The 72,089-nt window shown below is 35.7% G+C and overlaps 2 protein-coding genes across 4 annotated transcripts; both read left to right on the top strand.

Moving 5' to 3' along the window:
• The first annotated feature begins 32,919 nt into the window (after positions 1 to 32,919).
• On the top strand, positions 32,920 to 37,506 carry LOC130963747 (uncharacterized). Of its 3 annotated transcripts, XR_009079881.1 has the most exons (10): positions 32,929 to 33,225; positions 33,317 to 33,368; positions 33,482 to 33,564; positions 33,752 to 33,845; positions 34,050 to 34,112; positions 34,463 to 34,543; positions 34,656 to 34,751; positions 35,159 to 35,230; positions 35,321 to 35,426; positions 37,316 to 37,506. XR_009079881.1 is itself a non-coding variant. In XM_057889837.1 (9 exons), the coding sequence occupies exons 1-9, from the start codon at positions 33,185 to 33,187 to the stop codon at positions 35,327 to 35,329; spliced, it is 591 nt and encodes a 196-aa protein (XP_057745820.1). In that variant the 5' UTR covers positions 32,929 to 33,184; the 3' UTR covers positions 35,330 to 35,554. The 3 variants fall into 3 exon arrangements, 1 of the variants encoding a protein (XP_057745820.1); XR_009079887.1 differs by lacking the exon at positions 37,316 to 37,506 and having other exon boundaries at positions 32,920 to 33,225; positions 35,060 to 35,230; positions 35,321 to 35,495; XM_057889837.1 differs by lacking the exon at positions 37,316 to 37,506 and having other exon boundaries at positions 35,321 to 35,554.
• Positions 37,507 to 45,628: 8,122 nt separating this feature from the next.
• On the top strand, positions 45,629 to 49,531 carry LOC130963732 (cytochrome P450 81E8-like). The gene is made up of 3 exons (XM_057889836.1): positions 45,629 to 46,293; positions 46,506 to 46,824; positions 48,652 to 49,531. The coding sequence occupies exons 1-3, from the start codon at positions 45,716 to 45,718 to the stop codon at positions 49,255 to 49,257; spliced, it is 1,503 nt and encodes a 500-aa protein (XP_057745819.1). The 5' UTR covers positions 45,629 to 45,715; the 3' UTR covers positions 49,258 to 49,531.
• The last annotated feature ends 22,558 nt before the right edge of the window (positions 49,532 to 72,089 follow it).

Genomic DNA, 72,089 nt, shown 5'->3' with positions numbered 1-72,089 from the left:
GTTCAAGAAAGATTTGTTGATCTTATACATGTTTCTGATACGTGTTCTTTGACATTAAAAACAGAAATTTTATCAGTTCTTTTTTGTCATAATCACGATGTTTAAAATCTTAGGAGACAAGGCTATGATGGAGCTAGTAATATGTGTGGTGAATGGAATGGATTGCAAGCTCTATTTTTAAAAGATTGTCCTTTTACTTATTACATTCATTGTCTTGCTCATCGATTACAATTAGCACTTATTTCTGCAGCCAAAGAAGTTTGTTATGTTCATCAATTCTTTTTAAAACTTACACTAATTATGAATGTTGTGACTGCTTCTCCTAAATGTCATGATCAGTTAAGGATTTCTTAATCAAATAATGTTGCAAACTTAATTGCCAATGATCAAATTGTGACAGGTAGTGGATTTAATTAAATTGGTACTTTGCAAGAGCTGGAGATACTAGATGGGGGTCTCATTTGAATTCTGTACGTAGCTTGCTATCCATGTTTGATGCTACTTGTGAAGTTCTTGAAAAAAATACTAAAGAAGGTCATTTCTCCATTTGTGGTGATGCTAGTGCTGCTTATGATGCTATCACATCCTTTGAGTTTGTCTTTGTTTTGTATTTGATGAGAAATATTTTGAAAGTTAGACATGATCTTTGTCATGCTTTGCAACGAAAAAATCAAGACTTATTGAATGCTTTAACTCTGGTTTCTACTACCAATACTTTAATCTAATGAATGAGAGAATCAAGTTAGGAGGCTTTCATAAAAGAAGTTATATTAGTTTGTGAGAAACATGAAGTTGAAGTTCCTGATATGAATGCATTGCATATTCCTAGAAGAGGCTAAACTCGCAAAATTGTTGACCAAATTTCAGTAGAGCATCATTACCGTGTTAATTTATTTCTGGCTGTAATTGATACACAGTTGCAAGAGCTTAATGGAAGATTCAATGATAATATGGTGGCATTGCTTACTTTAAGTTCAACTTTAGATTCCAAAGATAAATATAAGTTCTTCAGTGTCAACAAAGTACGTGAATTAGTAGAACAGTTTTATCCAAGTGATTTCAGTGACCAGAAAAATTTTCACATTAGAATACAAGCTCAACATTATGAACTCGATATTCTTAATCATGTTGAGTTAACTAACTTGTGCATAATTTTAGATTTATCTCAAGGATTAATGAAGACAGAAAAGTCTTTAACATATCCTTTGATTGATCGTTTGATTCGCCTGGTATTAATTCTTCCTGTTTCAACTGCTACAACTGAGAGATCTTTTTCAGCTATGAATATTGTGAAGAATAGTCTCAAAAACAAAATGGAAGATAAACTTTTTGCTAATTGTCTTTTGATTTACATTGAGAAGAAGATTATTGAAAAATTTGACACAGATTTTATTATCGATGAATTTTATGATATAAAGAATCGACGTGTACCACTTCGTTAGTAAAAAGTATACATATTTTTTTGTACTTTAAATATATATTATCTATTGGTATATTTTTGTAATGCATGTTACATTATAATATATTTGCATATTTTTTTAAATATTATATATGTTATTGCCCCCCTCTCCCCTCCATAATAACATTTCTAGATCTGTCCCTGGTTGACATGCAATAACAACATACTATGCTTACTTTTAATGTAAGCACCACATATTTTTCCATCAAATTAATAATAGAAGTCTCCATCAAAATATGCCCAGCACGGACAAGACGTTGTATCTGGCCCTACAGCCAATCGATGGCCCGACAAAACTCCAAAAATAAGATTTAGTTTAGTTTCTTAGTATAATAGGGTTTATATCTATTATCTAATCTCTATTATAACTATGGTGACACTTTACTATATTCAACTTGTTAAAGTTTAGAAAACAATTTAATTTATCAAAAAATCTAGCTGATAATATAGTAAAATTGAGAAAATAGATTGATTTAAAATTCATTCAGCACTATGGCTTGGGAGTCAAACAATAATATAATGCTAGTAGTATCACTGTTTAAGATACGGGTTTTGATTATGGATATTTTTATATAATATTTTTGGAAATTCTATGTTAGAGACCTTAAAATCTATAGCAATTTTTTTTAGTTGGTTTGATGTTGGTATTAATTGAATATATGTTTGATTTATATAAGTAAAAATATTAATATAAGATTGTATTGGATAAATATGAATACCTGTTTTGTGCTTGAAATTGGTTGTTTTGTATTAAAATTTTGAGTTTGTAGGATATCTTAAAATTTTAGTTTCAAGAGAAGGAAAATTAGATTTTCTTAGGGTGAAATAGTAGAAAAAACCATAATTTTATTGAATTTGGGTATAAAGTGATGTGTGTTGTCCGGGTGTATGAATTGAGTATTGTTGGCTTCTCTAGGTTTGCATGAGTTTAAAATATTAATTTGTTAAATTTTAGATTGAGATTGAGTGGTATGAATTGGTTTGGGAAATTGAGCATTGAAGGTTTTAATTTGGTTTGTTTGGGGAAAAGTCTTAGGATTTTTTACAATTTTGGTAAATTTTGGTGGGATATACTCACAAGACTTAAAATCTTGCAAGATCTATATGGTCGTAAAATTTAGGATGTCTATTTTATTGCCTTCAAAGAACAAAGCTAAATGAATTTTTATAGAGAAAGTTATACCTTTTAGAAGTTTGGAGGTTAAAAACTAAATTCTGCAGAGTGTATTAGCAGCACGATAACATCACGTATGCTGCAAGAACTCAATATTTTAGGTCTATTTGGTATTTTTATTTTTATTATATTTTAGATTTTTTGTCAAATTTGTACCCTTCTTTTAATCTTTGTCTTGACTTTTGAGTCTAAAAATCACTCTAAGGATTTTAAAATTTATTGGCGATGCATTTTATGAATTTATTATGAATAATTTCTTTACTATGGTTATAACAATGATGAATATGATTATATTGATGATGGTTCTTGTGTTAAGGGCATGGGTTTCGTCTCGCTTGCGTGCTTATGTTGATATATGCATGAGATAAAGTATTCATTTGCATTTGAAGTTGGAGATATGTGTGAGATGAAATATTCCTCCACATTTTTCATTGTTAATGCTATGTGAGAGATGCAGAATTCCTCTATATTTACTATCGACATTGGGTGAGAGATGTAGGATACTTCTACCCTCTCTCTGATTATAAATGTGACTGGGCACGAAATCTTTGGATAGCGCTATCTCTATTGGGAAGATGACAGTGCACCTCTCTTTTATGACAGATTTCTGATTCTGTGTTATGTTCCTTATAGGAATGCATGATAAAAAGATTATATCCAGACTAGTTACTAGATGTGTCCGATTCTGACATTTTAACCGACAAGTGAGCTCATGGTCAGAAGGACAAATATGCATCATACGTATTTGATTATGTTTAGGTGTGTTGTGTTGTATGTGATTGATTTTGACTAATTGAATTGTGTGTTGTGATATATGTTGATGACGGATATTTTATACGCCTTTTGGGGGTAATTTCATATAGATTTTAGCATGTTTTTATTAGTTTTTAATAGAATTTTATTAGTTTTTAAGCAAAAATCATATTTCTGGACTTTACTATGAGTTTGTGTATTTTTCTGTTATTTCAGGTATTTTCTGGCTGAAATTGAGGGAGCTGAGCAAAAATCTAAGTTAGGCTGAAAAAGGACTGCCGATGTTGTTGGATCCTGACTTCCCTACACTCGGAATGGATTTTTTGGAGCTACAAAAGTCCAATTGATGCGCTCTTAATTGGGTTGGAAAGTAGACATCCAGGGCTTTCCAGCAATATATAATAGTTCATACTTTGCGCGAAGATAAATGACGTAAACTGGCATTCAATGCCAGTTTCATGTTGCAGTCTGGCGTCCAGCACCAGAAACAGGTTACAAGTTGGAGTTCAACGCCCAAAACACGTTACAACCTGGCGTTCAACTCCAGAAACAGTCCAAGCACATGAGAGGCTTAAGTTTCAGCCCCAGCACACACCAAGTGGGCCCCAGAAGTGGATTTCTGCACCAATTATCTTAGTTTACTCATTCTCTGTAAACCTAGGTTACTAGTTTAGTATTTAAACAACTTTTAGAGATTTATTTTGTATCTCATGACATTTTTATATCTGAATTTTATACTCTTTGACGGCATGAGTCTCTAAACTCCATTGTTGGGGGTGAGGAGCTCTGCAGCATCTCGATGAATTAATGCAATTACTTCTGTTTTCCATTCAAACACGCTTGTTCTTATCTAAGATGTTCATTCGCGCTTAACTATGAAGAAGGTGATGATCCGTGACACTCATCACCTTCCTCAATCCATGAACGTGTGCCTGACAACCACCTCTGTTCTACATCAGATTGAATGAGTATCTCTTAGATTCCTTAATCAGAATCTTCGTGGTATAAGCTGGAATTGATGGCGGCATTCATGAGAATCCGAAAAGTCAAAACTTTGTCTGTGGTATTCCGAGTAGGATTCTGGAATTGGATGACTGTGACGAGCTTCAAACTTGCGAGTGTTGGGCGTGGTGACAAACGCAAAAGAATCAATGGATTCTATTCCGACATGATTGAGAACCAACAGCTGATTAGCCGTGCTGTGACAGAGCATTTGGACTATTTTCACTGAGAGGATGGGAAGTAGCCATTGACAACGGTGACACCCTACATATAGTTTGCCATGGAAGGAGCCTTGCGTATGGGAAGAGGATTACAAGAGAAAAGCTGAAATAAAGCAGACAAAGCATCTCCAAAACTCCAACATATTCTCCATTATTAAAGTAGATTATTTATTTTGTGCTCTTTTATTTTTCGTAATTCAAACTGATAATTATAATTGACATCCTGACTAAGAATAATAAAATAACCATAGCTTGCTTCAAACCAACAATCTCCGTGGAATCGACCCTTACTCACGTAAGGTATTACTTGGACGACCCAGTGCACTTGCTGGTTAGTGGTACGAAATCATAAGAAATCTTGATTTTGATATTGGGATTAAAATTTTGTGCATCAAGTTTTTGGCGCCGTTGCCGGGGATTGTTCGTGTTTGAACAACTAAAGGTTTATTTTGTTGCTTAGATTAGGAATAATTTATTTTTGTTGCTATAGAGTCATTAAATTCTGAGTCCTTTATTCCCTTTTCAAAAATTTTTCAAAAATATTATTTTTCTTTATCACTTTTAATTTTTTTTTTCGTGAGTTTAGTGTCTTGTTCTAAGTTTGGTGTCAATTGCATATTTTTCTCTGTCTCTTAATTTTTCGAATTGCATGTTCTTGTTCTTCCTTAATCTTCAAATTGTTCTTGTCAATTTTTCTTGTTTGATCTTTGGTTTGTTTTGTTTTGTGTATTTTTCGTGTTTTTATGGTGCAATTTCAAATTATTAGTTTTCAAAAATAAATCTTTTTATATACAATATTAAAACATGTTACATTTGTAAATCAGCTGGCTAGAGCGTTGGCTTATGTTCTTGGCAATTGGGTATCTTCCTTTTTAAAACCTTTTTCAAAAATAATTTTTCTTTGATTAAATCTTGTACCAAACTTTAAGTTTGGTGTTTTCTTGTTAATCTCTCTTTAATTTTTGAAAATTTCATTGTGGTTTTCTAAAAATTTTAAGTTTGGTGTTCTTTCTATTGTTCTTGGTGTTCTTATGAGTCTTCAAAGTGTTTTTGAGTCTTCTTTGTGTTTTGATCTTAAAATTTTTAAGTTTGGTATTCTTTGGTGTTTTCCCTCCAAAATTTTCGAAAACAAGGAACATTAGATCTAAAAAATTTTAAGTCTTGTGTCTTTTGTGTGTTTTTCTCTTTCATCATAAAATTCAAAATTCAAAAAAATATCTTTTCTAACTATTTTTAAGCCATATTTTCGAATTTTTTTTATAAAAATTCAGAATTCAATTTCAAAATTTTTCAAATCTTATCCTTTTAAGTTTAAAAAAAAAAATTTATATCTTTTTCAAAACAAATCTTTATCTTTTCCTTCTTAAAATCTTTTCAACTCATAAAATATTTTTTTTTCAAATCTTCACAATATCTTTTTCAAAACAAATTTATCTTTTTCAAATATCTTTTATATCTTTCCAATTTTTAATTACATCATTTTCCTATCATATTTATCTTTTACAAATCATATCGTCTATCTTATCTTTTCTCAAATTTTCGAAAATATCCTAACCACTTTCTCTCTCTCCTCAATTTTTTCGAAAATCTTCACAAAACATTTTAAAATTTTATTTTTATTTTTTATTTCGTTTTTATTTTATCTTATTTTACTTTATTTTACTATTTCGAAAATAAATTTTTATATTTAATAAAATAAACAATATCAATATCCATATCATCTCCCTTACTCCATCATGGAACTAAGTGGAAATGAACAGTCCAGAAGGACTCTGGGGTCATATGCTAACCCCACTACTGCTTCATATGGGAGTAGTATATATATACCCTCCATTGGAGTTAGTAGTTTTGAGTTGATCCTCAGCTCATTATCATGGTGCAGCAAAGTTGCCAGTATTCTGGTCTTCCACAGGAAGAACCTACAGAGTTTCTGGCACAATTTTTACAAATTGCTGACACAGTACATAATAAAGAAGTAGATCAGGATGTCTACAGATTATTACTGTTTCCATTTGCTGTAAAGGACCAAGCTAAGAGGTGGTTAAATAACCAACATAAGGACAACATAAAGACATGGAAACAGCTGTCAGAAAAATTCCTGAATCACTATTTTCCTCCAAAACGGATGACACAGCTAAGGCTAAGTATCCAAGGCTTCAAACAAGGAGATAATGAATCCCTTTATGATGCCTGGAAGAGATACAGAGAGATGCTAAGAAAATGCCCCTCTGAAATGTTTTCAGAGTGGGTGCAGTTAGACATCTTCTACTATGGGCTTACAAAAAGAGCTCAGATTTCTCTAGACCACTCAGCTGGTGGATCTATACACATGAGAAAGACAATAGAAAAAGCTCAAGAGCTTACTGATACAGTTGCCAGAAATCAGCATCTGTACCTAAGCAGTGAATCTTCCATCAACGAAGAGGCTAAAACAGTAAGTGCTGAACTCAGTCCTGCAGATCAAGCTACTGAATTCAATCAACAATTAGATTTTCTAACAAAATAGTTAGCCGAATTCAAGGAGATACTACAAGAAACAAGAATGGCTAATATGAATATGGAAGCACAGTTGAAGCAAACAGAACAGCAGTTATCAAAACAAATAACTGAAGAATGCCAAGCAGTTCAATTAAGAAGTGGAAAAACATTAAATACCTCACTTCAAGGTAGCAGGAAGCCAAGAAATGAGCAAACCACCCAAAATCTATCTGAGGACAGTCAGAGCCCAGATAGGAATAATTCTGGCGCTCAAACGCCAGTAAAGGGGTGGAAAGCTGGCGCTGAACGCCCAGACCATGTTCAGTCATGGCGTTCAAAGCCAGAAACAAGCAATGAATCGGCGTTGAACGCCCAAAGGAAGCATAGTTCTGGCGTTCAGACGCCAGAAACAGGCAAGGAGCTGGCGTCTAACGCCACTCCAGCTTCCACCCCTGGCATTCAAATGCCAGTGGGGGGATCAGACACATACAAGTGCTGATAATAACCCTTCTAAAAAGACTTCTCAACCTACATCTGTAGGCAATAAACCTGCAGTAACTAAGGTTGAGGAATAGAAAGCCAAAATGCCTTATCCTCAGAAACTCCGCCAAGCGGAACAGGATAAGCAATTTGCTCGCTTTGCAGGCTATCTCAGGACTCTTGAAATAAAGATTCCGTTTGCAGAGGCACTTGATCAAATACCCTCTTATGCTAAGTTCATGAAAGAGATCTTAAGTCATAAGAAGGATTGGAGGAAAACTGAAAAAGTTTACCTCACTGAAGAATGCAGTGTAGTCATTCTGAAAAGCTTACCTGAGAAGCTTAAAGATCCCGGAAGCTTTATGATACCATGCACATTAGAGGAAACTTGTACCAAGCAAGCTCTATGTGATCTTGGGGCAAGTATCAACCTAATACCTGCATCTATTATCACAAAGCTTGGTTTGACTGAAGAAGTCAAACCAACCCGGATATGTCTCCAACTTGCTGATGGCTCTATTAAATACCCATCAGGCGTGATTGAAGACATGATTGTCAAGGTTAGGCCATTTGCCTTTCCTACTGACTTTGTGGTGCTGGAAATGGAGGAGCACAAGAGTGCAACTCTCATTCTAGGAATACCTTTCCTAGCAACTGGCCAAACTCTTATTGATGTCCAAAAAGGGGAAGTAACCTGAGAGTCAGTGAGGAGGAGTTCAAGTTGAATGTTGTCAAAGCTATGCAGCATCCAGATACCTCAAATGACTGCATGAGTGTTGATATTATTGACTCTCTGGTAAAAGAGGTCAATATGACTAAGAGTCTCGAATCAGAGCTAGAGAATATCTTTAAAGATATTCAGCCTGATCTGGAGGAATTAGAGAGCATGATAGAACCTCTAAAAATCCCTCAGGAAGAGGAGAAACCTCCTAAACTCGAGCTCAAACCATTACCAACATTCCTAAAATATGCATTTCTAGGAGAAGGTGATACTTTTCCTGTAATCATAAGCTCTACCTTAGAGCCACAGGAAGAGGAAGCACTAATTCAAGTGCTAAGGACACACAAGACAGCTCTTGGGTGGTCCATTAGTGATCTTAAGGGCATTGGCCCAGCCAAATGCATGCACAAGATTCTATTGGAAGGTGACGCCAAGCCAGTGGTTCAACCACAAAGGCGGCTGAATCCAGCCATGAAGGAAGTGGTGCAGAAGGAGGTCACTAAATTGCTAGAGGCTGGGATCATTTATTCTATTTCTGATAGCCCCTGGGTGAGCCCTGTCCAAGTCGTTCCTAAGAAGGGTGGCATGACAGTGGTTCATAATGAAAAAAATGAACTGGTTCCTACAAGAACAGTTACAGGGTGGCGTATGTGTATTGATTATAGAAGACTCAATACAGCTACCAGAAACGATCATTTTCCTTTACCATTCATAGACCAGATGCTAGAAAGACTAGCAGGTCATGAATACTACTGCTTCCTGGATGGATATTCAAGTTATAATCAAATTGCAGTAGATCCCCAGGATCAAGAGAAAACGGCATTCACATGTCTATCTGGAGTATTTGCATACAGAAGGATGCCATTTGGCCTGTGCAATGCACCTGCAACCTTTCAAAGGTGCATGCTCTCAATTTTCTCTGATATGGTGGAAAAATTTCTGGAAGTCTTCATGGATGACTTTTCAGTATTTGGAGACTCATTCAGCTCCTGTCTTGACCATCTAGCACTTGTTCTAAAAAGGTGCCAAGAGACTAACCTAGTTTTAAACTGGGAAAAATGTCACTTTATGGTGACTGAAGGAATTGTCCTTGGGCACAAAATCTCGAACAGGGGAATAGAGGTGGATCAAGCTAAGGTAGAGGTAATTGAAAAATTACCACCACCAGCCAATGTTAAGGCAATCAGAAGCTTTCTGGGGCATGCAGAATTCTATAGGAGGTTTATAAAGGATTTTTCAAAAATTGCCAAACCTCTAAGTAATCTGCTAGCTGCTGACACGCTATTTATCTTTGATAAGGAGTGTCTGCAGGCGTTTGAGACTTTGAAAGCTAAGTTGGTCACAGCACCAGTCATCTCTGCACCAGACTGGACATTACTATTTGAATTAAGGTGTGATGCCAGTGAACATGCCATTGGTGCAGTGTTGGGACAAAGGCATAACAAGCTTCTGCACGTCATTTACTATGCCAGTCGTGTTTTAAATAACGCACAGAAGAATTACACAACCACAGAAAAAGAGTTGCTTGCAGTGGTTTACACCATTGACAAGTTTAGATCCTATTTAGTAGGATCAAAAGTGATTGTGTACACTGACCATGCTGCTCTTAAATACCTACTCACAAAGCAGGATTCAAAACCCAGACTCATAAGATGGGTGTTGCTTCTTGGTGCACGAAATTGTGATCACTACTTTTACACAAAACAATCCCTAGTAATGGCTCCAAAGACTTGGTGCTCAATACCATGGCATAAACACAACTTCGCACAACTAACCAGCAAGTGCACTGGGTCGTCCAAGTAATAAACCTTACGCGAGTAAGGGTCGATCCCACGGAGATTGTTGGTATGAAGCAAGCTATGGTCACCTTGTAGATCTCAGTCAGGCAGACTCAAATGGGTATAGTGATAAACGAATAAAGCATAAAGATAAAGATAGGGATACTTATGTATATCATTGGTGAAAGCTTCAGATAAGCGTATGAAGATGCCTTCCCTTCCGTCTCTCTGCTTTCCTACTGTCTTCATCCAATCCTTCTTACTCCTTTTCATGGCAAGCTCATGTAGGGTTTCACCGTTGTCAGTGGCTACCTCCCATCCTCTCAGTGAAAACGTTGCCTATGCTCTGTCACAGCATGGATAATCATCTGTCGGTTCTCGGTCAGGCCGGAATAGAATCCATTGATTCTTTTGCGTCTGTCACTAACGCCCCGCCTGCTAGGAGTTTGAAGCACGTCACAGTCATTCAATCATTGAATCCTACTCAGAATACCACAGACAAGGTTAGACCTTCCGGATTCTCTTGAATGCTGCCATCAGTTCTCGCCTATACCACGAAGACTCTGATCTCACGGAATGGCTGGCTCGTTTGTCAGGCGAGCACTCGGTTGTCAGGCGATCAACCATGCATCGTGTATCAGGAATCCAAGAGATATTCACTAAGCCTCGTATGCTTGTAGAACAAGAGTGGTTGTCAGTCACTTTGTTCATAAGTGAGAATGATGATGAGTGTCACGGATCATCACATTCATCAAGTTGAAGAACAGGTGATATCTTGGAACAAGAACAAGCGGAATTGAATAGAAGAACAATAGTAATTGCATTAATACTCGAGGTACAGCAGAGCTCCACACCTTAATCTATGGTGTGTAGAAACTCCACCGTTGAAAATACATAAGAACAAGGTCTAGGCATGGCCGTGAGGCCAGCCTCCCAGTGATCAAAAGATTCAAAGATCTCCAGATATCTAATACAATAGTAAAAGGTCCTACTTATAGAAAACTAGTAGCCTAAGGTGTACAAAGATGAGTAAATGACATAAAAATCCACTTCCGGGCCCACTTGGTGTGTGCTTGGGCTGAGCAATGAAGCATTTTCGTGTAGAGACTCTCCTTGGAGTTAAACGCCAGCTTTTATGCCAGTTTGGGCGTTTAACTCCCATTTAGGTGCCAGTTCCGGCGTTTAACGCTGGAATTCCTGAGGGTGACTTTGAACGCCGGTTTGGGCCATCAAATCTTGGGCAAAGTATGGACTATCATATATTGCTGGAAAGCCCAGGATGTCTACTTTCCAACGCCGTTGAGAGCGCGCCAATTGGGCTTCTGTAGCTCCAGAAAATTCACTTTGAGTGCAGGGAGGTCAGAATCCAACAGCATCTGCAGTCCTTTTGAGTCTCTGGATCAGATTTTTGCTCAGATCCCTCAATTTCAGCCAGAAAATACCTGAAATCACAGAAAAACACACAAACTCATAGTAAAGTCCAGAAAAGTGAATTTTAACTAAAAACTAATAAAAATATACTAAAAACTAACTAAAAGATACTAAAAACATACTAAAAACAATGCCAAAAAGCGTACAAATTATCCGCTCATCACAACACCAAACTTAAATTGTTGCTTGTCCCCAAGCAACTGAAGATCAAATAGGATAAAAAGAAGAGAATATGCAATGAACTCCAAAAACATCTATGAAGATCAGTATTAATTAGATGAGCGGGGTTTTTAGCTTTTTGCCTCTGAATAGTTTTGGCATCTCACTTTATCCTTTGGAATTCAGAATGATTGGCTTCTTTAGGAACTTAGAATCCAGATAGTGTTATTGATTCTCCTAGTTAAGTATGATGATTCTTGAACACAGCTACTTCATGAGTCTTGGCCATGGCCCAAAGCACTCTGTCTTCCAGTATTACCACCGGATACATACATGCCACAGACACATAATTGGGTGAACCTTTTCAGATTGTGACTCAGCTTTGCTAAAGTCCCCAATTAGAGGTGTCCGGGGTTCTTAAGCACACTCTTATTGCCTTGGATCACAACTTTATTTCTTTCTTTTTCTTTCTTTTTTTCTTCTTTTTTTTTCGTTTTTTTTTTCGCTTGCTTTCTTCTTCTTTTTTTTGTATTCACTGCTTTTTCTTGCTTCAAGAATCATTTTTATGATTTTTCAGATCCTCAGTAACATGTCTCCTTTTTCATCATTCTTTCAAGAGCCAACATTCATGAACCACAAATTCAAAAGACATATGCACTGTTCAAGCATACATTCATAGAACAAAAGTGTTGCCACCACATCAAAATAATTAAACTGTTATAAAATTCAAAATTCATGCAATTCTTTTCTTTTTCAATTAAGAACAATCTCTAAGAAAGGTGATGGATTCATAGGACATTCATAACTTTAAGGCATAGACACTAAGACACTAATGATCACAAGACACAAGCATAGATAAACATAAAGCATAATTTTCGAAAAACAAGAAAATAAAGAACAAGGAGATTAAAGAACGGGTCCACCTTAGTGATGGCGGCTTGTTCTTCCTCTTGAAGGTCTTATAGAGTGCTTGAGCTCCTCAATGTCTCTTCCTTGTCTTTGTTGCTCCTCTCTCATGATTCTTTGATCTTCTCTAATTTCATGGAGGAGGATGGAATGTTCTTGGTGCTCCACCCTTAGTTGTCCCATGTTGGAACTCAATTCTCCTAGGGAGGTGTTTAGTTGCTCCCAATAGTCTTGTGGAGGAAAGTGCATCCCTTGAGGCATCTCAGGGATTTCATGATGAGTGGAGTCTCTTGTTTGCTCCACCCTTTTCTTAGTGATGGACTTGAGGTCATGCCTTCTCAGTTGAACCGGCTTCCCTCTTGAGTTTCTCTTCCATTGAGCGCCCTCTTCACAAATGTTTATGAGGACTTGGTCCAACCTTTGATCAAAGTTGACCCTTTTTGAATTTGAAAGGGATCTCAGGGATCACCTTCTTCAAGGCCTCAACTTCATAGAAGTGGTCTTGATGCACCCTTGAGATGAATCTCTCCATCTCCCATGACTCGGAGGTGGAAGCTTTTGCCTTCCCTTTCCTCTTTCTAGAGGTTTCTCCGGCCTTGGATGCCATAAATGGTTATGGAAAAACAAAAAAGCAACGCTTTTACCACACCAAACTTAAAAGGTTTGCTCGTCCTCGAGCAAAAGAAGAAAGAAGAGAGTAGAAGAAGAAGAAATGAGGAAGAAGGGAATGGCTTTGTGTTCGGCCAAAGAGGGGGAGAAGTGGTGTTTAGGGTGTGTGAAAATGAAGGAGTGAAGATGATAGTGGGATTTGATAGGTGGGGTGTTTTTGGTGAAGAGGTATTGGGGTGATTGGTGAATGGGTGAAGAAGAGAGAGGGTGGTGGGGTTGGTGGGGATCCTGTGGGATCCACAGATCCTTAGGTGTCAAGGAAAAGTCATCCCTGCACCAAATGGCATTCAAAATCACGTTTTGAGCCATTTCTGGCGTTAAACGCCGGGCTGGTGCCCATTCCTGGCGTTTAACGCCAGGTTCTTGCCCTTTTCTGGCGTTTAACGCCAGTCTGGTGCCCCTTTCTGGCGTTAAACGCCCAGAATGGTGCCAGACTGGGCGTTAAACGCCCAACTGCTAGCCTCACTGGCGTTTAAACGCCAGTGGGTTCTTCCTCCAGGGTGTGCTGTTTTTCTTCCTATTTTTCATTCTGTTTTTGCTTTTTCAATTGATTTTGTGTCTTCTTATGATCATCAACCTACAAAAAAAATAAAATAACAAAAGAAAATAGATAAAATATAACATTGGGTTGCCTCCCAACAAGCGCTTCTTTAATGTCAGTAGCTTGACAGAGGGCTCTCATGGAGCCTCACAGATACTCAGAGCAATGTTGGAACCTCCCAACACCAAACTTAGAGTTTGAATGTGGGGGTTCAACACCAAACTTAGAGTTTGGTTGTGGCTTCCCAACACCAAACTTAGAGTTTGACTGTGGGGGCTCTGTTTGACTCTGATTTGAGAGAAGCTCTTCATGCTTCCTCTCCATGGTGACAGAGGGATATCCTTGAGCCTTAAACACAAAGGATTCTTCATTCACTTGAATGATTAGTTCACCTCCATCAACATCAATCACAGCCTTTGCTGTGGCTAGGAAGGGTCTGCCAAGGATGATGGATTCATCCATGCACTTCCCAGTCTCTAGGACTATGAAATCAGTAGGGATGTAATGGTCTTTAATCTTCACCAATACATCCTCTACAAGTCCATGAGCTTGTTTTCTTGAGTTGTCTGCCATCTCTAGTGAGATTCTTGCAGCTTGTACCTCAAAGATCCCTAGCTTCTCCATTACAGAGAGAGGCATGAGGTTTACACTTGACCCTAAGTCACACAGCGCCTTCTTGAAGGTCATGGTGCCTATGGTACAAGGTATGGAAAACTTCCCAGGATCTTGTCTCTTTTGAGGTAATTTCTGCCTAGACAAGTCATCCAGTTCTTTGGTGAGCAAAGGAGGTTCATCCTCCCAAGTCTCATTTCCAAATAACTTGTCATTTAGCCTCATGATTGCTCCAAGGTATTTAGCAACTTGCTCTTCAGTGACATACTCATCCTCTTCAGAGGAAGAATACTCATCAGAGCTCATGAAAGGCAGAAGTAAGTCCAATGGAATCTCTATGGTCTCATTTTGAGCCTCAGATTCCCATGGTTCCTCATTGGGGAACTCTGTGGAGGCTAGTTCACGCCCATTGAGGCCTTCCTCAGTGGCGTCTACTTCCTCTCTTTCCTCTCCAGATTCGGCCATGGTTATGGCTTTGCACTCTCCTTTTGGATTTTCTTCTGTATTACTTGGGAGAGTACTAGGAGGGAGTTCAGTAACTTTCTTGCTCAGCTGTCCCACTTGTGCCTCCAAATTCCTAATGGAAGACCTTGTTTCAGTCATGAAACTTTGAGTGGTTTTGATTAGATCAGAGACCATGGTTGCTAAGTCAGAGGGGTTCTGCTTAGAATTCTCTGTCTGTTGCTGAGAAGATGATGGAGAAGGCTTGCCATTGCTAAACCTGTTTCTTCCACCATTATTGTTATTGAAACCTTGTTGAGGTCTCTCTTGATTCTTCCATGAGAAATTTGGGTGATTTCTCCATGAAGAATTATAGGTGTTTCCATAGGGTTCTCCTAGGTAATTCACCTCTTCCATTGAAGGGTTCTCAGGATCATAAGCTTCTTCTTCAGATGAAGCATCCTTAGTACTGCTTGGTGCATTTTGCATTCCAGACAGACTTTGAGAAATCAAATTGACTTGTTGAGTCAATATCTTATTCTGAGCCAAAATGGCATTCAGAGTATCAATCTCAAGAACTCCTTTCTTCTGACTTGTCCCATTGTTCACAGGATTTCTTTCAGAAGTGTACATGAATTGGTTATTTGCAACCATTTCAATGAGCTCTTGAGCCTCTGTAGGCGTCTTCTTCAGATGAAGAGATCCTCCAGCAGAGCTATCCAAAGACATCTTGGATAGTTCAGAGAGACCATCATAGAAAATACCTATGATGCTCCATTCAGAAAGCATGTCTGAGGGACACTTTCTGATTAATTGTTTGTATCTTTCCCAAGCTTCATAGAGGGATTCTTCATCCTTCTGTCTGAAGGTTTGGACTTCCACTCTAAGCTTACTCAATTTTTGAGGTGGAAAGAACTTTGCCAAGAAGGCATTGACTAGCTTTTCCCATGAGTCCAGGCTTTCTTTAGGTTGTGAGTCCAACCATGTCCTAGCCCTGTCTCTTACAGCAAAAGGGAATAGCATAAGTCTATAGACCTCAGGGTCTACCCCATTAGTCTTGACTGTGTCACAGATTTGCAAGAACTCAGCTAAAAACTGATGAGGATCTTCCAATGGAAGTCCATGGAACTTGCAATTCTGTTGCATTAGAGAAACTAATTGAGGCTTAAGCTCAAAGTTGTTTGCTCCAATGGCAGGGATAGAGATGCTTCTCCCATAGAAGTCGGGAGTAGGTGCAGTAAAGTCACCCAGCACCTTCCTTGCATTGTTGTTGTTTTCGGCTGCCATGTCTTCTTCTTCTTTGAAGATTTCTGTTAGGTCCTTTACAGAGACTTGTGCCTTAGCTTCTCTTAGTTTTCGCTTCAAGGTCCTTTCAGGTTCAGGGTCAGCTTCAACAAGAATGCCTTTGTCTCTGCTCCTGCTCATATGAAAGAGAAGAGAACAAGAAAATGTGGAATCCTCTATGTCACAGTATAGAGATTCCTTGAGGTGTCAGAGGAAAAGAAAAGTAGAAGACAGAAGTAGAAAATTCGAACTTATCAAAGAAGATGGGGTTCAAATTTTGCATTAAGGAATAGTGTTAGTCCGTAAATAGAAGGATGTGAAAAGAAGGGAAGTAGTATTCAAAAATTAAGTAAAAAATTTTGAAAACATTTTTGAAAAACACTACTTGATTTTCGAAAATAAGAGTGGGAAAGAAATCAAATGATTTTTGAAAAAGATTTTGAAATTAGAAGTTAAAAAGATTTGATTGAAAACTATTTTGAAAAAGATGTGATTAAAAAGATATGATTGGTTTTAAAAAAGATGTGATTGAGAAGATATGATTTGAAAAACATTTTAAAAAAGATTAGATTTTAAAATTAATGACTTGCCTGACAAGAAAAGATATGATTCAAAAATTAAACCTTCCTCAACAGAAAAGGCAACATACTTGAAATTTTGAATCAAATCATTAATTGTTAGTAAGTCTCTTTGAAAAAGGAAAGAAATTGATTTTGAAAACATTTGATTGAAAAGATATGATTTGAAAAAGATTTGATTTTGAAAAACTTTGAAAACTTGAAAAAAAATTGATTTTGAAAACAAAATCTTCCCCCTTGTGCCATCCTGGCGTTAAACGCCCAGAATGGTATCCATTCTGGCGTTTAACGCCCAAAATGCTACCTTTTTGGGCGTTAAACGCCCAACCAGGTACCCTGGCTGGCGTTTAAACGCCAGTCTGTCCTTCTTCACTGGGCGTTATGAACGCCCAGCTTTTTCTGTGTAATTCCTCTGCTGCATGTTCTGAATCTTCAGTCCCCTGTACTATTGACTTGAAAATAGAACCAAGATCAAATAAACAAGGCATGCAAGACACCAAACTTAAAATTAGACACTAGACTCAAGCAAGAAACATAGAATATTTTTGGTTTTTATGATTTTGTGAATTTTTTTTTGTGCTTTTTTCGAAAATTATATGAAAATAGAAAATAAAGGTTTCAGAATTCTCAATTTGAATTTCCAGGAATCATTGCAATGCTAGTCTAAGACTCCGGTCCAGGAATTAGACATGGCTTCACAGCCAGCCAAGCTTTCAAAGAAAGCTTCGGTCCAAAACACTAGACATGGCCAATGGCCAGCCAAGCCTTAGCAGATCATTGCTCCAATAGCAAGATTGATAGAGATCAACAAGCTATTGTGATGATCAGTTGAAACCTCGGTCCAATAAGATTAGACATGGCTTCACAGCCAGCCAGATTTCAGCAGATCACCATGAAACACTAGAATTCATTCTTAAGAACTCTGAAGAAAAATACCTAATCTAAGCAACAAGATGAACCGTCAGTTGTCCATACACAAGAACAATCCCCGGCAACGGCGCCAAAAACTTGGTGCACAAAATTGTGATCACTACTTTTACACAAAACAATCCCCGGTAATGGCTCCAAAGACTTGGTGCTCAATACCATGGCATAAACACAACTTCGCACAACTAACCAGCAAGTGCACTGGGTCGTCCAAGTAATAAACCTTACGCGAGTAAGGGTCGATCCCACGGAGATTGTTGGTATGAAGCAAGCTATGGTCACCTTGTAGATCTCAGTCAGGCAGACTCAAATGGGTATAGTGATAAACGAATAAAGCATAAAGATAAAGATAGGGATACTTATGTATATCATTGGTGAAAGCTTCAGATAAGCGTATGAAGATGCCTTCCCTTCCGTCTCTCTGCTTTCCTACTGTCTTCATCCAATCCTTCTTACTCCTTTCCATGGCAAGCTCATGTAGGGTTTCACCGTTGTCAGTGGCTACCTCCCATCCTCTCAGTGAAAATGTTGCCTATGCTCTGTCACAGCATGGATAATCATCTGTCGGTTCTCGGTCAGGCCGGAATAGAATCCATTGATTCTTTTGCGTCTGTCACTAACGCCCCGCCTGCTAGGAGTTTGAAGCACGTCACAGTCATTCAATCATTGAATCCTACTCAGAATACCACAGACAAGGTTAGACCTTCCGGATTCTCTTGAATGCTGCCATCAGTTCTCGCCTATACCACGAAGACTCTGATCTCACGGAATGGCTGGCTCGTTTGTCAGGCGAGCACTCGGTTGTCAGGCGATCAACCATGCATCGTGTATCAGGAATCCAAGAGATATTCACTAAGCCTCGTATGCTTGTAGAACAAGAGTGGTTGTCAGTCACTTTGTTCATAAGTGAGAATGATGATGAGTGTCACGGATCATCACATTCATCAAGTTGAAGAACAGGTGATATCTTGGAACAAGAACAAGCGGAATTGAATAGAAGAACAATAGTAATTGCATTAATACTCGAGGTACAGCAGAGCTCCACACCTTAATCTATGGTGTGTAGAAACTCCACCGTTGAAAATACATAAGAACAAGGTCTAGGCATGGCCGTGAGGCCAGCCTCCCAGTGATCAAAAGATTCAAAGATCTCCAGATATCTAATACAATAGTAAAAGGTCCTACTTATAGAAAACTAGTAGCCTAAGGTGTACAAAGATGAGTAAATGACATAAAAATCCACTTCCGGGCCCACTTGGTGTGTGCTTGGGCTGAGCAATGAAGCATTATCGTGTAGAGACTCTCCTTGGAGTTAAACGCCAGCTTTTATGCCAGTTTGGGCGTTTAACTCCCATTTAGGTGCCAGTTCCGGCGTTTAACGCTGGAATTCCTGAGGGTGACTTTGAACGCCGGTTTGGGCCATCAAATCTTGGGCAAAGTATGGACTATCATATATTGCTGGAAAGCCCAGGATGTCTACTTTCCAACGCCGTTGAGAGCGCGCCAATTGGGCTTCTGTAGCTCCAGAAAATCCACTTTGAGTGCAGGGAGGTCAGAATCCAACAGCATCTGCAGTCCTTTTGAGTCTCTGGATCAGATTTTTGCTCAGATCCCTCAATTTCAGCCAGAAAATACCTGAAATCACAGAAAAACACACAAACTCATAGTAAAGTCCAGAAAAGTGAATTTTAACTAAAAACTAATAAAAATATACTAAAAACTAACTAAAAGATACTAAAAACATACTAAAAACAATGCCAAAAAGCGTACAAATTATCTGCTCATCACTTCTGCAAGAGTTTGATATAGAAATAAGAGACAGAAAAGGGACAGAGAATCAAGTAGCAGATCACCTGTCCCGAATAGAACCAGTAGAAGGGGCGTCCCTCCCTCTTACTGAGATCTCTGAAAACTTTCTGGATGAGCAACTCTTTGCCTTCCAGGAAGTGCCATGGTTTGCAGACATTGCAAACTACAAGGCAGTAAGATTCATACCCAAAGAGTATAGTGGGCAACAAACAAAGAAATTGATCACGGATGCAAAGTACTATCTTTGGGATGAACCATATCTCTTCAAGAGATGTGCAAACAGAGTAATCCGTAGATGTGTGCCTAAAGAAGAAGCACAGAAGATCCTCTGGCACTGCCATGGATCACAGTATGGAGGACATTTTGGAAGTGAGCGAACAGCCACAAGAGTCCTCCAATGTGGCTTATACTGGCCTACTCTCTATAAAGATTCCCGAGTGTTTGTACTTAGTTGTGACAGTTGCCAAAGATCTGGTAATCTGCCTCACAGTTATGCCATGCCTCAACAAGGGATCTTGGAGATTGAGCTGTTTGATGTATGGGGTATTGACTTCATGTGACCTTTCCCACCATCATACTCAAACACTTATATTCTGGTGGCAGTGGATTATGTATCCAAATGGGTGGAAGCTATTGCAACACCCACTAATGACACTAAGACAGTGTTAAAATTCCTCCAGAAACACATCTTCAGCAGATTTGGTACCCCTAGAGTATTAATCAGTGATGGGGCACTCATTTCTGCAATAAACAGCTTTACTCTGCTTTGGTTCGTTATGGAGTTAGCCACAGGGTAGCCACTCCATATCATCCACAGACAAATAGGCAAGCTGAAGTTTCTAACAGAGAACTTAAAAGAATCCTGGAATGGACTGTGATTAACCGTAGAAGGGATTGGGCAAGAAGCTTGGATGATGCTCTGTGGGCATACAGAACAGCATTCAAGACCCCTATAGGGACCTCTCCATACCAGCTTGTGTATGGAAAGGCATGTCACTTGCCAGTGGAATTGGAACATAAGGCCTACTGGGCTACCAGATTCCTAAACCTTGATGCCAAGTTAGCTGGAGTAAAACGATTGCTTCAGTTAAATGAGCTAGAGGAATTTAGACTCAATGCTTTCGAGAATGCAAAAATTTACAAAGAGAAAGCAAAAAGATGGCATGATAAGAAACTGTCATCCAGAGTCTTTGAGCCTGGACAGAAAGTTCTGCTATTTAATTCTAGGCTCAGATTATTCCCCGGGAAATTGAAATCCCGGTGGAGAGGACCATATGTGATTACAAGTGTGTCACCATATGGATACGTAGAGCTTCAGGATAATGATTCTAACAAAAAGTTCATTGTTAATGGATAGAGAGTTAAACATTATCTTGAAAGCAATTTTGAGCTAGAATGCTCAAAACTGAGGCTTGATTAAAGCTCAGTAATAGTCCAGCTAAAGACAATAAAGAAGTGCTTACTGGGAGGCAACCCAGTCAGTTACAAAGTTTATTTATTAATTAATTAATTTTTACAGGTATATCTCAGTTATCTTCAAGGTAGAATAGCAATTGCTTGAGTTCACAGAGTTACAGGGAAATTTGGAAGTTCACTGGTGTGAAAAAGCCAGTAAGAAATATTTTAGGCGTTGAACGCCCAAAAGAAGCATCCGCTAGGCGTTCAACGCCAGTAAGGATAGCCATCTGGGCGTTAAACGCCAGAAAGAAGCATCTTCTGGGCGTTAAACGCTAGAAAGAAGCTCCTTCTGGGCGTTTAACGCCAGAATTACAGCGTCCTGGGCGTTCAGAAAAACGCCCAGTGACAAAGGACTTCCTGGCATTCAACGCTAGAAAGAAGCAACAGCTGGGCGTTGAACGCCCAGGAGAAGCAGCATTTGGGCGTTAAACGCCCAAATCATACAGCGTTTGGGCGTTTAACGCCAGGATGGTGGGGAGGAGGTAAAATTCGTATTTCTTCACAAATTTTCTAATTTTTTATGTTTCAATCATGATTTTTTTTTTTGCATAAACATGTTCAAAATGTCATCCTTCAATTTCAAAAAAAAAATTTATCCTAATTTCTAAAATCCCTTTTTCAAAAATATCAAATGTATCTTAATCCATAAAATCTTTTTCCAATCCAACTCTTTTTCAAATCTTTTTCAACTCATCATATCTTTTGAATTTCGAAATTGCCTCTCCCTCTATTCCTCACATATCCTTTCTTTTGCTTGAGGACAAGCAAACCTCTAAGTTTGGTGTGATTTGCTATGATCACTGAGCTAAAACTCATCAAGATCATGGCACCTAAGGTAACAGGAAGAGCAAGGATGTGACTTGAAGGAACTGAAGCGTCAGAAATTATCTCTTGAAGGATCAAACATCCCACGGACTAGAGGAACACCCACTTTCCAAAATAAAGGTTGTTGAGTCCTAATCTTTGCCTTAACCCTGTGATAACTGTTCTTATTATGAATTTACCTTAGAAGTTATATATTAGTAATAGTAATTAGTATCTCTATTTTGATTTTATCTCCAATTAAGTTATAATTTATTTTTCTCATCATCATCAAACATGAATAAAATAGTAGATTTTTAGAATAAAGAGGCAATATTTTTTCGAGTTCTTAATAAGGAAAATTTTAATTATTTATATGTGGTGGCAATACTTTTTGTCTTCTGAATGAATGCCTGAACAGTGCATATTTTTTATATTGAATTTTATGAATGTTAAAATTATTGGCTCCTGAAAGAATGATGAACAAGAGAAATGTTATTGATGATCTGAAAAATCATGAAATTGATTCTTGAAGCAAGAAAAAGCAGAAAAAAAGCAAGAAAAAGAGGTAGAAAAAGCCAATAGCCCTTTAAACCAAAAGGCAAAGGTGAAAAGGATCCAAGGCTTTGAGCATCAATGGATAGGAGGGCCCAAGGAAATAAATCTAAGTCTAAGCGGCTAAATCAAGCTGTCCCTAACCATGTGCTTGTGGCATGCAGGTCCAAGTGAAAAGCTTGAGACTGAGTGGTTAAAGTCGTGATCCAAAGCAAAAGAGTGTGCTTAAGAACTCTGGAAACCTCTAATTGGAGACTTGAGCAAAGCTAAGTCACAATCTAAAAAGGTTCACCCAGTTATGTGTCTCTGCCATTTATGTATCCGGTGGTAATACTGGAAAACAAAGTGCTTAGGGTCACGGCCAAGACTCATAAAGTAGCTGTGTTCAAGAATCAACATACTAAACTAGGAGAATCAATAATACTATCTGAATTCTGAGTTCCTATGGATGCCAATCATTCTGAATTTCAAAGGATAAAGTGAGATGTCAAAACTGTTTAGAAGCAAAAAGCTACTAGCCCCGCTCATCTAATTAGAATCTGAGCTTCACTTAAAACTCTGAGATATTATTGCTTCTTGATTTCTTTTTATCCTCTTTTATTTATCTAGTTGCTTGAGGACAAGCAACAGTTTAAGTTTGGTGTTGTGATGAGCGGATATTTTATACGCTTTTTGGGGGTAATTTCATATAGATTTTAGTATGTTTTATTAGTTTTTAATAGAATTTTATTAGTTTTCAAGCAAAAATTATATTTCTAGACTTTACTATGAGTTTGTGTGTTTTTCTGTGATTTCAGGTATTTTCTGGCTGAAATTGAGGGAGCTGAGCAAAAATCTGAGTTAGGCTGAAAAAGGACTGCTGATGTTGTTGAATCCTGACCTCCCTGCACTCGGAATAGATTTTTTGGAGCTACAGAAGTCCAATTGACGCGCTCTCAATTGGGTTGAAAAGTAGACATTCAGGGCTTTCCAGAAATATATAATAGTCCATACTTTGCACGAAGATAGATGACGTAAACTGGCGTTCAACGCCAGTTCCATGTTGCAGTCTGGCGTCCAGCGCCAGAAACAGGTTACAAGTTGGAGTTCAACACCCAAAACACGTTACAACCTGGCGTTCAACTCCAAAAACAGCCCAAGCACGTGAGAGGCTTAAGTCTCAGCCCCAGCACACACCAAGTGGGCCCCAAAAGTGGATTTCTGCACCAATTATCTTAGTTTACTCATTCTTTGTAAACCTAGGTTACTAGTTTAGTATTTAAACAACTTTTAGAGATTTATTTTGTATCTCATGACATTTTTAGATCTGGATTTTATACTCTTTGACGGCATGAGTCTCTAAACTCCATTGTTGGGGGTGAGGAGCTCTGCAGCGTCTCGATAAATTAATGCAATTACTTTTGTTTTCCATTCAAACACGCTTGTTCTTATCTGAGATGTTCATTCGCGCTTAACTATGAAGAAGGTGATGATCCGTGACACTCATCACCTTCCTCAATCCATGAACGTGTGCCTAAGAACCACCTCCATTCTACATCAGATTGAATGAGTATCTCTTAGATTCCTTAATCAGAATCTTCGTGGTATAAGCTGGAATTGATGGCGGCATTCATGAGAATCCGGAAAGTCTAAACCTTGTCTGTGGTATTCCGAGTAGGATTCTGGGATTGGATGACTGTGACGAGCTTCAAACTCGCGAGTGTTGGACGTGATGATAAATGCAAAAGAATCAATGGATTCTATTCCGACATGATCGAGAACCACCAGCTGATTAGCCGTGCTGTGACAGAGCATTTGAACCATTTTCATTGAGAGAATGGGAAGTAGCCATTGACAACGGTGACACCCTACATATAGCTTGCCATGAAAGGAGCCTTGCGTGTGGAAAGAGGATTACAAGAGAAAAGCTGAAATAAAGCAGACAAAGCATCTCCAAAACTCCAACATATTCCCCATTATTAAAGTAACAATTATTTATTTTATGCTCTTTTATTTTTCGTTATTCAAACTGATAATTATAATTGACATCCTGACTAAGAATAATAAAATAATCATAGCTTGCTTCAAAACCCAACAATCTCCGTGGGATCGACCCTTACTCACGTAAGGTATTACTTGGACGACCCAATGCACTTGCTGGTTAGTGGTACAAAATCATAAGAAATCTTGATTTTGATATTGGGATTAAAATTTTGTGCATCATATGTCTTGAACTTGCATTTCTTGGATGTGTTTGTTAGATTGTTACGAGGATGAGTGGACCAAGGGGAATGGAAAATAGGATGCTTAAGGTCACATTTCATTATGTAGATGTAATTTGATTTTGAAATCCTACTAAAAATTTAGATTCTCACCCGTTATTTCCTCTATTTTTCTAGATGTGGATCGTGGTATGTCCAATTCATGGATGGGTTCATGGAAGGAAATGGAGCTAGACTTTTTGTGTTTTCCGATGGCTGATGAGGGCTAGATGCCGATTTAAAAATTCACAAGTTAAAATTCGAATTCGTTATAAGTATAGTCCTAAACCGACAACCCTATCAAAGTTTAATAAGATTGTCACAATTCAAATCAAATAACCGGGAGTTTTAAATATTGGGTCATTTTTCCACGGAATTGCAATTGGGTGTGCACATCATTGGCTATGAGAGATCGGGGTTTAATAGCAATTGGCAACAATTTAAATGACAAGAAAGTAATTAAAGCAATTAACTTGTGAAGAAAAAGAGAACTCAAATGTTAAAAAGATCTTGGCAAGGGTTGAGAGTCAAAATTCATTATCCTTGTTAATAACCACAAACATAATAATAATGACAAGTTAATCCCACTTAGTCAACCCTTAAACATTGAGAAAAGTCAAGTAGGCGTAATTGATCTTAATCCATAAATCCTAACTAACTCACTAATTATGCTTAGTGAAAGACTAGCATTAGTGAAAATAAAATTAGCTAACAACTCTCAATCACCAATCAATGTTGGATATCAATGACTCAAGGTCACCTAAGTTCTTAATTCCAAGCTAAAAATACAAAATTTTACTCTATAACTAGGTGAGACATTTCATCAAACACTTAGAAGGTATATAAACAAAGCATCATAAATTTGCATGAATTAATAAAATCTATGACTACTAAATTCAAAAAATAATAATAGCAACTCAATTAATCATCAATAAACATGAAATATCAAGTGCATTAAAAGGAAATTAGAAATTCAACAAGTATTTATAAACTGAAAAAAACAAAAATAGAGAAAGTAACGAGAAAAACTAAGTAAATTAAGATACTAAAACAAGAAAATATGAAGAAAACTAAGCTAAAACAATATCAAAATCTAAAATTAAAGAGAAAACTGACCTAAAACTCAAAAATTCTAAAGAGAAGTTGGAGCTTCTTTCTCTAGAATTGGCCTAAAATATGATAAAAATCTCAACTATGACTACTTGGTTCATCTCCCTTCAATCCTTGGTTCAATAGTATCATAAATGAGTTGGATTGGACATAAAATGAGTTAGAAATCATGGGTCACGTGCCATTTTAAACGAGGCACGCAACCAGACTTGCGGGTACGCACAAGTGTGTTCGTGTGCATGCTCAAACTCAACGTCCACTATAGACATATGCATATCATTTTGAAACCCCGGATGTTAGCTTTCTAATGGCACTGGAATCGCCTCATTTGGACCTCTATAGCTCAAATTATGATCAATTTAGTACAAAAAGATTAGGAATAATAGTTTTGCACGCAAATCCTTCATTTATTCATAATTCGCTACTTTTGCATGTTTTTCTTCTATTTTTTTCAAGTCATCCTTGTCTTCTAAACCTTAGCTCACTCAAACAAACACATCAAGACATCGAATGGAATAAAAATAAAATTAAATTGACAATAAAGCATAAAAAGCATATTTTTAACAATTAAACACAATTAGAAGAGAATTCATAAATGTAGGTATTTTTAAAGTATAAGTATAAGTTAATAAATTTCACTCTTTTTAATCCAAAACTTATCATAAAATATGGATTTATCAATGACTAATACAAATCTCTTCTTGGATGCTTAATTTAAGAAGAGGAGATATTGGAGAGTGAAGATCAAATTGCCTGAGTACCGATCTTGGTAGCCCCTTCGTGAGTTGAGTACCGATCTTTGTTTTCTCTGTATATTTAAAATGTTGGAACATGTGTGCGATTTATGAAAAGGAAAAATGATATTGTGAAATGCAATTTACATGTTCATACTAATATATATCTTCCTTTTATATGTTATCAACTGGTGTTATATGATAATATAGTTGATCATCGTAAAGTTATGACTTAAACATAATAAAGCGTGATAGAGTGTTACAAAAAGTTAATAACCTAATTAGTAGACATCATCATCAACAATAACTAATTGTTGGTGCGCCTTATTATGATGTTATTTGTTGTCTTCCTTGCATGCAATTCCCCAACAACGAACACATAGATAAGAGGATTGTAATAATATTTCTAAACAATTAACATTATAATGTATAGTTATAGTTCCAATAAAATGTAGTCAATAAATTTTGGAAGTGATTGTTCAGTTTATACAAGGAGTGATGCATTTATAAATTTTTGCTTTCCTTATTAGACTCGATCATGTTAGATTCTATTCATAACAAATACATACCATATTCTTTAAATATCAACATTCTATAAATGATGCATTGTCAGTAAACTGCAAATCATTAAAAAAAATGCATCCTTCACTACTTCCATAACAATCACTACCAAAAACATGGGAGTTACCAATGGGAAGGTACCCATGAACGATAAACAGTAGTAAATCTTTATGACTATGGTAACTACTTATAATGTTTTGTATCTATGTGGCCAAATTTTGTGGAGCTTTCTAATGTTTTTGTTTGTCTGTCACCAACTTGAGATGGGCTTTCTCAATTGCCACAGATCCAATGATCACTATAGCGAAATTGATCGATGTCCACTTCCAAATTTCGTGCTTAATTTGGTGTTTTCCTCTAACCCTTTCAAAATATTTTTATGCAGTTCATACTTTTCTCAAATTTAAATCCTAACCTCAGATAAATATTAGGGTGCAGATTTTTTTTCTAGTTTCCAATAGTTGGTTTCTTCTCCCTCCTTCCCAATGTTTTCACTAAAAATTAATAAGGTATGCTAATTATTTGATTTTAGATGCGGTTCATGATTCGCAATTTTCACACTTTCTATTATTATTAACTAGCTGGAGTTGTTAATTTTCCCTTCTTGATTAAACAATAGTTTCTTAGTGTGTTTATGTTGTTCATTACCAATATAAAAATTACATTGTAGTGTAACCAAATAAACCTAATCATATACGTTCAATTTCACTATTTCTTTCTTTTTTTACTATGCACATTATTCTGTCTGTGTTCTTTTTGGCCAAATGCAATTCCAGTGCTAAATTCTACAATATGAATTAGTTTAGAGACTTTCATGATGTAAAAAGAATGATTAAATTGAAAATAAATGTTAAAATTATAAAAAGGAGTAGAAACAGAGTACAAAAAGAAACTAATTTTAGAAACTACTTTTCGACTAAAAATTATTTTTTATATTAGTTATATTTTTTCAATAGTATTGAAGCATTGAATTCTCTTCCAATAGTTTGGTGATGATTATTGTGACTCTTGTGTCTGTACTCTCAAGTATGCATCTCCGACATAATCAAAATTTAATTCCACCATAAATAAATAGTAAAGAATAAAAGGATAAGAAATACAAATAATAAAGAACATGCAAAATTTATTTTATTCCGATGACCCACAGTTCAAAAATAACTACATGTTTATAACTAACTTTCAGATGGAGTATAAGTTGATTTGAAATTAAATAGAGGAGGAGGGAAGTAAGTGAATATAATAATATAGATTAAAATTATTATTTGACTGAATGAAATTAAAGTTGTGATGCATAATAATGTTAATAAGGTGAAGACTTTTTAGATAGATGAGCTAGAGAGAGGTATAGTATCTTTTGGAATTTCCATGTTTATGTTTAACAAAATAGCTCTAATTAATTTTAGGAACTACTAACTATGATTAATTAGAATAATAACTAATTTAATTACAAAGTATTAATTAAACTCATTTCGATGTTGAAGAAAGAAAAAAAGCCATACATTGTGCTTATTTAAATTACGTTTCATAAGCCTTGAGAAATCAATTTATAAACTAATTTGTTGAGCAACAAAAGTTCATCGTCAGGTTTTAATTTTGTTTTGAAGTTCATCTTTAACTCTTAGTTTTGATGGCTACTTTTTTATACAAAAATAAGAGAGATAAAAATGAGTCACTTCTTGTGAAGGTCAAAGGTAGGTTTATTCAAACTCTAACTTGTTTTTTCAAGCAACAAGGAAATAGTATTGGTGTCAAATTTTGTGATCCAAATGCTCCTATAAAATAAATTACATATGTTATAGTTCTATCCTTTTTAATATTTTTTAAGCAAATTAAGAGGCTATGTCACCTCAGAGCCCGAAATTGATTTCAGCTGAAATGGTTACCATTTTAGGGCATGGCCTTGGTTAGGTAAATTTTGCTGTTTATGTATTGCTCGTTATCTTGTGCAGCATTGTGTTTTGACCTACAATGTTAGATTGTTCTTGTGCTGGTTGATTTTATTTTCTAAAAGTGGTACTTGTGCTGGCTAGTTTCTTATTTCATCCTTTTTTTTTTAATTTTTGTGCTTTAGTTTTGTTTCCTTTAGTTTTGGCTTCTTCTCTGTTTTCTCTTTACCTAGCCTATTTGTGTTTTTCCTGTCTTCTCTTAGATATGTGTAATATATATATATATATATATATATATATATATATATATATATATATATATATATATATATTAAAATTATTAGACACCATAATATAATATTTTTGCTTGTAGTCTTTATACATTTTATACATGATCAAGAACAATTCATATGTGGGATAAAAATATAACTGGTTGTAGTCGGCAATATGGCCCTTGAATTGGTTTTTGTTTTTATATACTTTGCTTTAATAATAGTATTTTTATCTTGATTAATCATGCATGGACATATTAGCAATATATATGTTTACTTTATTGTTAACCTTTTTTAGTGTAATGAAACCTTGAACTATACAATCTAACTTCCCGTTTTATTAAAGCCGCACTTGTTTAACTAGTAAGTTCAGGATTTTAAAAACAATTTCGAACCAACCCACTGTGCTTTTATTATCTAATACTATGGTTAGTTTGGTACCGATATATGTATGCAATTCAGATTAGATGAGTATGCAATTTAGATTAATTAGTGATATATATGTGTGCAATTAATTTGATAGATATAAGTTTGTCACCTATGCCATTTAGGTTTTTTTTTCTTCGTTTAGTTTGACTTGACGTTCTTCCATGAATTCAGACACCTCTACCAAATAAATCATCACTCGCAAGATGACAGCGATTCAAGTTTGGGCCTTGAAAATAAGTGAAAAAGTCATGATGGAATTGGACGCAGATGGACAAGGTCGAGATAACGGCTCTAACCTGTTTGTGAGATTTCTTGGTCAAGTAGCTCGTCGAATTAGATTTTGTCTCATATCAATCAAAAGATGGGATAACATGCCAGAAGATAACACAAAAAGATAGTGAAAATTTATTGAAGTAAGTTTATTTCACTTTGATGTGAATTTTTATTGATTTGCTATCATTTAATAATTGATTTCATCTATGAATTATTTTAAGGAAAATTTTGAGTTTGATTATGCTGCTTGCGTCAAATGGGCTTTGAGAACCTTAGGTGATAGATGGAAGGCCCATATGTATAATGTACGAGGACAATACTTCTATCCTAACAAAAGAAAGGCAAAAATTCTACTTGCGAATCCCTCAGACATACCACCTGTTGAATGGATTGCTTTTGTGAATTATTATATGGACCCTAAAACAAAGGTAAATAGTTATTCTATGCTTTTGTGTTTTTTATTGAATATTGGCTATGGATATCTGGTAACATTTATTTACTAATTTCTTGTTCTTAAAAATCATAGAAACAATGTTTGCAGAACGCCAAAAATCGTGAGAAGCTTATAGTTTCACATGCCGGTGGAAGTAAAAGCAATGTTAGAAGAGAAACTCAGATGGTACATTTTTTTATTGTGCCTAGTACTGTTATACTATTTCCATAAAATTATCATTTATAATTAAATTTGTGATTACTTTTAATATTCTATTTATTGTATTAGAAGAAAAACTTAGGAAGGCCTGTATGTCAAATTGAGGTTATTGTATCAACTTTGCTAACGAAAGATGGGAGTTATGTACGCGGGGAAGGACAACGATTAGTCGTGAGTGTTTGAATTTTTTTTAGAGGCCAGCTACACATACAAGTCTTTTTGGCTTACAAGTCTTACAAGTTGGCACAAGTTGGCTCAAGCCCAACAAAACACACGCATTACACTCCCACATTCAAGAGTAAATAAACGCACGTTATTCAACCACTTCCTGTTTCCAAAGTGCGCTATTCACCATGCATTATGAACGACTCTTCTTCTTCTTCCTCCATGAAAACGAGTTTCTTGCCAAATTTGAAGATAATGGAACTTCAGAAATACACCCAAATGATTACATAAATACACCGAAACAGTTACAGGAATTCACCCAAATAATTACAGAAATACACCCAAAGGATTACAAAACTACACCCAAAGGATTTAAGAAATACACCAAAAATTCGTTAAAGTACACCTTATGCATAATTCAGAACTGTTTCTCTTTCTCCTCCTCATCTTCTGCTGCTTCTTCTTCTTTTAAAATGATTTCAGAGTTTGATGTCAAAAAATAATATAAATCGAGAATAATGAAGAAAGAAAATAGAGAAAAAAGCATGTAAATGATGAAGGAGAAAGAGAAGGTAAGAAATAAAAGAAAAGAAAAAGAAGAAGAGGAAGAGGAAGAAGAACTGCAGCAAGAAGAAGAAGAAGGTGCAGTGAAAACGTGCAGTAACGATTCGAAGCGCGTTAATATAAATAACTTGTAAAGACTTGTATAAAAAAATACTTGTATGTGGAGAATTATTCTTTTTTTTTATACGGATGTATATTTTTTTAATGCATTAATTATATGAATACACTACTCTAATGCAATGTGCATTTGTTTGTAGGAAAAAAATAGCAGAACATTTGCCTCAAGATCAAAAGCATGCTGCCACTGAAGGTATTCATTCAAAAGTCTTGACTTATACAGATGATGCGATTGGAAAAGTCTGTGGTTTTGAAAATGGTAAGCGAGTACATGATTTTAGTAATGCTACATGTTCCAGTGGTTTTGGTAAGTCAAAGTGCATCTTTGGAGTTATAAGTTGCGGAGGTTCTAGCAGTACATCGCAACAGCATGTCACAGATTTAGAGAGGCAACTTCAAGAAGATAAAGATCAAGTGGCAACTCTCCAATTTCTACAATAAAAATACGGTGATGAAGTACCTACCTTCTATGATCATGTGCTATACACTTAGTCGGATTTATGAACCTCGTGCCTTCACTACAAGAAAAAGGGTAATTATCGACATTAAAAAATCGACGGTAAAATCTTCGTCGATAATTTTCGACGGTTTTACCGTCGATAAAATAAGAAAATAAAAATTAAAATAAAATATTAAAATCGACGATGAAGTTGTCTATTATTTTAGAAACTTAGAACGTACCTATGCTAGTGTTGTATTGCCGATAGAGATTGGAGAGGAATATTTTTTTTTTCCTTTAAAATCGATAGGATTGTCGTCGATTTTAATATTTATTATATTAGGCCGTCGATAAATTTAAACTAAAATGAGATGGATAGTTTAGATTTATTATATAAAATAGACGGTTAAAGTGTTAATTTTTTTTTCAAATAAAAATCGACGTTAAATCAACAAAAAGTTTTTGCCCGCTTTTAGTTCCCGCGTCCCTCGTTTCTCCCCAATTCACCTCAGTTTATCTCAGAAGTTAACCCCAATTGGCGCCTTCTCCATTTCACCAATCCTACTTCTCTGATGCCGCTGCGCCTCTTCGCTCTGCTGCCACCGTGTTGTTGCTCTGCTGCTCCCGCACCCGTCACACACGCGCCGCCGCCCCTCCGCCCCCTGTTTCAAATCGAAAACACGTTGTAACACCTCCTTCTTCGTATGAATCTCCAGCAATTTGTCACATGAACTATTATGAGTGCTACTTTAATTTGCAACAAATGATTTCACAGTTCCTTTTCTCTTTACTTTTCTATGCTGTTTTCTTGTTTTGTGAATTGTGATTCTGAATTTACGATTTTCGAATGGAGTTCTTCTTCTATGCTCTGCGAATGGTTGATTTCCTTCTTTTTTTTTTAAGTTTCTGTGATTTTTGTAAAGTCTCTGCTTGCTCCATATCTCATATTTTCTAATTCTTCCATGCAGCTGCTTTGATTTTACCCGCTATATGAAGAATTTCATTCTGTTATCTCAATCTCTTTGTTCAATTTAGCAATTAATTCGAATTGTATTAAAATTTGGAATTATGGTTTCACTTAATCTGTAACCCTAACTTGCTCTTTTTCAGAGCTTGAAATGAAGAGGATTTTGCTCGACATTTTCAAAGAAAAGCAGAAGAAAAGCGTGGAAGCTGGTACGATTCCAAGTTTCTACTAGAAGGCATGTAAAATCGTTACTTTTTCATACTTCGTTCTAGTATAAAATTTATGTGTCTATATCATAGTAGTCTTCTCCCTCTTCACAATAAAATTTGAATAAGTTCCCAGTGCATTATATCTCTACCAAATCAAACCCAATTTGCCCCATAATTGTGCCAGACAGGTACAATTTTGTCAAGAGTATCTGTCTTTGCTGCATATAGGATTAATTGTACACAAGTCCTCTAATGTGTAATAGGATGGTTAAGTTTATCAGTGAAAGCAATTTTTTCCTCCGCCAACTTTTTGTTTATCAGTGATATGCATGAGATGGTTACTGCTGCTTGTTATACACCCGATGGTCAGGTTGGTCTAAAGATTAATATGCATCCATTCACAACATTTGGAAATTCAACTTTTTTAGTTGCATCTCAATCAAATTTGCTGGTTCCTGCAGAGTGCACTGGTTGGTTCTTACAAGGGCAGTTGCCACTTATATAACATATCAGGTACCATCGCTGAGACTTTATTTTCTAATAATTTTTATAAACTGTGCCTGTCCATGCACTATTTTCTGGTGATTACGGGGGCACTGATTGTTATATTTTTACTTTTTGTTCAGAAAATAAGTTGCAACAAAAAAGTCAGATCAATCTGCAGAACAAGAAGAAGAAATCACATCTCAAAAAAATTACAGGTTTCCAGGTAAAAGAATCATTTACTGCTGTGCACCTATATGAGATATGCTCCTTTTTTCATGTAAAAAATGTTAAACAAAGGAAAAATAAAACCAAAAGGCTAAAGAAGGGTGCCTGATTAGTTTGATATGCTTTTACTTTGTTACAATGCTTATTCAATTATGCTAATCTTTCTAACTGAAGCTCATGAACAGTTTGCCCCAGGAAGTTCATCAGAGGTACTTATCACATCTGCTGATTCATGAATTCGGGTTGTTGATGGTGTTGATCTGGTTCACAAGTTTAAAGGTATTTATTTAACCAACACTAGTTATATATCAATTGAATTTTTTAGAAAGATAATACAACTAGTGAATACACTGTTTGATTAACTACTTTCTTGTGTATAAAATTTATTATGTTAATTCTATGGTAACTATTCTTTTTTATGTATCTTTGTATATGGTAACTATGATTAACTATGTTCTTGAAAATTTATGTGCCTTAATGCAGAAACCTGAAGAAGGATCAGTCAGTCATAGAGTACAGCAATTGGCAAAGTACAGGTTTCTGAAGGTATCATTTTCTGGCTAACTTATTCATTGGTTATATCTGCTTAAACTTGTGATACTTTTCTCAGTTGGTGACATTCTCCTTGTTTATTGAACACTGAATGCTGATGATTTGGACGCAATGTGGGTTTGCTTAAGAGGAAATTGTGTAATAGATGATACTATTCCACATTGAATCTCAACACACTCCATCTCACACTTACTTTCACTCTCTCAAAGCTTCAAACTTTAACATCTCTGTTAGAAGGGAACTCATTTCTCTAATCTCCAAGGTCCCTTTTGTGAAAAGATCACATTTTTAAACTCATCAAATCTTGGGTTGCTTCCCTTTTTAATTATTTTTTTTTTTTTCAGTTTTCTTGCAGCTTGGATCCACTTGTTTCTTACCTTTCTATCAACTATCTAGACCGGTTCTTGTCCAACCATGGGATACTGGTAAAGGAACCAAATTTCTTATTATTTAGATGATCCTATGATCTTATGTTTTCATATTTTATTTTTGAATATAGAAGAATTAGATAGATTCTAATTCCTTAAGATCTAACAGAAACAAAAGGCATGGGCCCTTAGGCTGCTTGCAATTTCTTGCATTTCTTTAGCACCCAAGATGATAAAGCCAGGGTACTCTGCCATTGATACTCAGGTATATTATAATTTAATTAATTTTGTTTTGTTCTTGTGATATATTCATTGAAACTTGTAATAGAAGGGATGGCTTAGTTTCTAATTTGTCAGAAGCCACAAGAAACATTCCTGCTCCATTTGATAACTTCACCACCCTGCAAACTAAGTTTAACAATGCTGGACTTGATCTCAATGACTTAGTCATCCTATCTGATATTTACATTAATAAGTAGCTTATTAATAATACATAGATGTATAATGTAATATTTTATATGTTATATATTATGCTTCTTTAAATCATCAAATGTGTTATGTGTGTACGTGCAGTAACTTTTGACAAATTTGAGTGGAATCACAAGAGCATGTCTTGATTGACCAATTTATCTGATATCTAATGATTGCTACCTGATCGTTATGGCCATTCAGGTTTCACTTACACAGGCAAGAATAGATATGAGTGAACTCGATGAGGACTATGATGGTTTCTTTCAGCCACATGTATGAATTCTTATTTTTATTGGGTTTCCTATTTAGTGTGCTCTTCATGTGTTTAATTGAGTTGTCTCATTTTTCCATTAAAATATGCAGCTATATTGATATGCTTGATAACAATCCGGATATGTAGTGCAATGAGATCTTGGAGCAATTCATAAAGACAAGGGGTTATTCTGAATTATTTGTAAAAGCATATCTTGTAAGTAGTTCATTTGCATCTTATAAAACTTTTTTTATTTCTATAAACATTATAGTAGTGGCATAATTAGTGTATGTTTATTAATTTGTTACAATATGAAATTAATGAATTTAGATTCCAATTTGTGGTTCTATATGACCCTGCTCTTATCATTTGCATCTTTGGTTACAATAAAATCGACGACAATGCTGTTGCTTTTTAAATTTAACATTGACAAAAATCGATGGCAATGTTGTCGAATTTTAATGTAAAATAGACAAAAGAAAATAGAAAATACGTCGGTAATTTAATAATTAAATCGATAGCTAATTTGTCAATTTTAATGAAAAAATATCGACACAAGTGTCGTCGATTTTAGATAATATTATCGACGACAAAGGTGTCGCTTTTATTAAATATGTAAAAATTTTAAACCTATAATATCGACACTGTAGTCGTCGATTTTTTTAAAAGTTTATCGACACCCCAAAAAGCCATCGATTTTATTACTTTTTTGAAAAATCGACACATTTTAAAGCGATGACTAACATCGTTAATTTTATCGTCGATTTTTAATATTATCGACAGAAAAGCTGTCGATTTAGCCGTCGATTTTAATGGTGTTTCTTGTAGTGCTTGTTATTCTAATCTTAATTTATATCTAGTTTATAATGTTATTAGAGATAATTTTATTTTTTGTCGTATAGAATTATAGAACTTGGTTTATTTTATTTTTTAACTATTTATATGAAGAATGCATATTCTTTACCATTATTACTTAGTTTGCTATTTTTATTTTGTTTTAATATTTAGGGTTAAGTACTTTTTTCGTCCCTAAGGTTTGGGCTAAAAATCAAATTCATCCCTGACCTTTTTTTGTTATTAAAATCATCCCTAACGTTATAAAACGTTATAAAATCATCCTTTTGTCCATAAACAACATTTGTTGGACAATTTTACCCTTAAACAAAAATAAAAAATATTAAAAAAATAAATCACCCCACCCCTCCCACCTAAAACAGAAAAACAAAAAAAAAGAAACCAAAAGACGCAGAACAAAAGAAAAAAGAAATAGAGAGGATGAAGAAAGAAAAGCAAAGAAAGAAGAAGGAAACAAAGCAGAGCAACAGTCGGTGTTGAGTCATCGGCGCCAATCACCGCTGTGCGGAGCTCTTATGGAGTCTCAACTCAAAGCGGAGACTCGACCTGGAGAAGTTATAATGGTTCGGATCTGTCCGCAAGAACTAAACCGGAGTGGAACTGGAAACGGAAGGGAGGGGAGGAAGCTTCTGTCATCACCAGTGGAGGTTGTGGCGAGGATGAGTCAGGTAGTCACGAGTCGCCGCAGCTGTTTGTTGTCTTCGGTGTTGCTTCGGTCGCGAGTCAAGAGTCACGAGTCACGGTAGAGGTTCCGGCGAGGACTAACGAATGCTTTCCTTCATGATTGCCGTTCTACGAGAGAGATCAATGGTTGTGTTCATGTTCTCTGCTTGAAGAGGGTTTCTCGGGATAGAGTGGGTTTGGGGTTCATGTGGCATTTGGATCTGGAACCTCTGGAAAGAAGGAAATGAAAAAGAGAAGACTTGTTCTTCAGATTTGGAACTTCTGGGGTTCATTTTCTCTCTTTTTTCTCTGTTCTCTGTTCTCTCTTTTTTGCGTTTTCTTGAGTTTAAAAGATTGAATTTTGAATTTTTTGTCTTAAATTTGAGTGTAGTGTTGTTGTTGTTGGATTTTTGAATTTGAATATATTGTTATTGTTGATTTTGTGTTAGCTTTGTTTGATTTTTTTGGAATTAAAAAAATAGCTAGTGGTGTTGTTGTGATGGATTTTTGAATTTGGATATATTGTTATTATTGATTCTGTTTGATTTTTTTTAAATAAAAAATAGTTGATATTGTTGTTGTTGAAGATTTGCGTGGAGACTGGAGAAGAAGATGAAGAAGAAAGAAAGGTTGTTGTTGTGAATGAGAAAGGAAGAGAAGTGAGATCTGCGTTTAGTTATATGTTTTTTTTTTTAATTTTTGTTTAAGAGTAAAATTGTCCAAAAAATATTGTTCATGAACAAAAGGATGATTTTATAACGTTTTGTAACGTTGAGGATGATTTTAATAACGAAAAAAGGTCAGGGATGATTTTGATTTTGAGCCAAGACCTTAGGGACGAAAAAAGTATTTAACTCTAATATTTATTATTGTTGTTTTGATGGTATTTATTATTATAAAATATTTTTAACATGTTAATATATATATATATAGAAAGAAATATATGGAATAACAATTAAAAAAAGGCAACTACTCAAATGAAGATGCTAAAAACATCTTTTTATGAAGATTCTTGTGTTAAAAGTGTACTTTGTTTGTTTAGCCACACTTTAAAAAAAATAACACTTTTGTAACACATCAAAATCAAACCATACATTTCATCATCTAATGATAAAAAAGAAGCATCTTCATATAAAGACAATAGTAAAATCTTCATGGTAGTATCCACCTTAAAAAAAACTATTCAATTGGTAATTATGGCCGAGAGCTTTTTTTAATAAAAAAATAATTTTAACTACGGATTTATGTGTTGTTAAATAGTCGATCAATATTGGTCACGGAAAAAAGCGTAAAAAAAATCCAGCCAAATATTTGTTGTACATATTTTCATTTTACCACATAAAAAATCATGATTAAATAACTCAGTAATGTTTAGCCACAAAAAAAAATGTGATAAAAAATCCCAACCTGCCAATATTAGTTATGAAAAAAATTGTGATAAAATTATACTTGGTTACATTGTTGTTATTTAGTTACGGTTTGGAGTGTGGACAATAATATAAAAATCATGGCTATTTAAATATTTTCACAAGTCACAAAAGTATGATTAACAGGCCAAAAACTGTGATTAAATGAAAATGCATCGCCCTTATTAATTAGCTATGGATATCCATTCATTATTAATGTATTATCGTCATGATTTTTCTTGATTTTAACCCAGTTTTTTTCCGTGTTTTTGGTAATGAATATTCACAAACTCATAACTAATCATTCTGTTAATAAATCACAAATCAAATTAAAAAAATTAAAAACGTTAGGAAGAGATAGTTAAAAAATTCTGAAACCACAAAACTGAAGAGAACAAATTGAAACCAAAATTGCTCTCGAATGAGTAAGTCACTATCATAATTATTTTCCAAATTTGTTAATGACAAAAAAAAGTACCTTTAAAAATTTTGAAATATGATAAAAATATTTTAAAGTAAGAAAAAAACAAAAACTGTATTATATTTTTAAAAGTGAAAAATAATTTTTATAATTGACAAATAATTTATGCTTTTAAGTCAAAATATTATAAAAATATTTGAATAACTATTTAAAAAGTATATAAAAAATCGAACCAGAATTTAATCTCTAAAATCTTTTGACTTTTTTAAAGTATTCCTGGCAATTAACAAAAGAGAATCGCAAAAAAAAAAAATCCACATGATATAAAATCGCTAAATGTTAAAGATAAAACTCTCATTTTTTAATTAAACTTGTAAAAAATCTGCATTAAAATCGAACATAAAAATATATATGGTATAAATAGAGCTGCAAGATTTTGGTCCGCAACATAAAAATATAAGAAGCACATGAAAAGAAGGAGTTGAATCGTGCTTTGATACTTTTTTGCTTTGAAATAAGAACTTAAAAGTTTTTCGAGTCTTTGTACTTATATACAGTGAATATATGTTCGCAGTCACGCATGAACGACTCAAGTTTGTTTGATGTTTGTTTTAAAACAAATTCTGAGATACCAGATTTTAAGGAAACACTTTATGAGGTCTTGGTAGACTTCATATATGCGTTTTAAAAAAAGTAGTTTTTCAATTATCTCAAATGTAGCAGAAAGACTTTTGAACAAAAGACAAATAAATAAACAAACAATGATGCAAGAGATAATAGGAGTTCATAAGAATTATACCATGATGTATTTTCATTCGGCAAAAAATGCCTACGTCCAATCCTCGAGATATTTGAGAGTTTCACTAATAGAGAACGAGTTTAAAAGAATATTATTTGCATAAAGTCTTCTTAGACTATATCATTGACTTAGATAATCACAATCTAATATTGATATTTTTCTAACTTTTTAAAGTAAAACTTAGATTCGAAATTCTATCAACCTAAAAATGTTAGAGATATAAATTTTTCAAAATTTTCTTAAAATTACGAAATGATTTAGACTAGCTCCTCACTAATCTAAAAACCTTAATTATTTTTGCCTCAAACATTCTTAGATTATGAAGCCTTTTTCTAACCATCTTAGACAAAATTCAAATTAGACCGTAACCTAATCTAAAGACTTTAACCTAGTCTAAATATTTTTGTTTTAGACTTTTTTAAGATTAGAGATCCCTGTTAGATCACTACTTAAATTAATCCTTAAAAAATATTTTAGTCATTTTAAATTAACTATAATTTCAATTAGTCCTTTTAAAATTAAATTTAAAATTTATAATTTCTAGTACAAGTAAAAAAAATTAATTTAAAAAAGACTACTTTTATCTTTTTAAAATTACTTCCAAATTTTTTTAAACTTTCTTTTGTTTTAGTAATAATTGTATAATAATTCGATATTAATTCCAAAATAAAATAGAGCCAAAAAAACCAAGACTCTTAGTCCAAACAAATTTTAAATAAAGAAAAATAAAATAAATATAAAACAATTTGCTTCTAACTTTTTGAAAAAGAAAATTTAGTGCTCCAACGTAATAAAGAAGATTGCATCCTGTTTGGAAGCCCTGCTACGTTGCCAAACTTACGTGACAACGAAAAACTTCTTCCTTACTCCAATGCAAATCAGGTCGAAAAAATAACTTGTAAAAACATTCCAATGTCTAAATCAAATAGTATCTTAAAATTTTGTGCAAAAACTATTCTTACCCTTTTTAAAAGAATTTAGATCCTCTAAAGTTTGAATTTCACTTTAGAGAATAAAGTGTGATTTTCTACTCTTGAATAGTTTTTCTTTTATATTTATTCTTGATCTCACCTATGAAATAAATGGTGAGAGATCACACTTTACTCTCTAAAATAAAATTCAAACTTTAGAGGATCCAAATCATGTAGCAACTAGCAACTTTATTTGCTATTGTCGGTATCTTATTTTTTCATTTTTTAATGTCTTATTGGTATCTTAATTTGGTGCATTATATTTGTGACATAACATTTTGCCTTTATTAGCTCGCGTGAATTCCTTAATTAAATAGAATCTGAGGTCTCATGATCTCCAAGGCGTGATTCAGTGATTCTCACTTTCTGATGAGGTGGGAATGGGATTCGACGTTGATGGGCCTTTGACTCTTACATCTTTCTCCTCAGCTTAATTACGTAGATCATCTTTTAACGTGATATACAAGACTCTTCAATTTCCCTAACTATAATAGATTTCGTAGTTGACAAGTCAACCTTCAAAGTTCAAAGTTCAAAGTTCAAACTAGAAGAAGAACAATTAAGAACAACAACACACAAAATATTGGAATTGACATCGACAGTTTATTTGCTGAGATATCCAGAATTCTGCGTACATGTGATATCTCTAGAATACTGCATTGCCATCAATAGTTGAACCATCAATTATTCCATTATTACATTGGCAACGCCAGCAAGGATAAGACCGAAAGTTCAATTCAAATTATACATACTACAACCTATTACGTTAATTTTGCTTAATAATTAATTTATAAACCTTATCATATAAAATAGGTAAATTCTATCCAATTTTTTTAATTTAAAAGATAAATTATTTTTTTTAATATGTCACATTATTATTGAATGAAATGGATTAATTTATTATATTTAACTTTAATTTTTTTATCAAATTTAAATTTTAATAACTTAACTAATTAATCATGATATAGTTCTTTTGGCATTTGAAGAATAACATGGTATAAGACATAAATCAAATAGAAAGTAATACATAGATCATAACTTGGTAAAACTTTATATTATCGCAATAATAAAACAGAAATTATGCATATTGAATTAAAAAAAGATTAAATAAATAGTAGAAGAAAAAAAAAGTATAAAAAAAAAGGATGTTATACGATAGGCTCTATGTAACGAAAATTTTATATTTTCAGTGGCAGCTATATAAGATTTTATAGCTTTTCTTCATGCAACACAAATTCTTCACATGGAGAGAAAAAGAAAGGATAGCTAAAATGATAACAGAGATTTTTCGGGATGAATGAAGTTTTTTGTTAAAAAAATGAAGAGGGAGAATTATCAAGAAAGAGAATTATAAATTTTTTGGTTCACTTAAATTTTTTATTTGCTTTTTTTTTTAATCTTTTTAAATGGGACTTCTCTAAATATTTTTATGAATTGTAAAAAAAAATTATACCATGGTTAATTGGTTAATTATCAAAACTTGAGTTAGATAAAAAGTTAAAATTACCTATGATAAGTCAATTTATTTTTATCTAATTATAATATGGCATGTTATAAGGGTAACTTACTCTTTATAATTAAGAGCGTAGGATAGAATTTACCTATAAAATAATAACCATAAACATAAAACATAATTACCGCATATATAAAAATACATATTTAATAATAATAAAACATTTAATTATACTACAATAAAAAGATTTAATTATTTTGTTGAAGATATATGAAATTAAATATATAAATATACTTATAAAAATACATAACAACTACTTTGACGATTGACTTTTAGTTATGGTTTTAAAAATCGGATTGGACTGGTCGATCGGATCAATTTAGTTGCGAATTAAATGCCAATATAGTTTGGTTTAACATAAAAAAAAACTGCTTAACTCGAAACTGCTTCTAAATCGTTGAATCGACCGATCAGACCAAATAGGATATGGCTGGTTCTTATGAAACATCGTCGTTTACTTGTTTTTTGTTTAGGGATCAAAAAATCAGATCCTCATCCTCCCTGTTCAATCTCCGTCGAGCCATTCCCCCAATCTTCAGTCTCAATCTCCTCTCTCAACTCTTGACCCTAGGTTACAGTCTCCTCCACCATCGCAAGGAGAGATTCAGTGCCACCTTTTGTTCAACAATCCTACGTCCGCAGCTTCGCACTTCTTCTTCATTCAACAATCGGTGCATCTTTTTCGGGCTTGCCATGAGTTGCTAGTCATCGTTTGCTTAGCCACTCTTCTGCTGTTAGCCGTCGTGCTCAGGCACAATTGTCTTGGTTTGGTCATCGTGGTGGAATGTGGAAGTCTCCAACAGTCCAACCCCTCTCTTCATTCACCATCAATCTAACCCCTCTCTAACAATCAGTCGCTGGTCTTTCTTTCGAATCCGAAACCCCTCTCTCTCTCTCTCACCACCATGGTTCTCTTTACTCTTCATCAATATCGTGACTCGACGGTTTCAGGCTTAGCAATGTTGTCATTGTGGTGTGTTTAATGTGAATTCGTGACGTTTTCTCTTTTAGTCGCCGTCCGTTATGTTACTATTTGTCCAAAACATTAACCTTAAAATTTAATTTGATTATAATATCTACTAATATTCTTTTTCTAATAAATATTTGGAAAATTTAGTGGGTCATACCGAAAAATAAATAGGAGACTAACAAAACAAAAATATTTGGAATTGATTTATATATTAATTTTTTTTGGACTAAAATGTTCGTTTTTAGAATTTTTAATAATTGATTTGGATAATTATTCTGTCTAAAAATAAACTAAAAACTAATTTATCTATCAAAATAAAATCTTAAAAATATTTTTTTTGTATTAATTCTTTTTAAAAACTAAAATATTTATTTTTAAAATCTTTAAAAATTAATTTAAATAATTACTCTTTTTATTTAGTTTCAATTCATGTTTTTGTTTATCTTTCCCTTTTCTTATCAAAGTATCATTCAGAGATGGTCGACTCGTAATCTGACCCGATTTTGGGAACACATGCATGCGTATCTCTCCACCCACGAGATGATCCTAAGCATCAAATGAGATTCTAACCTCCCACTACACGAATGACTATGCTGTCAATAACGGCAATTATTGTATGACCTAATAATGGGACAGTTCCAACAAATTAACATCAAACCACAAGCTATTTATAAATACTCCTCAGGTAACATTTTCAATTTACGTAACTTACATTTTACACATATACATGCTAATTTTATTTTCAGAGCCTAATATTTCTTTTTTTCCGCAATGGCCATTCACATGCCCGTTTGTTTTTGGCCCACTTACTTTCGTTAGTCCAAGATATCACGTTGCGTCAGAAATCTATATTAAAACTAAAAGATTATGTGTTTAATTTTTGTAGTTAACAAAATAACTTTTTTTTATGGCTTATTCATGCTGAAAGGTATTTTGAAAAGAAAATTTGTAAAACAATTCTACTCTCTCGTAACCCTGTTATGTATAGTATAAAAATATAAATTATAATTAAATAAAGAGTTGTTGGTAAAAAAAATATTTTTTTTATCAGTAACTTTAATAATCAAAGCAGTATTTTGACTGCAGAAATAAAATTAGGCAAATTGGAGTTGACAAAAAAAAGTTACAAAAAATGTCGAAATTGAAAGGTAACGGGTGACCTCCTTCAATGATCAAAAGCTTCATTTGGCCTTTAAAGTTGAAAATGGAAACATAAGAGCGAAAATTAAGGAATAAGTTAGTATTTGAAGACTAAAGACGACGTAATTGTCAAAATTTAGAGATAAAAATTTTTTATGGTCAAGGTAAGATCGTAGTTAAAAAAAAAGAGAAAATGAAATCGTAGACAATATGCTCCAAGATCAGTCAAATTCACATGGTCTATAAATAATAGAAATTTAGAAAAAATTCAGGACTTCACTAAAAAATATTAGATTATCACTTAAAATAATAAAATTTTCAGTCTCTGCGACGCAACAAAAGAGCATAAAGTACAAATACGTGTGAGTGTCAGAAGTCAATCTTCTATTTATTTGCTTTTGTTTATCGTATTCATTGTTATTTGTTTTCTTTGCGTTTTATTATTAGTTTGTTTTAATCAACATTTTACATTTTCATCATATTGTTTATTCATTTTCTCGTCATCTATTATAAATTTATCACTAGCGACTCTGATATAAATCGCCTCGACACTAATTAAGTAATTTTTGGATTGAACTCACTCTTTTTTCAGAGGAGTTGTATCTGCTCTCCAATACTTGAGATCTTGATATAAGCTCGTTTCGACACTGCTTGTCGAAGTTAACCAAAAAACAAGTGAAACAAAAGTAAACTATCGTTTTTGTCTCCAATATTTGGGGTAAGTCCTATTTGTATCACTAACGTTTAAATCATTTTATTTGTATCTCTAACGCTTGTAAAAGTGATTCAATGTTATCCTACCGTCAGTTACACATCATGAGTTTTAGTTGTTGTTCTGAAAATCTCTTCTTAAAGTTAGAGTTCAAATGTTTAAGACAGAATCGATAATCTACTCTGGATAATAGCTCATCAAAAATTAAAAATAATTCCTGCAATATTTATATAATTCACTTTTTAGAAATATAATTGAACCTGAACACAAATAGCGGGTACAATATTAAAATTGAACACATTTAAATGAGATCTAATAGAATGAATACATCCAAATGAGAATAATTAAAAAATACAATCTGATATGTTAGTATAATTGACGACAATATAATATCGAATCACTTTTATAAATGTTAAGGATACAAATAAAACGAATTAATCGTCAGTGACATAAATAAAACTTACTCCAAATATTAGGAACAAAAACGATATTTTACTCTTAAATAAATATACATATAAATTAAAAAGTATTAATTATATATATATATATATATATATATATATATATATATATATATATATATATATATATATATATATACAGAAAATATTTTGCAAGATTATTTTCTTGATAAAATCTTTTTCATAAATTTTATTACTCTTTCTGTTATTTTGTATTTTTTTAATAATAGGAACAAAAAATAATATACTATTAAATTTTTATCAATAAACAATTATTGTCAAGGAAGAAGAGAAATTTCTTCAAACAATAAAACAATTACTTCACTAAGGATTGTTGATTTGTCGTATCTTCTGACTTTTATTTCTATTTCTATCTTACTTTTAAAAACCGGTGTCCAATTTTGAATTTTCATTTCCCAACGTAGTTGACTAGTTATCAAGTGATGAAACTTCTCTCTAAACCTTTTTCTGCAAAACACGTCTCTTTATATAGTCTACATATGGCACCGAACCTTGCATCATGTATTCACATTCAACAAAAGAACATACTGTATCATAATAATTAACAAGCACTGCAACATAGCTAAAAATAGAATGACACCATTAATCTCCTACACCTTCCTTTCTATTCTCTTCCTCATCATAACGCTCAAGTTCCTCTTCTCAACAAGAAGGTTCAAGAACCTTCCACCAGGTCCACCACCTCTTCCCATCTTGGGCAACCTCCGCCAACTCAACTTCCCCTTGCACCGAACCCTTCACGCCTTCTCTCAAAAGTACGGCCAAGTCTTCTCCCTCTGGTTCGGTTCCCAACCCGTCATCGTCGTCTCATCACCCTCTCTCGTTCAAGAATGCTTCACAAAGAACGACATCATCTTGGCCAACCGGCCGCCGCTCCGTTCCGCGAAACACGTCGGCTACAACTTCACCACCGTCACGGTCGCACCTTATGGCGACCACTGGCGCAATGTCCGCCGCATTATCTCCCTTGATGTCCTCTCCACGCACCGCCTCAACTCGTTCTTGGGAATACGAAGGGACGAGACCCTGAGGCTGGTACAAAGCCTTGCGGCTCCATCGCGAAATGGTGAAGATTTTGCTAAGGTTGAGCTGAAGTCGAAGCTCACGGAGATGACGTTCAACACCATCATGAGGATGATCTCGGGGAAGAGGTATGTTTTGAAAATTAAACAAAATTAACAATTTCTTATATTTTATATTTCAATATATATTAATTTATATTAATTTTTTTAATAATTAATTTTAATGTACATTTAATATAGTTGTATTTATAATTATATTATATATTTATTATATTAAAAATACACAATTATTTCAGTGATTTCTACTGTTTTCCTAACATTTTTGTATTTATCCATGAAAGGTACTATGGTGATGACTGTGACGTCGCGGACACAGAGGAAGCGAAGCAGTTCAGGGAGCTCATCAAAGAACTTTTATCGTTGGGAGGGTCTAGTAACCCTTTTGAATTCGTGAAGGTTCTTCGGTGGTTCGATTTTGGGAACCTAGAGAAGAGGCTCAAGGATATTGCTAGGAGAAGCGATGTATTCTTGCAGGGGCTTATTGATCAGCACAGAATGAAACAGGGTGGAGATAAAAATACTATGATTGACCATTTATTGAGCTTGCAACAGTCGCAGCCCGAGTACTACACGGATCAAATCATCAAAGGCATTGTTCTGGTGATTGTTGCTTTCACTCTCTTTTAGCTGCTGCTGCTTCTTGTGTTATATAACAGAAAGAGGTCTTAGAACTATATAATAAATATATAATGGTGAGGTCTCTGGTGGCCTAACAATAGGTGGCTAAGTATGGCCAAAAGGTTGACTACCCTTTCAATAGATGATATATGATAAAGAGTTTACTCATCATATATTTAAAGGGAATGTTGAGTGTAGTAAGTGCCATAAATTACTAATGGCAAAAAGGAAAATACAATGCAAAAATTTGTTTTTGTCTCTTGAGCTTTATAATAATTAAACCAAAAAAATTCTTGCTACTTTTAATTTTAAAAAACAAATGATGATAATAAAAGAGAGATAGCTCACAAAAAGGAAAAAAAAAACATATAAGATGATAAATTACTTTTTTTTAAATATATTATATTTGTGAAATATACTAATTTAATTACACATTTTTATTCATTTAAAAATAGTTTTATCTATTCATAATAAATTTAAATGTTACTAAGATTTATTTTTTATATTATTATGTTATAATTATTTAAAAATAAAAAGATTAAAATATATTAAAAAAATTATACCTTCGTAGCTTTTTGTTATCAATTATTTTAATTTTTTTTGTTTTGTTTTATAATTTCGTCCGCTTTTAATTTTTTTTCCAATGTAGTTATTGCTCTTGAAAAATTAATACTTACATGTAATTAATAGTTATTTTAGATAATTTGATATATTTAAAATTTTGAATAAATTATTATGTAATAACTTTCAACTATTAATTTTATAGGAAAATAACTACATATAAGTATTTATTTTTTTAGTTTTAGGTAATACTTTAAAAAAATATTAAACTGACCAGATAAAAGAAACAAATCGAATATATATTACATATTTAAGATATTAATGTTTTTGTTTTTAAAATAATTTTTCAAGAGCAATAATTACATTGAAAAAAAATTGAAAGTGGACGAAATTATAAAACAAAACAAAAAGAAAAAAAATTAAAATAATTGATAACAAAAAGCTACGAAGGTATAATTTTTTAATATATTCTAATTTTTTTATTTTCAAATAATTATAATATAATAATATAAAAAATAAATCTTAGTAACATTTAAATTTATTATGGATAGATAAAACTATTTTTAAATGAATGAAAATGTATAATTAAATTAGTATATTTCACAAATATAATATATTTAAAAAAAAGTAATTCATCATCTTATATGTTTTTTTTTTCTTTTTTGTGAACTATCTCTCTTTTTTATTATCATCATTTTTTTTAAATTAAAAGTAACAAGAGTTTTTTTGGTTTAATTATTATAAGATCCAAAAGACAAAAACAGTTTTTTGCATTGCATTTTCCTTTTTGCCATCAGTAATTTATGACACTTACTACACTTAACATTCCTTTTAAATGTATGATGAATAAATTCTTTGCCATGTGTCATCTATTAAAAAGTTAGTCAACCTTTTGGCCATACTTAGCCACCTATTGTTAGGCCACCACAGACGTCACCATATATAATATGATTATAAATACATGGGCCATGGCCTTCTTTATCAAAATATCTGTCGCTTTTTCTCTTTTAGTTCACTGAATTGTTTAGATACATTAACTTTTTAATGAACCTAAAAGGTGACGGTTATCACTGCTGGTTTTTTAATCTTCATTTCATTCTACGCGAAAATCAATAGTACTCAGATTTTCCAAACTTTCTAAGTTTTGTCTCCATTCACCAACTTTTGAATATGAAGAAAATTACTAGTTTTATGAAAACGAAACAAAGATTTTACTCTTATGGTGTCGAATTTGACTTGAACTCGCAGGTTATGCTTCTTGGAGGAACAGAAACATCAGCAACTTCTTTAGAATGGGCTATGGCTGCATTACTAAACCATCCAGAAGTGTTAAAGAAGGCCAAGGAAGAAATAGATACTCAAATAGGACAAGATCGCTTAATAGAAGAATCCGACATTTCGAAACTCCCTTACCTACAAAATGTTATCCACGAGACATTTCGGTTGCACCCTGCACTTCCATTATTGGCGCCACATTATTCTTCAAAAGATTGCACCGTAGGAGGATACAACTTCCCAAAGAATACTATTCTGTTGGTAAATGCTTGGGCTATTCATAGAGATCCTGAACTATGGAGCAACCCTACTGAGTTCAAGCCTGAGAGATTTGAGAAAGAAGGAGAAGCAGAAAAGTTGATTCCGTTTGGGCTTGGAAGAAGGGCATGTCCTGGAGCAAACTTGGGGAACCGTACAGTGAGTTTAACTTTGGGTTTATTGATTCAATGTTTTGAATGGAAGCGAATAAGTGAAGACGAAGTTGATATGAGTGAAGGAAGAGGAGCGACCACCCCGAAGTTGATTCCTTTGGAGGCCTTATGTAAAGCAGATTCAAGTATCATTGACAAGGTTTTTTAAGGAGCTGGTAAGGAAAAGAAAATCTTAGACTAATGGAAAGAATATGCTATGCTTTGTTTAAATCTTATAATATTTCATCACTTTTGTTGTATTATATAGTAAAATAATTATGTAAGTAGTTATGTGAAGAACTACTAGGCATAATAAAACGTACTACTCAATTATCTAGTACTGAAAACACTATTTGTATTTAAGTAAGCTAAAAGGGTTGGCAACTTGCCAACTTTATTTGGTTAGCTATCACGAGGAGCTTTGGCAAAGAGGATTTTAGACACACTGAATGATTTTTCCTTATTTTAAGGATATTCAAATTCAAATCGGCAAAAAAAAGAAAAAAAATGGCCAATATAAACATATACAAATAGAAAAAGCAATTTTATCTATACTACATTTGTGGTACATAGCTGGTCCCAAACTCGGATAAAGGAAGAAGGTTGTGTTAGATCTTCGACAGTCAACATAAAAATTTAGTCGAATATTCATGACATGGATCAAAGACGTTATTGTGCTAAAGTTAGGTCGTTGCTCGAAAGCATCGCGCTGTATGGCTCGCGTACAATGTCAAATGAGCAAAAGCCGCTACATTGGTACCTGGGTGTAGTGTTAAATGAGTAAGGGTTCCTGCGCTTTCGTGAACGAACAAGGGTAAATAAGCTGGTTCACAAAGAAAAAGGTAAAGGTAAAGGTCGGAACGACAGAAGGTTGAGATTTGAGACAAAGAACATAGGCACTCTAATAGAAAAATCCATGGAGGTGGTGGATACCATGACAAGGAGGAAGATTAATATCATGTGCCTACAAGAAACAAAATGAGTTGGTGTAAAGGCTAGGGAGTTGGATACTTTCGAGTTCAAATTTCGGTATACAGGAAATGTGAATAATAGGATTGGGTAGGTATTATCGTGAATAAGCAGTGGAAGAAGGACGTAGAGGATGTTAAGAGGGTGGGAGATTGAATCATCTCTATCAAACTTGCAGTGGAAGGAGGTACTTTTCATGTAATTAGTGCCTATTCATCGCAAGTGGGTTTAGACGAACAACACAAGATAAGATTTTGGAAGGATCTAAAGAGTTTGGTCCAAGAAATACCCTCGAGAGATAAGATTTTTTTAGGAGGAGATTTAAATGGCTATATTAGAAGAGAAGTGAGTGGGTATGAAAGTATTCACGGAGGTCATGGTTTCAGGGTGGTGAATACCAAGGGTAAAACTATTTTGGATTTTTTCTCAACCTTTGACATTCTCATCGCAAATATATGTTTTAAAAAGAGAGATGAACATCTTATAACCTATAGGAATGGCATGACAAGCTCTCAAATTGACTTCTTGTTGAGGAGAGTCAATAAAAAATTTTGCATTAATTGTAAAATTATTCTGGGAGAGAGTTTAATACAACATAGGATGCTCGTCATGGATTTTCGTGTTGAGCAAAAGTTGAGGAAAAGATATCATATGAAGAATCCACGGACGAGGTGGTGGCGGATAAAAAGTGAAAAACAAAGAAGCTTCCTAAGACATTTAAGAGAAAAGGCAAAGTGGAATGGGGATGGAAGCGCGGAGATGTGGAGGAAGATGACATAAGTTATTAGAAGAGCAGCAAAAGAATGTTTTGGTGAATCTAGAGGGATAGGACCAAGAGACAAGGAGTCTTGGTGGTGGAATGCGAGTGTACAAGAAAAGATAAAGGCAAAAAAGGAGTGTTTTAAGGAGTGATCTTTGTGCCGTGTAACACCCTAACTACCAAAGCTCACGCTTCCGGCTGCGTAACTCTGATAGCTCGGAATTACGACGACACTTATACTATTTAATATTAAAATATGAGCCTGTTTAAAACTTTTTACCACCGTATCGTTCCCAAGATACTTCATTCGATAATGTACATCCATAGATATCATACAACTTACAAAAACTCATAAAGAGTACATCCATATATATACATACATATATATAAATAATATTACAAACATTAACCAATACAATCCCTATCCCTCTTACAAAATATATCAAGATAAAGACGATGGTACAAAAATAATAATCTAAAGCATACAAAGCATCTCAATAACAAATAAATAAACTCTTCATGACTTCTGCGCCCATATCCTGAAAGGGAAAAATGTAGGGGGTGAGAACATCATCCTCGAAAGGGTTCTCAGTAGAGGGTTTTTGGGAATTACTGTAATAGGATACGTGAAGATAACCGCACCAGTGATTAATAACCGTCTTATGCCTCTTTTCAAAAACAACGGTTTTCAATAAAAATAAAGTCGAAAATCTTTTCTGAAAGAGGAACCGTTCAATTCTCAAAACATCAAAGCCTTTCAAAAAGGTTTATCTATACTGAACCAAAATAGCCTTTCATATCTTATTCCAAACCAGAACCACAAAACCGAAATCAACCATCGGTCCATCTCATTCAACCACAGCCCTAGGCCCAAACAATCCAACCACAATCAAATCACCACGATCCAACAGAGTCCCAGTAGAAAACACAAATAGGAAGATGCAAGCACAAACAAACAGTTATTGCAAGTAGGACAATTAGCAAATAATCACATAGGCAAACCAAGTATAATATGCACACCCAAACAATGTCACATAGATGCATATGATGCATGCCTGTCCCTAGTGGCTGATGATATCATCTGTCGGTTACCAAGCCAACTCGACGTGTCCGGTAGCTAACCCGGACACAGTCTTTCTGTTGCGCATTATTATCATTAGAGGGTATTTGCGTCCTGTCGCCATTAGAGGGTATCTGCGCCCTGTCGCCATTAGAGGGTATCGGTGCCCTGTCACCCTTACAACAGAGAGAAAACACAAGCATACTCGCTTACAACTTTCATCTCAGCCATTCGGCTTAAATTCACAAATCATTCAATTGCATACATGAATTTATATTCAATCATGGATCACCATCCATCTCAGCCATCCGGCTCACGGTTCAATTCAGAACCAACCAATTTATCAATAAATACAGCCCTTCGCCTTAAATTCATAATTCATAGCCAGCCATACGGCTTATAACTCATTCGGCAATCAGCCATAAATCAATATCACACACAGCCATTCCGGCTCACGGTTCAATCCAGAACCAGCCAATATTCATAATCATACACAGGCATTCTGGCCCATAACAAAAATAGTACTTCCATCAGTCAACATCATCAAATTCATAAAACCAGCATTTAAGCCATAACTCACTTTTCTCAAGCCATTTCACTTTGAAATCAAATTTTTAACTCTTTTCAGCCTTGGCTTTAAAGATCTCATTTCTCAAATCATCTCAGGCTCATAAGCCACTTTTACTCAAAGTAAATTCCCCTTTTAAAAACAATGTCACTCTCGGCATCCTCTTTCCAAAACTTCCAAAACCATGGCAAGTTAAGGATTTATTTCAAGGTATTCAAAATCACCCATCCAACAATGGGATTTTATAACAAAAGTTTCTCGCCAGAGTCCCAAGTCTTTAGGGAAGGTCAACTTATATAGATTTCTTAAAATTCATTGAAACTCTTAAAATCATAGATTCTCGGTTCAAGTAAATAGAACTGAATTTATTATGAAACCAATCATACAAAATCACAAGTTTCAACCTGGTCCAAAAATAAACTCATTTGAAACGGAACCGGTTCATTTGAATCAAACCGCTTTCAGATTTATTTTTGGAACCCATTTTTCTAACTCTTCCAAAATGCCTTAAACTTGATTACTCAATCAAAAGTCTAAATTCCTTTAAAATCACTAAAAGCTCCTTTTTTTATATTGAAATCAATATTAGAGCATCATTCTTTCCTTCAGTGATTCAAACTGCACAAATAGTTCATTTCTAAATAAGCTGAACTCAACGCATAAAGTTCATTAAATAAATTAAGCTTGAAAACATTAATATTCTCTTAATAAATCAAATAATACAATTTCTTAAATCCAACCCTTTTTAAATAACTTTTCAAATAAGATTAGGATTTGGTAGAAATTTCGGCAGCACCTCCCCTAAAACTTGGACTTTTGCCACCCGGTTCGGGTCCCAACTAAACCGTTTCTCATTTCTTTTCAATAGCTCAAAACCAGAAATCAATTCAAAGCAAGCTAAAATCCAACAGTCGCCTCAGTAGCATATCTCAGAAAAACTATTTCAAAATCAACTCAATATTAACCGTTTTAGCTCATTTCCAAAGCTTTAAAGAAATGGCTCAATAACAAATCATTTGTCTAAGACCAAGTCATTTAAAGTAAACCAGGCTGACTTCAAAAGTGCATTCGACTATTCATATCATCAAAATAATTAACTCAATTCAAATCAATCCTCAACAGATTAAACTCAGCTATCAAAGCTTCAAAAGAATCAACTCCAAAAGCATTTCATTTTACAAGTCCACACAACAATTCATTCATCAAAACCAAATGATAATTACATTCATCCAGGACAATCAACATCACATAAGGCTTATACAATCACCAAATACATTGTCTCACATCAGTATCCATATGTAATAATTCCAATACATAAAACACAGTTTTTGGAAAGCGCCCCTACCTCAAAACGCAATTCCATAGCCCAAACTCGTTAACTGATTCCTTTTTGCTTAGCCCAAAATCACCGGCAATCAGAACCTCGGCTCTGCTTGCTCTCCCAAAAGCAGAAACAGCTACAAGCGGCATAAACGAACTGGATTCTAACTCCTAAAACCATTAATATCGTAAATACTTTATCGCACAGAACAGAACAATAACGCAGAGCTTTCGAAAACAGATATACTCACCGAATTAACAAAACGGAACAGCTGCGATTTCGAACCGGCTCGGCAATAGCTCCGGCGGTGGCCAGAAGCTCCGGTGGGTCATCTATAAAAACCGTGCAGAATCAAAAGCTTTTTGAAATTCCAAATGACCGAATCCACAAATTTAAAACCCTTACCGAAAGGTTGAAACTCGCAGAATTCACTAAACAGAGCAGCTCTATCAACGGCGGCTTGTACCACAACGATCCAGGCAGCGGCATCAACTGAACAGCAGCTCCGATGCTGCCATTCTAGTGTGTTTCTTACTTCTGCCGTGACACAGCGACTCAGAATCAGCATAGCCGCATCACATTCATCAACGGCGGCTCCATTAGCAACCACCATAGCATCTTGGCCTCAGTAGCGGCTTCCAAAGGCAACGGCAGCGTGCTCAACCCAGAACCCAAATGGAGCAACGGTAAGAACGGCGGCCATGGGTGACAGCGACGCGAGCTCCAATGGTGGCAGGATGGAATGGCGGCTAAGCGCGGTTGCTACTCCCTCAGGTGAGTCTCAACAGTGACGGTGGACTTGGCTTGACGGTGGCTGGGCAGCGGCGAGTTTCCCGGCGACAGAACAAGCAGGACTGGCGACGGTAAGGAGGCCCGGCGATGGCGACCCAGGCGGCGATGGTCTCCCCTGTCACGCTCTCCCTCTCTCTGCCGTGCAAACTCCCATCTCCCTCTCTCTTCGTGTTCGCCGGCAGAGGCAAGATGGCGGTGACTCAGCAACTGCGTGGTGACGGCGCGAACAGATCCTTCCTCTCCCTTCGGCTAGCAATGGCGGCAGCTGGACGAGGCGACGACGGCAACTCTCCTCCTTCCTCTCTTCGCCGCAGCTTAGTCCCCCTCTCCCTCTCTTCTGCCCTTTCCCGACTCAGCATCCCCCCCTTTTTTTTTCTCTCTTCTTTTGTTCAAGAAGAAGAGCAAGCTGTGCTTGCTACTGCTGCTGGGTGAGGGAAACATTGTGGGTGCTTGGCTGGGTCTTGGGGGGAAACGGGTCGGGTTAGGGTTTTAGGGTTTCATTTTGAAAATTAGGGTTAAGGGCATTATGGTAATTTCACATAAAATTAGGAATAATATAGTAATTGAAACCCAATATAAATCCAACACTAATTATATATAGAAAATACCATTTGTTCATCATTTTCACAAATTATTTTCAATAAAATGCCCAAATCTAAAAATTAGAAATAATATAATTAATTTCTCTATTTTCCAAAATAGCAGTACTAATATTTAAAATATTAGTTACTTAGTCCAAAACATATAAAATCCTTATTATTTCACAACAGCTAAATTTATAATTTGAATATAGAAAATAACCCAACAATTATAAAATTGGATAAAGATCATAACTTGTCTCAATTTCAATAAATCAAAACTTGCCTTAATTATCTTTAATAAAATAATTTCTGAAATTAAGGCTATAAATAACTATGTGATTTGAGACTTGATCATAAAAAGGCTCTTCAAAGGTTCTGGGTCTTACATGCCGCAATACAGATAATTGGAAAAAATATAAGGCGGCTAGGAAAGAGACAAAAGTGGCTATAAGTGAAGTAAGAACAAAAGCATATGAGGGTCTCTACCAGTCTTTGGGCAAAAAGAAAAGAGAAAAAGATATATATAGAATCGCAAAGAGCCGTGAAAGAAAAACGAGAGACTTCGATCAGGTTAAGTGCATAAAGGATAAAGACGGAGAGGTTTTGACTCAAGAGGAGAAGATTAATGAAAGGTAGAAGAGCTACTTTTACGAGTTATTTAATAAATGATAGAAGACTCTTGTGAGCTTTGGTCGGTTATGCACGAGGGAAGAAGATCAAAACTTCGACTACTATCGAAGATTTCGAGACTTCGAGATAAAAGAGACTCTAAAGTGAATGAAAAATGGCAGGACAGTAAGACCCGATATTCTGATTGAAGTTTGGAAGGGTCTTGGAGAGAAATGCATCAGCTGATTAACCAAGTTTTTTAATGAGATTTTAAGGTCAAAGAAGATGTCAGATGAGTAAAGAAAGAACACCATGATACTTATTTATAAGAATACGGGGATATACAAAGTTGCAGAAACTATAGAGAGATCAAGCTCATGAGCCATATCATGAAGTTATGGAAAATGGTGATAAAACGGAGGCTGAGACAAGAGACACAAGTAATAGAGAACCAATTTGGTTTTATACCAGACAGATCCACCACTGAAGTGATATACCTGTTAAGAAGGATGATACAGAGGTATCGTAGTAATAAAAGGGACCTACATATGATGTTTATTGATTTGAAAAAAACGTATGATAGAATGCCAAGAGAGATCTTATGAAAGGTTTTAGAAAGGAAGAGAGTAAGGATCGCATATATTCGTGTAATTAAAGACATGTATGATGTGGTTACAACTAGTGTGAAGACTCAAGGTAGTGTGACAAAGGAATTTCCTATTAGTATGAATTACACTAGGGATCATCTTCAAGTCCATACCTTTTCACATTAGTTATGGAAGTACTCACAGAGTATATCCAAGAGCTTGTCCCATAGTAGATGCTTTTTGCCGATGATATCGTTTTTTTTAGAGAGTTAAGGAAAGACCTAAATAAGAAGTTAGATTTATGGAGAGAAACTCTAAAAGTGTATGGTTTGCGTATAAGCAGTAGCAAGATTGAATATATGGAATGTAAGTTTGGCTGCCGAAAAAAAACCATAATATAGAGGTGAAGATTGGAGAAAACATCTTAAAAAAAGTTAAAAGTTTTAAATATTTTAGGTATATCATACAGGATAACGAAAAGATTGAATAGAATGTAAATCATAGAATTTAAGCAAGTTGGTATAAATGGCAGAATATATCTGATTTTATATGTAATAAAAAAAATGTTTTTAAAACTTAAATGTTGCTTTATGTTTCAAGTACAATTGCTTAGGCCCAAGCTAAAATAGGACGTGAGATTGCCCGTTGCCACCTTGAAGATCAAGTTAAACTTTGAACGTGAATTTAACAAATAAAATAAAGTTGCCTATGAATAAAAAATCCTTGAGTCTAAAAGGAAGACTTCTAATTTTGCAACTCAACTATACACTAAAATTCTGAAGAATTCTTCAATTATATTGACGCCAAAAAAAAAAAAAAACAGTGAAAAGTGTATATGAGTATTTGGAGGTATTTTCTTATGTTTTTATTTTATATTTAGTCTTTGTCTGTTTTCAATTCTTCAAGTTTTGTCTTTATTTATTTATCTATTTTCTAGTATCCAAGAATTTTGTTTATCTTTAGATTTAGTATAACTTCGAGTTATATGTTTGATTTCTATTGTTCATTTGAACACTTTGAAATTTTTGTTCATAAGATCTCGTTCAATCAGTAATATAATATTTATATTCTCTTTTTACTATTTGCAAAATTTATTTTGACATTCATAATCAATAAATTTTTAGGACGAATTCTAAAATAAATGATATCTGTTTTTTAAATTAAAATCTTGATACAAATTTGGCTAATATTTCACTTCAAAGTCGAAAAATCAAAATCTAACCAAAACATCTATATAATTATTCTCAATTTGTGAATTTGATCTATTAGGCTAGTTTTACTCACATATCGTCCGATTGGCAGTGAGTGACATTTATGATTTTATAGTTCATGCAAAATATTTGTCTGAATAATAAATAACTTCAGTTCTATTCTCTTACAATAAGATATTAAGACATATGGGTACCAGAGAAAGACGATAACAACAACAACAACAAAGCCTTATCCCACTAAGTAGGGTCGGCTACATGAATCAAACGATGCCATTGTGCTCTGTCATGTATCATGTCTACAGAGAGACTGTTTACATGTAGATCTCGTTTGACCACCTCATGGATGGTCTTCTTAGGTCTTCCTCTGCCTTTCGCTCTTTGTCCATCTTCCATCTCATCCACCCTCCTAACTGGATGTTCTATCGGTCTTCTTCCCACATGTCCAAACCACCTGAGACGCGATTCAACCATCTTTTCCACAATGGGTGCTACTCCAACTCTCTCCCTTATATTTTCATTCCTTATTTTATCCAATCGCGTATGACCACTCATCCATCTCAACATCTTCATCTCTGCCACACTCAGCTTATGTTCGTGCTCCCCTTTAGCCGCCCAACACTCCGTACCATACAGCATAGCCAGTCTTATAGCGGTGCGATAGAATTTACCTTTAAGTTTTAAAGGCACTTTTTTGTCGCATATAAAACCAGATGCACTCCGCCATTTTGACCAACCTGCTTGGATCCTATGATTTACATCCTGTTCAATCTCTCCATTATCCTGTATGATGCACCCAAGATACTTAAAACTTTTAACTTTTCGTAGGATGTTTTCTCCAATCTTCACCTCTATATTGGAGTTTTCCCTTCTCAGACTGAACTTACATTCCATATATTCCGTCTTGTTATGGCTTATGCGCAGACCATACACTTCTAGAGCTTCTCTCCATAACTCCAACTTCATATTTAGGTCTTCTCTTGACTCTCCCATAAGGACGATATCATCGGCAAAAAACATGCACCATGGCACAGGCTCTTGGATGTGCTCTGTGAGTACTTCCAAGACTAATGTGAAAAGGTATGGACTTAAGGATGATCCCTGGTGTAATCCTATACCAATAGGGAATTCCTCTGTCACACCACCTTGAGTCTTCACACTAGTTGTGGCCCCATCATACATGTCTTTAATTGCCCGAATATATGTGATCCTTACTCTCCTCTTTTCTAAAACCTTCCATAAGACCTCCCTTGGTACCCTATCATACGCTTTTTCCAAATCAATAAACACCATGTGCAGATCCCTTTTATTACTACGATACCTCTCCTTCATCCTTCTTAATAGGTATATCGCTTCAGTGGTAGATCTGCCTGGCATAAATCCAAATTGGTTCTCTGTTACTTGTGTCTCTTTTCTCAACCTCCGTTCTATCACCCTTTCCCAAAACTTCATAGTATGACTCATAAGCTTAATCCCTCTATAGTTTCCGCAACTTTGTATATCCCCCTGATGAGCGGATATTTTATACGCTTTTTGGGGGTAATTTCATGTAGATTTTAGCATGTTTTAATTAGTTTTTAGTTAAATATTATTAGTTTTTAAGCAAAAATCATATTTCTGGACTTTACTATGAGTGTGTGTATTTTTCTGTGATTTCAGGTATTTTCTGACTGAAATTGAGCAAGCTGAGCAGAAATCTGACTTAGGCTGAAAAAGGACTGCTGATGCTGTTGGATCCTGACCTCCCTGCACTCGAAATGGATTTTCTGGAGCTACAGGAGTCCAATTGGCGCGCTCTCAACGGTGTTGGAAAGTAGACATCCAGGGCTTTCCAGCAATATATAATAGTCCATACTTTGCGCGAAGATAGACGACGTAACTTGGCGTTGAACGCCAAGTACACGCTGCTGTCTGGAGTTAAACGCCAGAAAAACGTCATGATCAGGAGTTGAACGCCCAAAACACGTCATAACCTGGAGTTTAACGCCAAGAAAGGCCTCTACTCGTGGATAGCTTTAGTCTCAGCCCCAGCACACACCAAGTGGGCCCCAGAAGTGGATTTCTGCACCAATTATCTTTGTTTACTCATTTTCTGTAAACCTAGGTTACTAGTTTACTATTTAAACAACTTTTAGAGACTTATCTTGGACCTCATGACATTTTTTAGATCTGAATTACATACTTTTGACGGCATGAGTCTCTAAACTCCATTGTTGGGGGTGAGGAGCTCTGCAGCGTCTCGATGATTTAATACAATTCCTTTGTTTTCCTTTCAAACACGCTTGTTCTTATCTAAGATGTTTATTCGCGCTTAATTATGAAGAAGGTGATGATCCGTGACACTCATCACCTTCCTCAATCCATGAACGTGTGCCTGACAACCACCTCCGTTCTATATCAGACTGAATGAATATCTCTTAGATTCCTTAATCAGAATCTTCGTGGTATAAGCCGGATTGATGACAGCATTCATGAGAATCCGGAAAGTCTAAACCTTGTCTGTGGTATTCCGAGTAGGATTCCGGGATTGAATGACTGTGACGTGCTTCAAACTCCTGAGGGCTGGGCGTTAGTGACAGACGCAAAAGAATCAATGGATTCTATTCCAACCTGATTGAGAACCGACAGATGATTAGCCGTGCTGTGACAGAGCATAGGAACGTTTTCACTGAGAGGATGGGAAGTAGCCATTGACAACGGTGACACCCTACATAGAGCTTGCCATGGAAGGAACCTTGCGTGTGGGAAAGGATTTCAAGGAAGAGTTAAAGTCAAAGGACAAAGCATCTCCAAAACTCCAACATATTCCCCATTACTGCACAACAAGTAACGCTGTTATTCCCTTTTATTTTTATAATCAAATCTTGTAATTTCACTTTTAATCCTATTGGCTTCCTGACTAAGATTAATAAAATAAACATTGATTGCTTCAAGCCAATAATCTCCGTGGGATCGACCCTTACTCACGTAAGGTATTACTTGGACGACCCAGTGCACTTGCTGGTTAGTTGTGCGAATCACAAATTCGTGCACCAAGTTTTTGGCGCCGTTGCCGGGGATTATTGAGTTTGGACAATTGAAGGCTTATTTTATTTCTTAGATTAGGAATAATTTATTTTTATTTTTTTATTGTTATAGAGTCATTAAATCTTGATAGGATAGTTTCTTTTCAAAAATTTCTTTTAAAAATTTATTTTTTTTAATTAATTGCTAATTTTCGTGAGTTTAGTGTCTTGTTCTAAGTTTGGTGTCAATTGCATATCTCATATTTTTCTTTAAAAATTTCGACTTGTGTTCTTTGTTCTTCATTGATCTTCAAGTTGTTCTTGTTTATTTTTCTTGTTTGATCTTGAGTTTTTCTTGCTTTGTGTCTTTTCTTGTTTCACTTGTGTTCTTTTTAAAGCATTAATTGGAATATTTAGAACAAGTGTTATATTTATTCCCAATTGGCTAGAGTATTGGTTTATATTCTTGATAATTGGGTATACGCTTTGGAACCTTTTTCAAAAATAATTTTTCTTGATTTAATCTTGTGCCAAACTTTAAGTTTGGTGTTTTCTTGTTAATCTTTCATAATTTTCGAAAATTTTATTAAAGTTTTCTAAAAATTTTAAGTTTGGTGTTCTTTCTTTTGTTCTTGGTGTTCTTGTGAATCTTCAAGGTGTTCTTGAGTTTTTCTTGTGTCTTGATCTTAAAATTTTTAAGTTTGGTGTTCCTTGGTGTTTTCCCTCCAAAAATTTTCGAAAATAAGGAGCATTAGATCTAAAAATTTTTAGTCTTGTGTCTTTTGTGTGTTTTTCTCTTTCATCACAAAATTCAAAATTCAAAAAAATTTTTATTTTCTAACTAATTTTGAACTTCTCTTTTCGAAAATTTTATATAAAAATTCAATTTTCAATTTCAAAATATTTCCACTTTCTTTTATTTATTTCGTTTTTATTTTATTTTATAAAAAAAAAATTAATTTTTATAAAATAAATAATATCAACATATAAATTATCTCTTGTATTCCATTATGGAAGTAAGTATGAATGGACAAGACAAGAGGACTCTGGGGTCATATGCTAACCCCACTACTGCTTCATATGGGAGTAGTATCTGTATACCCTCCATTGGAGTTAGTAGCTTTGAGCTGAATCCTCAGCTCATTATCATGGTGCAGCAAAACTGCCAGTATTCTGGTCTTCCACATGAAGAACCTACAGAGTTTCTGGCACAATTTCTGCAAATTGCTGATACAGTACATGATAAGGAAGTAGATCAGGATGTCTACAGATTATTACTGTTTCCATTTGCTGTAAAAAATCAAGCTAAGAGGTGGTTAAATAACCAGCCTAAGAGCATCATAAAAACATGGAAACAGCTGTCAGAAAAATTCCTGAATCACTATTTCCCTCCCAAACGGATGACACAGCTAAGGCTAAGCATCCAAGGCTTCAAACAAGGAGATAATGAATCTCTTTATGATGCCTGGGAGAGATACAGAGAGATGCTAAGAAAATGCCCCTCTGAAATGTTTTCAGAATGGGTGCAATTAGACATCTTCTACTATGGGCTTACAGAAAAAGCTCAGATTTCTCTAGACCACTCAGCTGGTGGATCTATACATATGAGAAAAACAATTGAAGAAGCTCAAGAGCTTATTGATACAGTTGCCAGAAATCAGCATCTGTACCTAAGCAGTGAATCTTCCATGAAAGAAGAAGTTAAAACAGTAACTGCAGAACTCAGTCCAGTGGATCAGGCTAATGAATTCAATCAGCAATTAGACTTTCTAACTCAGCAGCTAGCCGAATTCAAGGAAATATTACAAGAAACAAGAATGGCTAACAGGAACATGGAAGTACAATTAAAGCAGATAGAAAAGCAACTGTCAAAACAAATAACAGAAGAATGCCAAGCAGTTCAATTAAGAAGTGGAAAAACATTAAATACCTCACCTCAAAGCAGCAGGAAACCAAGAAATGAACAGGTAGAGACTCAAAATCCCTCTGAGGACAATCAGAGCCCAGAGAGGAATAAAGCTGGCGCTGAACGCCCAGACCATGCTCATTCCTGGCGTTCAACGCCAGAAACAAGCATGAATCCGGCGTTGAACGCCCAAAGGGAGCATGGTTCTGGCGTTCAAACGCCAGTGACAAACAAGGAAGTGGCGTCTAACGCCACTCCAGCTCCTACCACTGGCATTCAAATGCCAGTAGGGAATCAGTCACATACAAGTGCTGATAACAACCCTTCTAAGAAGGCTCCCCAACCCACTTCTGTAGGTAATATACCTGCAGCAACTAAGGTTGAGGAATACAAAGCCAAAATGCCTTATCCTCAAAAACTCCGCCAAGCGGAACAAGATAAGCAATTTGCCCGCTTTGCAGACTATCTCAGGACTCTTGAAATAAAGATTCCGTTTGCAGAAGCACTTGAGCAAATACCCTCTTATGCTAAGTTCATGAAGGAGATCTTAAGTCATAAGAAGGATTGGAGGGAAACTGAAAAAGTTTACCTCACTGAAGAATGCAGTGCAGTCATTCTGAAAAGCTTACCTGAGAAGCTTAAAGATCCTGGGAGCTTTATGATACCATGCACATTAGAGGGTGTTTGTACCAAGCAAGCTTTATGTGATCTTGGGGCAAGTATCAACCTAATACCTGCATCTACTATCAGAAAGCTTGGTTTAGCTGAAGAAATCAAACCAACCAGGATATGTCTTCAACTTGCTGATGGCTCAATTAAATACCCATCAGGAGTGATTGAAGACACGATTGTCAAGGTTGGGCCATTCGCCTTTCCTACTGTCTTTGTGGTGCTGGAAATGGAGGAGCACAAGAGTGCAACTCTCATTCTAGGAAGACCTTTCCTAGCAACTGGCCGAACCCTCATTGATGTCCAAAAAGGGGAAGTAACCTTGAGAGTCAATGAGGAGGAGTTTAAGTTGAATGTTGTCAAAGCCATGCAACATCCAGACACCCCAAATGACTGCATGAGTGTTGATATTGTTGACTCTCTGGTAAGAGAGGTCAATATGGCTGAGAGTCTCGACTCAGAGCTGGAGGACATATTTAAAGATGTTCAGCCTGACCTGGAGGAATCAGAGAGAATAGTAGAACCTCTGAAAATCCCTCAAGAGGAGGAGAAACCTCCTAAACCCGAGCTCAAACCATTACCACCATCCCTGAAATATGCATTTCTGGGAGAAGGTGATACCCTTTCTGTAATCATAAGCTCTACCTTAGAGCCACAGGAAGAGGAAGCACTAATTCAAGTGCTAAGGACACACAAGACAGCTCTTGGGTGGTCCATCAGTGATCTTAAGGGCATTAACCCAGCTAGATGCATGCACAAGATCTTACTGGAGGGTGACGCAAAACCAGTGGTTCAACCACAAAGGCGGCTAAACCCAGCCATGAAGGAAGTGGTGCAGAAAGAGGTCACTAAGTTACTAGAGGCTGGAATTATTTATCCTATTTCTGACAGCCCCTGGGTGAGCCCTGTCCAAGTCGTCCCTAAGAAAGGTGGCATGACAGTGGTTCATAATGAAAAAAATGAACTGGTTCCTACAAGAACAGTTACAGGGTGGCGTATGTGTATTGATTATAGAAGGCTCAATACAGCCACCAGAAAGGATCATTTTCCTTTACCATTCATAGACCAAATGCTAGAAAGACTAGCAGGTCATGAATACTACTGCTTCCTGGATGGATATTCAGGTTATAATCAAATTGCAGTAGATCCCCAGGATCAGGAGAAAACGGCATTCACCTGCCCATCTGGAGTATTTGCATACAGAAGGATGCCATTTGGCCTGTGCAATGCACCTGCAACCTTTCAGAGGTGCATGCTCTCAATTTTCTCTGATACGGTGGAAAAATTCCTGAAAGTCTTCATGGATGACTTTTCAGTGTTTGGAGACTCATTCAGCTCCTGCCTTAACCATTTAGCACTTGTTCTAAAGAGATGCCAAGAGACCAACCTGGTTTTAAACTGGGAAAAGTGTCACTTTATGGTGACTGAAGGAATTGTCCTTGGGCACAAAATCTCGAACAAGGGAATAGAGGTGGATCAAGCTAAAGTTGAAGTAATTGAAAAATTACCACCACCCACCAATGTTAAGGCAATCAGAAGCTTTCTGGGCATGCAGGATTCTATAGGAGGTTTATAAAGGATTTTTCAAAAATCGCCAAGCCTCTGAGCAACCTGCTAGCTGCTGACACGCCATTCATCTTTGATAAAGAGTGTCTGCAGGCATTTGAGACCCTGAAAGCTAAATTGGTCTCAGCACCAATCATCTCTGCACCAAACTGGGCATTACCATTTGAACTAATGTGTGATGCCAGTGACCATGCCATTGGTGCAGTGTTGGGACAAAGGCATGACAAGCTTCTGCACGTCATTTACTATGCCAGTCGTGTTCTAAATGACGCTCAGAAGAATTACACAACCACAGAAAAAGAGCTACTTGCAGTGGTTTACGCCATTGACAAATTCAGATCCTATTTAGTAGGATCAAAGGTGATTGTGTACACTGATCATGCTGCTCTTAAATATCTACTCACAAAGCAGGATTCAAAACCCAGACTTATAAGATGGGTATTGCTTCTGCAAGAGTTTGATATAGAAATAAGAGACAGGAAAGGGACGGAGAATCAGGTAGCAGACCACCTGTCCCGAATAGAACCAGTAGAAGGGGCGTCCCTCCCTCTCACTGAGATCTCTGAAACCTTTCCGGATGAGCAACTCTTTGCCATCCAAGAAGTGCCATGGTTTGCAGACATTGCAAACTACAAGGCAGTGAGATTCATACCCAAAGAGTACAGTAGACAGCAAATAAAGAAGCTGATCACGGATGCAAAGTATTATCTTTGGGATGAGCCATATCTCTTTAAGAGATGTGCAGACGGAGTAATCCGTAGATGTGTGCCTAAGGAAGAAGCACAGAAGATCTTATGGCACTGCCATGGATCACAGTATGGAGGACATTTTGGAAGTGAGCGAACAGCCACAAGAGTCCTCCAAAGTGGCTTCTACTGGCCTACTCTCTATAAGGACTCCCGAGCGTATGTACTTAATTGTGACAGTTGCCAAAGATCTGGCAATCTACCTCACAGTTACGCCATGCCTCAGCAAGGGATCTTAGAGATTGAGTTGTTTGATGTATGGGGCATTGACTTCATGGGACCCTTCCCACCATCATACTCAAACACCTATATTCTGGTGGCAGTGGATTATGTATCCAAATGGGTGGAGGCTATTGCAACACCCACCAATGACACTAAAACAGTGTTAAAATTCCTCCAGAAACACATCTTCAGCAGATTTGGTATCCCTAGAGTGTTAATCAGTGATGGGGGCACTCATTTTTGCAATAAACAGCTTTACTCTGCTCTGGTGCGTTATAGAATTAGCCACAGGGTAGCTACTCCATATCACCCACAGACTAATGGGCAAGCTGAAGTCTCAAATAGAGAACTCAAAAGAATCCTGGAACGGACTGTAATTAACCGTAGAAAGGATTGGGCAAGGAGCTTGGATGATGCTCTGTGGGCATACAGAACAGCATTCAAGACCCCTATAGGGACCTCTCCATACCAGCTTGTGTATGGAAAGGCATGTCACTTGCCAGTGGAATTGGAACATAAGGCCTACTGGGCAACCAGATTCCTAAACCTTGATGCCAAATTAGCTGGAGAAAAACGATTGCTTCAGTTAAATGAGCTAGAGGAATTTAGACTCAATACTTTCGAGAATGCAAAGATTTATAAAGAGAAAGCAAAAAGATGGCATGATAAGAAATTGTCATCCAGAGTCTTTGAGCCGGGGCAGAAAGTCCTGCTATTTAATTCTAGGCTCAAATTATTCCCCGGGAAATTAAAATCCCGGTGGAGAGGTCCATATGTCATTACAAACGTATCACCATATGGATACATAGAGCTTCAGGATAATGATTCTAACAAAAAGTTCATTGTTAACGGACAAAGAGTCAAACATTATCTTGAAAGTAACTTCGAGCAAGAATGCTCAAAACTGAGACTTGATTAGAGCTCAGTGGTAGTCCAGCTAAAGACAATAAAGAAGCGCTTGCTGGGAGGCAACCCAGCCATTTACAAAGTTTATTTACTAATTAAATAAATTTCCTTTTTTTACAGGTATGTGTCCAAGTATCTTCAAAGGGTAAAAATAGCAATTGATTGAATTCACAGAGTTACAGGGAAATTTGGAAGCTCACTGGCGTGAAAAAGCCAGTAAGAAACATTTTGGGCGTTGAACGCCCAAAAGAAGCACCCACTGGGCGTTCAACGCCAGTAAGGGTAGCCATCTGGGCGTTAAACGCCAGAAAGGAGCATCTTCTGGGCGTTGAACGCCAGAAAGAAGCACCTTCTGGGCGTTTAACGCCAGATTGTTAGCATCCTGGGCGTTCAGAAAAACGCCCAGTGACAAAGGACTTCCTGGCGTTCAACGCCAGAAAGAAGCATCAGCTGGGCGTTGAACGCCCAGGAGAAGCAGCATTTGGGCGTTAAACGCCCAAAACATGCATCGTTTGGGCGTTTAACACCAGGATGGTGGGGAGGAGGTAAAATTCGTTTTTCTTTACAATTTTTCTAAATTTTTATGTTTCAATTCATGATTTCTTGCATAAACATGTTTCAAAATGTCATCCTTCAAAATCAAATTGGTTTTCTAAGAACCCTAATTTCTAAAATCCCTTTTTCAAAAATATCAAATGTATCTTAATTTATAAACACAAATCTTTTTCCAATCCAATTCTTTTTCAAATATTTTTAATTTCTTCTCATATCTTTTTCAACTCATCTTATCTTTTTTCGAAACTGCCTCTCCTTCTACTCCTCTCCTCTCCTTTCTTTTGCTTGAGGACAAGCAAACCTCTAAGTTTGGTGTGATTTGCCATGATCACTGAGCTAAAACTCATTAAGATCATGGCACCTAGAAGAACAGGAAGAGCAAGGATGTGAACTTAAGGGAGCTGAAGCGTCAGAAATTAATTCTTGAAGGCACCCCACAGACTAAAGGAACATCCACTTCCCAAAATACAGGTTGTTAAGTTCTAATTCTAGCTTTAACTCTGTGATAGTATTATTATAGGATTTTACCTTAGAAGTTATATAGGAGTAGTAGTAATTAGCATATCTATTTTGGCTTTATTTCCAATTAAGTTATAACTTATTTTCCTCATCATCATCAAACATGAATAAAATAGTAGATTTGTAGAATAAAGAGGCAATTTAATTTTTTCGAGTTCTTAATAAGGAAAATTCTAATTATTTATATGTGGTGGCAATACTTTTTGTCTTCTGAATGAATGCTTGAACAGTGCATATTTTTGATATTGAATTTTATGAATGTTAAAATTGTTGGCTCCTGAAAGAATGATGAACAAGAAAAATGTTATTGATGATCTGAAAAATCATGAAATTGATTCTTGAAGCAAGAAAAAGCAGTGAAAAAAAAAATTCTTGCGAAAAAAAAATATTTGGATCAAAAGGAATAAAAGCCAAACAGCCCTTAAAACCAAAAGGCAAGGGTGAAAAGGATCCAAGGCTTTGAGCATTAATGGATAGGAGGGCCCAAGGAAATAAATCCAGGCCTAAGCGGCTAAATCAAGCTGTCCCTAACCATGTGCTTGTGGCATGCAGGTCCAAGTGAAGAGCTTGAGACTGAGTGGTTAAAGTCGTGATCCAAAGCAAAAGAGTGTGCTTAAGAACTCTGGACACCTCTAATTGGGGACTCTAGCAAAGCTGAGTCACAATCTGAAAAGGTTCACCCAATTATGTGTCTGTGGCATTTATGTATCCGGTGGTAATACTGGAAAACAAAGTGCTTAGGGCCACGGCCAAGACTTATAAAGTAGCTGTGTTCAAGAATCAACATACTAAACTAGGAGAATCAATAATACTATCTGAATTCTGAGTTCCTATGGATGCCAACCATTCTGAATTTCAAAGGATAAAGTGAGATGCCAAAACTGTTCAGAAGCAAAAAGCTACTAGTCCCGCTCATCTAATTAGAATCTGAGCTTCACTTGAAACTCTGAGATATTATTGTTTCTTAATTTCTTTTCATCCTATTTTATTTATCTAGTTGCTTGAGGACAAGCAACAGTTTAAGTTTGGTGTTGTGATGAGCGGATATTTTATACGCTTTTTGGGGGTAATTTCATGTAGATTTTAGCATGTTTTAATTAGTTTTTAGTTAAATATTATTAGTTTTTAAGCAAAAATCATATTTCTGGACTTTACTATGAGTGTGTGTATTTTTCTGTGATTTCAGGTATTTTTTGACTGAAATTGAGCAAGCTGAGCAGAAATCTGACTTAGGCTGAAAAAGGACTGCTGATGCTGTTGGATCCTGACCTCCCTGCACTCGAAATGGATTTTCTGGAGCTACGAGAGTCCAATTGGCGCGCTCTCAACGGCGTTGGAAAGTAGACATCCAGGGCTTTCCAGCAATATATAATAGTCCATACTTTGCGCGAAGATAGACGACGTAACTTGGCGTTGAACGCCAAGTACACGCTGCTGTCTGGAGTTAAACGCCAGAAAAACGTCATGATCCGGAGTTGAACGCCCAAAACATGTCATAACCTGGAGTTTAACGCCAAGAAAGGCCTCTACTCGTGGATAGCTTTAGTCTCAGCCCCAGCACACACCAAGTGGGCCCCAGAAGTGGATTTCTGCACCAATTATCTTTGTTTACTCATTTTCTGTAAACCTAGGTTACTAGTTTACTATTTAAACAACTTTTAGAGACTTATCTTGGACCTCATGACATTTTTCAGATCTGAATTACATACTTTTGACGGCATGAGTCTCTAAACTCCATTGTTGGGGGTGAGGAGCTCTGCAGCGTCTCGATGATTTAATACAATTCCTTTGTTTTCCATTCAAACACGCTTGTTCTTATCTAAGATGTTTATTCGCGCTTAATTATGAAGAAGGTGATGATCCGTGACACTCATCACCTTCCTCAATCCATGAACGTGTGCCTGACAACCACCTCCGTTCTATATCAGACTGAATGAATATCTCTTAGATTCCTTAATCAGAATCTTCGTGGTATAAGCCGGATTGATGACAGCATTCATGAGAATCCGAAAAGTCTAAACCTTGTCTGTGGTATTCCGAGTAGGATTCCGGGATTGAATGACTGTGACGTGCTTCAAACTCCTGAGGGCTGGGCGTTAGTGACAGACGCAAAAGAATCAATGGATTCTATTCCAACCTGATTGAGAACCGACAGATGATTAGCCGTGCTGTGACAGAGCATAGGAACGTTTTCACTGAGAGGATGGGAAGTAGCCATTGACAACGGTGACACCCTACATAGAGCTTGCCATGGAAGGAACCTTGCGTGTGGGAAAGGATTTCAAGGAAGAGTTAAAGTCAAAGGACAAAGCATCTCCAAAACTCCAACATATTCCCCATTACTGCACAACAAGTAACGCTGTTATTCCCTTTTATTTTTATAATCAAATCTTGTAATTTCACTTTTAATCCTATTGGCTTACTGACTAAGATTAATAAAATAAACATTGATTGCTTCAAGCCAATAATCTCCGTGGGATCGACCCTTACTCACGTAAGGTATTACTTGGACGACCCAGTGCACTTGCTGGTTAGTTGTGCGAATCACAAATTCGTGCACCACCCCCTTATTCTTGTAGATAGGTACCAAGGTGCTCTTTCTCCACTCATCAGGCATCTTCTTTGACCTTAAAATCTCATTAAAAAGCTTGGTTAACCAGTTGATGCCTTTTCCTCCAAGACCCTTCCAAACCTCAATCGGGATATTATCAGGTCCTACTGCCCTGCTATTTTTCATCTGCTTTAGAGCCTCTTTTACCTCGAAGTCTCGAATCCTTCGATAGTAGTCAAAGTTTTGATCTTCTTCCCTTGTGCATAATCGACCAAGGCTCGGAAGAGTCTTCTGTCCCTCATTAAATAACTCGTAGAAGTAGCTCTTCCACCTTTCATTAATCTTCTCCTCTTGAGCCAACACCTCTGCATCCTTATCCTTTATGCACTTAACCTGATCCAAATCTCTCGTTCTTCTTTCCCGACTCTTTGCGATTCTATATATACCTTTTTCTCCTTCTTTCGTGCCCAAAGACTGGTAGAGACCCTCATATGCTCTTGTTCTTGCTTCACTTATAGCCACTTTTGTCTCTTTCTTAGCCGCCTTATATTTTTTCCAGTTATCTGCATTGCGGCATAAAGACCACTCTTTAAAGCATTCCCTTTTTATCTTTATCTTTTCTTGTATACTCGCATTCCACCACCAGGACTCCTTGTCTCTTGGTCCTATTCCTTTAGATTCACCAAAACTTTCTTTTGCTGTTCTTCTAATAACTTTTGCCATCTCCCTCCACATCTCTTTTGCGCTTCCATTCCCATCCCACTTTGCCTCTTCTCCTACCCGTGTTAGGAAGTTTCTTTGTTCCTCACCTTTCATCCGCCACCACCTCGTCCTTGGGTTCTTCGTATGATGTCTTTTCCTCAACTTTTGCTCAACGCGAAAATCCATGACGAGCACCCTATGTTGTGTTGTCAAACTCTCTCCCGGGATAATTTTACAGTTAATGCAAAATTTCTGGTCGACTCTCCTCAACAAGAAGAAGTCGATTTGAGAGCTTGTCATGCCACTCTTATAGGTTATAAGATGTTCGTCTCTCTTTTTAAAACATGTATTTGCGATGAGAAGATCAAAAATTGAGGAAAAGTCCAAAATAGTTTTACCCTCGGCATTGATCACCCCGAAACCATGGCCTCCGTGAATACTCCCATATCCAGTCACTTCTCTCCCAACATGGCCATTTAAATCTCCTCCTAAGAAAATCTTATCTCCCAAAGGTATGCCTTGAACCAAACTCTCTAGATCCTCCCAAAACCTTATCTTGTGTTGTTCGTCCGAACCCACTTGCGGTGCATAGGCGCTAATCACATGGAAAGCACCTCCCTCCATTACAAGTTTGATAGAGATGATCCGATCTCCCACCCTCTTGACATCCACTACGTCCTTCTTCCACTGCTTATCCACAATTATTCCAACCCCATTCCTATTATTCACCTTTCCTGTATACTAAAGTTTGAAACCAGAAGTATCCAACTCCTTAGCCTTTGTACCAACCCATTTCGTTTCTTGTAGGCACATAATGTTAATCTTCCTCCTTGTCATGGTGTCCACCACCTCCATGGACTTTCCTGTTAGAGTGCCTATGTTCCATGTCCCAAATCTCAATCTTCTGTCGCTTCGACCTTTACCTTTTCCTTTGTGAACTAGCTTATTTACCCTCGTCCGTTCACGAAAACGCGAGAACCCTTGCTTATTTAACACTACATCCGGGCACCGATGCAGCGGCTCTTGCTTCGACACCGTACTCGAGCCATACGGCGCGTTGCTTCCGGGCAACGACCTAACTTTAGCGCAATAATGTCTTTGATTCATGTCATGGGGGTTCGGCTATATTTTTATGTTGGTTGGCGAAGACCTAACACAACCCTCCTCCTTTAACCGGACTTGGGACCGACTATGTACCG

This window comes from Arachis stenosperma, chromosome 1, assembly GCF_014773155.1.
Source record: "Arachis stenosperma cultivar V10309 chromosome 1, arast.V10309.gnm1.PFL2, whole genome shotgun sequence".
NCBI lineage: Eukaryota > Viridiplantae > Streptophyta > Magnoliopsida > Fabales > Fabaceae > Arachis > Arachis stenosperma.
Note: the sequence above shows the minus strand (reverse complement) of the source record. Positions and strands in the feature narration are given on the sequence as shown.

Coding starts and splice junctions, on each gene's coding strand:
- LOC130963747 (XM_057889837.1), top strand. CDS start 33,185: ATGAGATGGTTACTGCTGCTTGTTATACACCCGATGGTCAG. Junction 34,113..34,462: donor CAAAGTACAGGTTTCTGAAG/GTATCATTTTCT, acceptor TTTTTTTTTCAG/TTTTCTTGCAGCTTGGATCC. Junction 34,544..34,655: donor TGTCCAACCATGGGATACTG/GTAAAGGAACCA, acceptor AAGATCTAACAG/AAACAAAAGGCATGGGCCCT.
- LOC130963732 (XM_057889836.1), top strand. CDS start 45,716: ATGACACCATTAATCTCCTACACCTTCCTTTCTATTCTCTTCCTCATC. Junction 46,294..46,505: donor AGGATGATCTCGGGGAAGAG/GTATGTTTTGAA, acceptor TATCCATGAAAG/GTACTATGGTGATGACTGTG. Junction 46,825..48,651: donor TCATCAAAGGCATTGTTCTG/GTGATTGTTGCT, acceptor TTGAACTCGCAG/GTTATGCTTCTTGGAGGAAC.